This window comes from Amblyomma americanum, chromosome 10 (assembly GCF_052857255.1).
Source record: "Amblyomma americanum isolate KBUSLIRL-KWMA chromosome 10, ASM5285725v1, whole genome shotgun sequence".
Taxonomy (NCBI): Eukaryota; Metazoa; Arthropoda; class Arachnida; order Ixodida; family Ixodidae; genus Amblyomma; species Amblyomma americanum.
This window is the reverse complement of record NC_135506.1, coordinates 15,052,908-15,122,588: the sequence shown is the minus strand read 5'-3', so window position 1 is coordinate 15,122,588 and position 69,681 is coordinate 15,052,908. Positions and strand designations below refer to the sequence as shown.

The 69,681-nt window shown below is 47.5% G+C and overlaps 6 protein-coding genes and 1 pseudogene across 6 annotated transcripts in view; 4 read left to right on the top strand and 3 right to left on the bottom strand.

The window, feature by feature from the left end:
- LOC144106604 (salivary peroxidase/catechol oxidase-like) overlaps positions 1-4,288 on the top strand; it is a 24,506-nt gene extending 20,218 nt beyond the window's left edge. Inside the window, exons 13-15 of the mRNA XM_077639451.1 lie at positions 289-458; positions 3,231-3,327; positions 4,157-4,288. Of these exons, the coding sequence (XP_077495577.1) occupies positions 289-458; positions 3,231-3,327; positions 4,157-4,217 (328 nt within the window). The 3' untranslated portion in view covers positions 4,218-4,288. The remainder of the gene's footprint in view (positions 1-288; positions 459-3,230; positions 3,328-4,156) is intronic.
- Positions 4,289-9,663: 5,375 nt separating this feature from the next.
- Positions 9,664-26,818, bottom strand: LOC144108047 (chorion peroxidase-like). The gene is made up of 13 exons (XM_077641327.1): positions 26,773-26,818; positions 23,997-24,125; positions 23,688-23,817; positions 20,287-20,510; positions 19,781-19,984; positions 17,719-17,874; positions 16,340-16,441; positions 15,197-15,307; positions 14,664-14,799; positions 13,807-14,016; positions 12,374-12,511; positions 11,238-11,465; positions 9,664-9,871 (listed from the first exon to the last, which is right to left on the bottom strand). Exons 1-13 carry the CDS (start codon positions 26,816-26,818, stop codon positions 9,664-9,666), a joined length of 2,022 nt encoding a protein of 673 aa, XP_077497453.1.
- A 9,434-nt stretch (positions 26,819-36,252) lies between these two features.
- Positions 36,253-43,090, top strand: LOC144108045 (solute carrier family 22 member 7-like). The gene is made up of 5 exons (XM_077641326.1): positions 36,253-36,411; positions 37,055-37,210; positions 37,971-38,272; positions 39,492-39,873; positions 41,200-43,090. Exons 1-5 carry the CDS (start codon positions 36,253-36,255, stop codon positions 42,598-42,600), a joined length of 2,400 nt encoding a protein of 799 aa, XP_077497452.1. The 3' UTR covers positions 42,601-43,090.
- A 1,733-nt stretch (positions 43,091-44,823) lies between these two features.
- Positions 44,824-57,831, bottom strand: LOC144108044 (chorion peroxidase-like). Its single transcript, XM_077641325.1, has 10 exons — positions 57,387-57,831; positions 56,665-56,766; positions 54,558-54,668; positions 53,493-53,628; positions 52,173-52,382; positions 47,953-48,087; positions 46,960-47,184; positions 46,646-46,815; positions 45,565-45,670; positions 44,824-44,884 (listed from the first exon to the last, which is right to left on the bottom strand). The coding sequence occupies exons 1-10, from the start codon at positions 57,499-57,501 to the stop codon at positions 44,824-44,826; spliced, it is 1,371 nt and encodes a 456-aa protein (XP_077497451.1). The 5' UTR covers positions 57,502-57,831.
- LOC144108971 (U2 spliceosomal RNA) lies at positions 53,113-53,284 on the top strand (annotated as a pseudogene).
- Positions 57,832-57,992: 161 nt separating the features above from the next.
- LOC144106807 (uncharacterized) lies at positions 57,993-64,321 on the bottom strand. Its single transcript, XM_077639751.1, has 5 exons — positions 64,207-64,321; positions 60,746-60,909; positions 60,299-60,434; positions 59,464-59,693; positions 57,993-58,601 (listed from the first exon to the last, which is right to left on the bottom strand). The coding sequence occupies exons 2-5, from the start codon at positions 60,813-60,815 to the stop codon at positions 58,021-58,023; spliced, it is 1,017 nt and encodes a 338-aa protein (XP_077495877.1). The 5' UTR covers positions 60,816-60,909; positions 64,207-64,321; the 3' UTR covers positions 57,993-58,020.
- LOC144108043 (ipis-1-like) lies at positions 61,413-67,438 on the top strand. Its single transcript, XM_077641324.1, has 4 exons — positions 61,413-61,486; positions 62,896-62,941; positions 64,320-64,402; positions 66,199-67,438. Exons 1-4 carry the CDS (start codon positions 61,413-61,415, stop codon positions 67,436-67,438), a joined length of 1,443 nt encoding a protein of 480 aa, XP_077497450.1.
- The last annotated feature ends 2,243 nt before the right edge of the window (positions 67,439-69,681 follow it).

Sequence of the window (69,681 nt, the reverse complement as noted above, 5' to 3'; positions counted from 1 at the left end):
TGTAACCGCAGTCTTAACTCTACCGCTGTAGCTCAGTCTGAACTGCGGACCCCGCCTGACTAGCCTCAGTAAGACGTTTTTCGCGATTACAAGTTTTTATCATTGGATTATACTATGGCTTCCCTAGCCCTCTGCACTTAGCAGGAGTGGTAACAATGACTAAGTATGTTTTAATGGGAAATATTCTAAGAAGACTCATCGTTGAGCTAAAACTGAATTTTTAGCGGCGAGACTACATCGCTGGCGCGTCTATATATGAAAATCTTAACCAACTGAAAATCATTTCAGGGACGTGAGGGACATCGATTTGTTCTCGGCGGGCCTCAGCGAGTTCCCCGCACCTGGCGCCGCCATGGGACACACGTTCCTGTGCATGGTGGCCGACATGTTCCACAGGCTCAAGTGGGGTGACCGGTTCTACTATGAGCACGGGGCACAGGCCGGGTCATTCAAACCAGGCAAGCTGCGCTGTTTTATGTCGCCTTTCGCCACTGTAAGATATTCAAAGTGCCTCAAGAATACCATTTTTTTTTTACGTCACCGAGCATGTAATACGACCAATGGCCGATTGGCTCATGCGAAAAGAGGCAGCGCTTACGAGCGTCTTTTCACTGTTCAGTATATACGAAGACAGAAAAGACGCCGCGCAGTGGCGCATGACTTGTTGGTGAATTCTGACACAGACCTTGCAGCGTACAGTTCGGTGTTAAAAGGAAAAACGGCGGAGTATCCGCCACACAGAAGTGTACTGCCGATTTAGCATTTTTGGCAAAATGTCTGCCAATCTATTGTGCTTTCACAGGTCAGAATAGGTCAGAACAGGTCAATGAGGGAAGCTCTCTTTCGCACGAAGGCTTAAACTAATGGTCTTCTCCTTTACAGCGTTAGTTGTGTGTGGGATGGAGTGTTCGTTGACAGAAATGACGTCACACATTGGATATTCGAAGTTGGTGAAGCCTAAAAAGGCAGCGCCCCACGAGAGCCTGCTACTTACAGTAAGTGGCAGGCTCCAATATGACGAAGAGCTTTGCCGATAACAAACAGAAGGGTCGACGGATTCTTTCATGTCTTTCCTGCCCCATGTTTTACAGCGTTATTTAATTATTTTCTCTCTGCTAGGTGGCGGCCTAAGGCACATTCATACCGGCACCACTCACAGCGTGACATGAGCGCCCGGAGAGTTGGGAAGACCGAGGCTCACGCGTTTACAAGAAACAGCATGAAAACGTAGTCATGAATGATCGTGATACGCAAGCGATTGCAAAGTCATGACTGAGAGTTGGCTCTCGCGAAGCCGATGCAGCAAAACTTAAGATGACTTGACAAGCATGGAGGTCGTGTGAGCGCATTACCAAACTACGTCAAGACCTCAAGATGGCACCGCCTCCTTTATGGGGTCGATATCGCTTTTCAGAATTGGCATCCTGAACCTTGTGTGTTGTATGCCTAAATGTTGAAATGTGATTTCTTCTACAGGATTCTGTTCAGTGTTACAAAAGGCTGAAAGGAGGGAACACCGCTAAAAAGACACAGGAACATAACAGATAAAGAGGTGCCGTAGTGGAGGGCTCCGGAATAATTTAAACCACTTGGGGATCTTTAACGTGCGATGTCAGTGCACGTTAAAGATCCCCAGGTGGTCGAAATTATTCCAGAGCCCTCCACTACGGCACCTCCTTCTTCCTTTCCTATTTCACTCCCTCCTCTATCCCTTCCCTTACGGCGCGGTTCAGGTGTCCGCCGATATATGAGACAGATATAGCGCCAGTTCCTTTCCCCCAAAACCAATTATTATTATTAACATAAGAGAGGCAAATACCACTACGCTGACTTGCAGACCATTTTATTCCGAGCAACGGCAATGTGCCTGGTTCAGCAAAGCTCAGCGATCCTTTGGTCTTTTTTTGTGCTATTCACGCCCCTTTACCGCTATTTATTGCCGTTCCGTGGAATAAAATAATCGGTAGAGGTCACTGTCGTACAGCTCGTCTTTTTTTTTTATGTACATCTGTCTTCTCAGCGGTGCTTTTTTTTTCATTCGTGTGTACAAAATACCGACTAGCCCTGCCAGTCAATCTTGCATCCTGCGTTATGCCGCGTGAGCTCAGAAATTCCACGGATATGTCAGTCAAGCTAGCTACTAAGCAAGCTGCACTTAGTTAGCAAAGCTATTGAACATACTGAACAAGCATTGGTCTTAACAGCACCTACGAGGCGGTACTTGAGATCCAGGCTTTCCCGAAAGAAAGTAGGCCTCGTTGGACTTGGCACTATCACACTTGGGGTTTTGAGGTGCTGTTTCTGGGTCGGTTCTGGTGCTAAGAGGCAGTGTAACTCTAAGAAGCTTCTTAGTGGTATATCTACCACGTAGGCTCTAACGCAGAGTCACGAGATGACAAAAGACATGCGTGAAGCAGCCAGGGAACTTCTCACATCCACCATCCAGCGAGAAGCCCTTTTTCCCCTGCGTACGTATCCTAACTTGCCCCGCATTGGCCAAAATTCGGCTGTCCAGAGCACCGACCAGAACGGGATCTAAATCTTAGAAATTAAAAACAAAAAATTCATTAAGGCTGTTAATAACGGCTGGCCGCAAAACTTTATCTTCAGCCGCACATAACTGGAGCAGTCAAATAGTTTATGCTATGAATTTATTTAACCAGCGGAGCAATTACGTGATTAACAACTCTTTTGACATACGCGCCACTATTGGTATCCCGATAGCTCAAGCCGTCCTTGTAATTCAAATAAAACATTTTTGAATATTATTTGCGCCCTCGCTTGCCAGGAAAAGTACCCTCCTAAATGAAGTTCCTCGTATCACCTAATGTCGCGTTATGGAAACAAAACCGTAAATAATGTCGATAAACAAATCTTTGTAATCGAAACAGACCAAACCTGCACTCTTGGGGCAAAAAAGAGAGATTGTATCGCCCCATTCTCTTCGTTTTCACGGGTCAGTATCGACTGTTCATCGCAACTTTAGCGCCCACCAAGCGTTCCCTGCTGTGATGTAGCTTTGCTGTGCAGCTCTGCTGTATGACTGCAGCGTATGCTAGTTCGTATTGAGGGGCGACTACTGTGAATGTGAACCTATAATGCAGCGAGTTTTCGTACTCCAAAATAAGAACTGTGGTGGAATTTAGATTATAGCTTCCGAGTACAAACTGCTCGTCAAATTGAGGTACCTCTTCCACTGCCATGATCACAACTTCCTTTTGCCTGCGCAGGACAACTGCACACAATAAGGAAGACAACACTAGCCAAGATCATCTGTGAAAATACGAGGATTAGCTCAAGGGTCCAACGAAACGTATTTCGTTCTAGGTAAGTAGCATGCAATTACACCAACGCAAAGGTCAACCCTGCAAGTAAAAGGATGAACGCATGCTCTGATTCACCTTCTGTAAGAAAACAGATACTCAATAAATAATACAACACAGGCATAGATGTAAATGATATGCAGTATCTAGTATACTGCATTAAGCACAGGTAAGCACAGCAGTAAGCACAGGTAATTTTTTGTAAGATATACTACACAGGCAAATCATTAAGTGGCAGCGGATTCCGGACAAAACCTTTTAGGCAGTCTGCTTTAAAAGATAATTGCTGTCCGGTGTGGCTAAGTCATTGTTCACTGCGTTGTAGAGTGTGCGCCGTGTAATGTGCCCTCGAAGCAATTCTGGGTAGGCCAAAAGCACCTTTTTTTTTAGAACGGTAAAAACAGACACACAAACTATTCAAGTGCCAGCTAATTTCACTACGAGAACTTATAAAAATGAGAGTGCTGATTCAAGCATGATAGGATCAGCTGTTACTGTCGTACAAGCGTGAACCCAATTGACTTCTCTTATTTGACAACGAGGCTACGTGTTCGTTTATGACAACGAACTTGATGACTTAATTCTGAACAAAACTGGTTAAGGGAACCTCTAAAATATTTTCGTTCGCGTTGCGTGATTACTATAGCAAGGTTTCATGAAAATTTTGCTTAGTGGAAGTGAAGTACGTATGCCTGCTTTGGCAATCTTCGGAGTGATGCTTCACTTTCCAATACGTGAGCGAGTCAACGTGAAGTCAAATTATCTATTACAAATGGTTCTCGACGAGGGCACTTGTCTTAATGCGGTGTTAATCTTTCTTGTGAACGGTGCAGGCAGCCAAAGGTAGACTGCGAAGATCTGCCGGACATACAGCTCAAGTTTTGGGCCGACTAGTTTCATTGGCAGCGACGGTGGAGAATATGACATGAAGAAGCGACACAAGCGTAGTTGAAATAAACATCTTGTTGGAATGCATGATCAACTAGCGCGTGAAATTAACGAGACAAACTTCTCGATAAAATTAAGCAAGAATTAGTGTGAATGTTTACTACAGAGAGCCATTTATGCTTTTTTCAGAGGTTTACAAGGTGCCAATAGCCATGTCGCATAGCCCTCGCTCTTAATAGAAAGTACGCGCCCACACTACACGGCTTAATTGCTTGCAAGAGCGGCTTGTGCTGGATTGGAGGTACAAGAAATTTCAGAAGCTATTTGGCTTAGCAGGGCACCCATACACTGTTTAGTCCGGGAATTGCTGCGGTTGTTTTGTTCGTGAGTGAGTTTGGGCGCGCCGCCACTACTCTGTCTTATAGGGTGCAATGGTTGAGTCTAGGCTCTCTGCGAGTGGTTTTCCTTGAGACAATCCTCGGTGCTACAACTTCTCCTGACCTGCTTCGGTGTTGTGATGACAGAGAGGGGCATTTTGGAATTCTTAATGCCGTGTAAATACGCGGAAATGGCTTAGGTCGGAAGTGGTTAATTTTCTTGCATTTTTACGTGATTTCTTTAACAAGAGAGCTTCGACTTTCTGTATTTATTCCCCGCGCATCTATAAGTAACATACTCAGTAGTTGAGTGTCCAGAAGGATATCCCGTGTTCCTTCTTTCGTCAACTCTGTTCACACATTCAAGCTGTCAGTACCAGTTTTGTTTCGAACGTTTCGAAGGTCATTTTCTTCAGATCACGAGAACGATGGATCTGGTATGATTTACTGAGCCACGCAATGCACCAGTTATTTTCCTCAGACCGTAGTGTCGGTCGGCGTATCCTGGGACGGTTTTACGCGGTCACTGTTTCTGCCATTTCCCGATTAGTGTAACGGGTATTTGATAATGTGCGCAGGTTTTCAGTTTAGAACAGAATCACAGACTCATGGGCGAGTTTTGTTTTGTATTGCAAACCACGTACGCAGAGCTCTGTGGAGCGCTTGTGTTGTCTGCGTCTTTCTCCGTCTCTGTTCGTGTGTTCGCGTACGTGGTCTGCAATAGAACAGACGCCCGGTTTTAAAAAACGAGCAGCAATAAATTCCGTAATACAGATGCCACAAGAACAGGTATAGTAAAGTTCTCAATTCCTGGGAATCAACACGCAACAAAGTTCCTTTCTGGCATATTAAACTGACGTAAGCATTCAATTTCTTTGAGGAGACACATACCTAGTGCGTTCCTGTAGTTGACGTTTTGTGGACGGCTGAGGTAACAAAAGTTAAGCTATACCGCGCGTCTTTACTATCCTGTCTTTCCATCCCATCTTTCAACTCTCCTACTATCTGCACGTGGTAGCGATTGTGGCTCGGCTTGAGCCAGTGGGCAGGCCTGTGCACTTTCCTTTTCTTTCTTCCTGGCAACAACAGACGACGACAGCTCTACCAATACTTGCCACACACTAATGCCTCAATAAATTATATTCTTAATGCCTCCGCTACTATATTAACTTTACATGCCATTTTCTTTGTTCAATGTGGCGTCTAAAAATGCGAAGGGCAAGCATGAGCATGAAAGCGTGACATCTCAAGGCACGGTCACTATCAATGTCTCCCAGTGACAGCTCTAACGATAAACAGTATGAGCTCTACTCTTAAACAATGGTTGAGTGGCAGTTCGTTAACTCGCTGCTTCTTTTGTTCATATTTTATTTTCATGAATCTTATAATATTGACGAACCACTGTTCAGCAGACAGAAACTGTTCAAGCCCTGACAGAGCGGCGGGTTCTTGTACACTGTCTTATATTAGGGAACACTTATATTGCAGAATCCGTTCCCGTTTATGGGAGGTTCACGGCGATACTTATTCACAGCCTGGAAGTTTGTAACTCTTTTAGAAGGTCTGGTTTTTTAGCAGGGCCTCGGAATTTCTTAGCTGGAATAGAAGGTCTCATTTTTGCCGTCTATAATGTCGTCGTAACTGGTTTTTGTTTTCCGGTACGGTTAACAACTGCGCATTTTCTGCAAAACAAAATGAAGAAAACGGTAAAATTTGCGCTGGCTGTGAAGATGTGCAGGGTATACTACTTGTGAATGAGAGGAAAAAGGGGGCGCAACAATTTGTATGTTGCTCACGGAGTACATTCATTTCTATTGTGCGAGCTCGCAAAATCCGAGGCCATGCAATTTATTTTTGCAGCCAGCCTCGCAAAACTGAATGCACTACATGAGCAAAACGCCCTAGGCATGGTGATAATGTGGATATTATACACAATAAAAAAACCAAAAGACGCTGACCAGAAAGACGCTGGTTCGATCCCGGCCGCGGCGGTCGAATTTCGATGGAGGCGAAACACTAGAGGTCCCTGTACTGTGCGATGTCAGCGCACGTTAAAAAACCCCAGGTGGGCGAAATTTCCGGAGCCCCTTCACTACATCGTCCCTCATAGCCTGAATCGCTTTGGGATGTTATACCCCCATAGAAATAGAAAAGCAGCGTTTGGGGTTCGTAGTTTTGCTTTCCATCACTGGGACACGAAGCAACTTTTACCACTTTCAAAGCAAGTGCAGAAAGTGTCTGCCTGCTTTACTCTGCAAAAATATTGAGATAAGGTAAAATGTGTTGACTGAAATGGAATGCCAACTCACCAAGAGAAACACGTGTGGCGCGCTGCCAGAACGTTTATTTACCTTTCTTTTTTTCGAAGTTAAAACTCCTGGAAGGAATTTAAGACCAGCTAACACCCCCAGGCCCTTCAGACTACAATATCATGCCAAATATGGCGTAGTTCGCGCGCACACAACAAAATGCAAGTTCGCTTAGGATTTGGGTAAAAATCAAAGGCTTTCTGCGTCTGCGCCTACCGTATTCGCTGTCAAAAACGTCTAGATATCATCGTGCGGTAGTAAGGTGTCAGTTGGACATTGACGGAAACAGGTCATACGCCACCGTTTTCTTCAGTAATACAAGCGTCGCACAGGCTTTCGACACCTGCTTAACAGCACGCGCACTCTTCTCGGAAACTTTTTTCCGCACTAGTACGTCCGCAGGAAACGATCAGTCATCAGCGCCCGAGTTCTCCAAAGCCATACGCAAGATAAAATAGCACACGCAGAAGAAAATATCCGCATTTGAGAAAAAAAAAACACCAAGGTCTGAAAGCAATGAAGCAACCACACAGCATGTTCGCCATCATCTCAGCTATACGGGAGGCAGTCAGTGAAAGAGCAGCGGGTTTTGCTTACTGAGCACACACCATTGCCGCCGATTCTCGCCGACAGTCGGCGGCACCGCTTCGCAAAGCGCTGACGTCACACGCTCTCGTGTTCGGCTTCACACGGAGTGACCCTGTACTTGCAGAAATCTTTCCTTGTCTCCTACAAGCGCGGAATAAGTACGTTCACTACCTAGCCACCAGTGCCTGATTCTGCATAGAGGTACTTAAAACATGGTAGTAAATATAGAGAGACGAAAGGGATGCCATTGGAGACAAAATAAGGCCGCCGTATACAGTTTGATACCATTTACGCAGCAACACTGCACGTTCATTTTATTTCTTCCCACTGCAGCAGGTCGATGTCAGCAAGCTCCGAGCAAGGGACCAGCCTATTCCTGCACCAGACGCCAGAGCAAAAGTTGCACTGAGAAGGCGTTCTCGAACAACAATAGTCGCTTCTGTATTGTCGAGTATGCAGGCTTGTCTAAACACTGCTAATGCGCCTCATAAAACAGCGCTTCTTTAAGCTTCCGAAAAGTCATTGGCCTCTTTTCAAACCACATTATTTGAAGGGTGAAGCCTACATTTGCTCTGGGATACGCGTGCATTGATATTTTCAACGCAGACAATGTTTCTAAAGCGTATGCAGTGTCACGGTACAATTCAGGGTTTGTTGAAAGACAGCTTCAATTACAGCATTGAGTTATCTGTCATTTTGCCGGATTTTTTTTTGCGTTGTGCCGTTTATTATGTGGAGTTTTGTTCCAAACTTGACAGTTTATATTTTGCGCACTCAGTCTACACCAGGAACGAATAGTTGCCCTCGACGTTCCCACAGGCGCTGAAAACTGACGGCTACATTTTTAATATAAAAAGAATTAGCTGCTGAATAGGTTTTCTAATTTAATTGCACAGCAATTACGGTATAAACGCTAACATCGACGAACAGAACGACACTAACGAAACCTTATTCTGGTTCTTGAGTACTGTGGCTACTAAGCACTGAATCCATTGAAATCGTGAGGTATCAACTCGCCTCTAGTGTTTGTCCGTAAGCTTTTCTGTACGCTCCCTCGGTCAAGCCTACCACATCAGGCGCAATTTGCTAACAATTACGACGGTAATGACATGCAAATGCAGATTTTTATTGTAAATTTCTTACGAAGTGGCTACATCGTAGATTTCCTGTGAATTGACTTACCCGCGTCCTTCCAGAAGAAGAGCTCTTGGTTGAATGCTGCGAATGCTTTCGCTGTTGCCGCATATTATCTGAGCTAGCGACGTCTTTCGTATTGTCTTAAGTTGCCCTGCAAGAGAACAAATAAGAATTTGGAGAATGACTCGTGGCCTTTAATAAGGTGCCGATGATGATCATATCTGACAAGTTGTTTTACTTACACCACGCAAAAAAACTTACGAGGACGCATGATCCAGACATGGAAATCCTGATAGAATTTTTTTTGCGTTTATGAAATGCAGGGTACTTGGTAAACTGATAACAATGTTTAAACCTTATTGTGCAGCCCTGTGCTAGCAAGAGACCAGCACTCATAGCGTCGGCGTGTGCAGACGTCACGTGACCAGTGTCTGAACATCTTTATCTTTCCAAAAGTCAAATGGATTTGGGGTCTGAAGCTAATCCTGGTATGAATATTTTTTGCGCGCAAACAGTTCTGCGGAGACAGCTCTGAAGAGGCAATCCTCAAGACAAGAAGGCGCCGGCGTTAGTGCACAATGCTGTGGCCGACATCTCCCGGATTCGCCTGCTGGCCAGTGAAAGTTTTGGTTTGGTTTGGTTTATATGGGTTTAACGTCCCAAAGCGACTCAGGCTATGAGGGACGCCGTAGTGAAGGGCTCCGGAAATTTTGACCGCCTAGGGTTCTTTAACGTGCGCTGACATCGCACAGTACACGGGCCTCTAGAATTTTGCCTTCATCGCAATTCGACCGCCGCGGCCGGGATCGAACCCGCGTCTTTCGGGCCAGCAGCCGAGCGCCATAACCACTCAGCCACCGTGGCAGCTAGTGAAAGTTTTATCCACGTGATCCAACGAGCAGATTCCGCTAAGAATCTTCCCAGTGTAGTAATGTGATTCGGCTTTTCTTTTTTAAACCAGTGTGTTCCCAGTAGTGGGTTTTATACCGGCCAACTCCCATAGCTTTCATATCATAGATGTAACTATCCGAGACTCACCATTCAATGCAGCGTCTTAGTTAAAGGCAGAGGGTACTTGCCCGGCGTAAAGGAACCCGCCTGGCCGCCATGCTCGTAGAAGAACCTGTCGCCGAACTTCAGTCTCCTGAACATGGGACCAATCATGCAGGAGAAAGTGGGTCCCACCATGGACAAAGGCAGCTTGCGTTCCGCGAGGCCGGCAGAAAACAAGTCTACGTCCCTCACGTCCCTGCGTGAAAGACAACCATATGCGCTCAGGGCTCACGCAAGATTCGGAAAACGTACGCATGTATAGGGAAAGAAAAGATTGCTAAGTGGCCCAGGTCACACACTGGGAATTACGGCGGCGTGAATGGCCCCCAGAACATACCTGATGTGGACCCCTAAGTATAGTCGTGGGATTGGCCAGAGGGCAGCAGCTACACACTAAACAATTTCTCACCCTTTAGGGTGTAAATAAGCTGTCCCCAGACGAACACCCTTTTCCAATTGTTCGGTGCTAAAAAATGGTGCAGAGATCAGCACCCTTAATGAAGGGTGCACTTAGTGATACTTTAGACGATGTAATGGTTGCACCCTCATTAAAGGGTACTATTTTTCCATAACACCTCTACGAATGCATGGTGGAAGGGTGCTCCACGTTGATTCACCCATGAAGCAAAAGCCTTGGATTGATGCGCGCCATCGAAACTTTCATGCTTTGCAGCCTTCCTGAAGGGTGCTTATCTTTGCACCCTTTTTAGCACCCAAAAGGGTGTTCGTCTGGGGATAGCTGATTTGCACCCTTAAGGGTGAGAATTTGTTTAGTGTGTGGAGCGGCCTAGCTCTTCCAGGGGATAGGAGATGCGGTTGGTGACTAGGTTCGGAGAAAGGTAGCTCGCAAGTACCAACAAATCTATGGTGTGCTTCAATACACAGTCAATACTTCCGGCTGGCCGGGCACCGTTTATATGTTTTATTACGAACGCTAGCTATCATCTTCTAAGAGGCCGCCAATAAGCCAGCTGCTCAGCAGTTACACTGGTAGTGATCAATTGACTCGTCGACAAGCCATTTTTGCAATGGCTCATTTACAAGGACATGCTTACTTTTTTTGCGGCATTGCTAAAAACACTGTAGCCACACAGGCACGACTTCTTGACAGTGTCTGGCTTCATCAGTATGTATCACCCATGAGAAAACAGTACCCAAGACAGGATGAGTACAGGAAAGAAAACAGGCAAGTTCTGGTTGCTCGACAAGTACAGATTTTTCAAAACTCACCGAATTTGCCATTCTACTAAGTTTAAACTCATTAGACTCAATTGGACAGCTGAATACCGTAAATGGTTTGACAGCTACATAGATGGGAAGACTGATATCATTTGTTACCCTTAATTCTAATCGCCCGACTAAACAGCCAACTGGTCTGGCTCCAGCAAGAGCCTCTCTTGATGCATCAGTCTGTTTTCACGCTCGGTGGTTTGTTGGCTTTTATGTCGCATTTTCACGCAATACGTGTAATGACAAAAGAACAGAAAGTTGGACGAGTTGCACATTTCGCACAGAACTAAATTAAAATGACAGAACGCAGTGACGTAAACAACTTCACTCACTCATAGAGGCTTGCAAAGATCTGCACTGCGTCCCTGGGGATGAGTTGTTCGAGGTCTTGGAATGCTTCCAGTCGGATGCCCGGAATGCAGTGTGAGACATAGTCCGCGTAAGAGCGCATTCCATTGTCCCTGCCCCGCTGAATGTCGAAGGCGAACAGGTCCAAGCCGAAGGGCCGAGGGCCGCCCGCCAGCCGAAAAGCGTGTCTGGTCAGGTCGTGAGTGAAGTACCTGCGTCGCAAGGTTAAGAAACCTATCCCTGTATACACCGAAATACAGATACATACAGCTGCATTGGCATGTGTAGTATGTACTGCGCCAAAGCTCGTGCGTTGTCTTGCTATCCTGAGATAGTGTTTCAAGCTGCCTAGGCGCAGTATTTAGCAACGATTCTACTCGAAATGCATTTTTTATTTATCATTTATTTCTGCAGCCTGTGGCATCAGGCCTGATAGCCGGAAACCAATGACCGTCGTCTGCTCTGTTATCGAATGCTGTAGGAGCTGGGGAGTAAGGGGGGTGCACAGCCGTTGTTATAACTTATTCATAACAAACAGGGCGGCAAAGTCTCTGAGTTGTTCCAGAATAATTCAAGAGCAAACGTGCCATTTCAACATGCAATCCTCGAAACCTCTCTAAAATTTTGGCTGTGATACCAATTGTTTTTGGGAGACAGAGTTTTGGCGACTTACCGAAGGCTCCGGAGGCTAGCAATGCAAGTGATACAGCTTAAGACAATTTAACGAACGTGAAGCCCAAAGAATAATAAACAAGCCATACAGTTCATAGACATTTGCTTAGGAACCTATAAATGATATCTTATTTACACCACTTGTTCTCAGTCATTAGCGAATTGTGTTACCACAGAATAGCTGCTGTTGCGCCACTAGATAAGAAGTGGTATCACACGCTGAGTTCAGCGTGCTATACAGAATGCGTATCGACTAGAGTACATGTAAAAAAAAACGGGTCTCCAACATGTATTTTTCATCATGCAGAGTGACTGCCACTGAGCATAAATGCCAGGTATAGAAGTATGAGGCCAGAAAAAATGTTCCCGTCATCTCCTTTTTATTTGTTTAACTAACGCAATTTACATAAAGGCCGCAAGACCACCAAAGTTTGCAACAAAAACCTACCTGTCAACCTTCTGTGACGGTTTGCCCAGCCTGTGAGTGGTGATGGCGTCGATGACGTCAGTTTTGTGGAATGGAAACGGCTGGAACCAGTGGTAGCGCAGTGGAAAGCTTAATTTCTCTCCGCTAGATAAGACGAGGCTGAAACAAGATAGCATGGTTGAGAGTCGATCAGCAACAATTGCAATTGGCTCTCGCGTGAACGAAATCTTTGAGACTACTTCGCAGGCTATGACCTGGTTGTGACAATGTGTAGAGATCAGTCACCGGAGCAAATATCACTTTTACTGCCAGCAACGTGGCCAGACAGCACAGTCACCCTTAGCGCATTGCTGTCTAATGTACGGAGTCGGAAGTTCGGATATGAGCGTAACATATTTGGTCACCTTCACAACATGTCTGTCTGCGCATATTGTGGACTTGTTTGTTATTTTCTTTTCTAACATTTAGAAGATTGCGTTGCAACTAATGAAGCTACTCCAAGCTATTTAGGGGAAACTAAGGTGCAGCACATTTAATTATTGAGAAATTACCAGCTTACATTCACCTGAGCGTAGCAAACGGCCGCAGTAGAAAGCTGGAACTGGTGATATTGTACGCGTCTGGCTATTTTATTGCGTTTATATGCCTTTTTTGTGGTTCTTTCTTGTTCGGTACTGTCTCACACAGCACCGAACGACCTCTGAGTACCGGAAGTTTTTCTGTGGTTCTTGCAGAAAGAAGTGTGTCTATGCGTTTACACGAGTTATGTAAGTTTGTTGAGTGGCGTAGCAATCAAGAGCGTTTTTGCAACGCCAAACTGTAGCGATCTCGATGTGCGGCCTTTGGAGTGATGTCGTGCAAAGATTTACTTTCTCATTTCTCTATATCAAAACACAGGAAAGGAGGCGTTCAATTTTAAAGAAGAGGAGCTGTGTTAAACACCGCAGCGCTAGGCGCCACCGCTTACAAATGCAAGTAGATAGATGAATGGACAATTGTTAGGAACATTCTTTTCTAAACGGGATGGTGGTGAGCGCCACCGTGCTCGGTATTTTTTCTCTATATTTCTGTACGCAATATGTCAAACTTAAATGTACTATCTTCCATCTTAAAACATACATTCTAGTTTCTTCTGCGTTACAGCAACTTCAAATCCTGAATTTTATTCTTTATTCTTTATTCAATCATTACCCCGCATTGCCTGAAGGCATTAAAGCAGAGGGGTTACAAATTTGCAAAAAAAAAACCAAACAACTTGAATCTTTTGCGTCACTTCTCTGGTTTGAAGCCTTCAGGACACCCGATAGAAAAGTTGCAGAGCGTCATCAGCGGCTAACTTTTCATCTCAAAGCAAGCCCCCTCATTTTCTGGCATTCAGAAAGTGTCAGCAGCTCATGCCCAGGTTTGAATGGCAATTTCGTACCTAGTAGGATTAAGCATCTCTGCCCGCTTACGTCTCATTGTCCGCATCGATGAGCGAGTGTCCGAGCCGAAAGGCGGCCGAGGTGAACTCGTTGACGACAGTGGCGTCGATGGTGGCGTCATACTTCGTGTAGCCCACGCGCAGTGGCTGCAGACCGTTGAGCACCATTGCTTCTGCGCCCACGACTTGCGGAAGTTGCTCGTTGTAAACGACATGTTGTAGGCGTGCTTCCACGATACGTCTGCGACATGCATGGCACATTGATCACAGTGGTTAGGCATAAGCAACGGCGAAATTATTTTGCTAGCTAAACCCACTTGACTTGCAATACTATTGTCCTTAACAAGTGGCAGTTTAAAAGTTATGGAAAAGTTAATCGAAGTTATTCTGCCCGGGAGATACCTATGTTGCTTTTGGAAATTAGAATTATGATGATGATGATGGTGGTGAGTACCACCATCACCATTAGCATTTCCAGGGTGAAGTCTGGTGCAGGACGCCTGTCTTGCGCCAACCACCACCTCCCTATCTTAGCGAACTTTCCCAGCGAACACTATCCCAGCCATCTATCTATAGCAGTGCCTCTGTCACCGTGATGATCGCAGTACAACGCAATACTGCTTAACCGCATACGGTCTACGTTAATTTTGGGACATTGTGGATGTATGCGTTCAGTAACGGATATGCAAGCAAGTGATGGTTGACAATATATGTCGATCGTAGCGCTATAGTTGCAGCTGGACTCTTTAACCGCCATGCAGATAAATTAATTTTCAATTATGGTTCAAACTAACATTGTTCAGCCGACGAAACCTTCAGACTTTGTAGGGCATGTTGATAGTGTGCCGGGTTCTATTAAAGCTGTCTTTTAGCTGATCGCGCTCTTACCTGGATACCTGGAAGAGGCGCTCGTCGCTCCAGTGAGGGTTGACCTGTGCCAACTTCCTGGCAATTCGGTTGTGCTCTCGAAACCATAATGTGTGCATCAGCAAAAGCCCCAAGTTCTGGTTGAGCCTGCGGTCACCTGTTTACAAGTAGTATGCACAAGATAGATGCTCTTGAAGAAACAATAATAGCACAGCAACATATGTTGCCCACAAAGCACATTCACCATATCATTGCGAGTTTCTTTGTTGTTTTCTTCTTGTTAATAGCGTACAGGGTGTAATACATATAAAGCGTTTATCTCAGCTGGCTTTTCTGTCTTAGCTTGCTCTTTTTTTTTCAAGTTGTCATCATCAATTTTTTTAGGTCATCACTTCGTATCGCTATAACGTAGCTTTTGTAGTATGCGGCTTCATGTCTGGATTCAACAGTTGGTTTTTCTCGGTAACAATTACTCTGTCAATCTTTCTTATGTTAACCGTCCTCATATCATTAATTCTCTCCGCAAAACCTCCAGACGCCACGACTTCGCTTACCAGCTTCGAAGCAAAGACGACCTTTCGCCTTTTTGCTGCACTGGTCAATGTCAGGCCTTGAGCTCGCGGGTAGCAGCCTTGAGCCGTTGACGAGCTGTTCCTTCAGGAGCCCTAAAAGACATCAAACGAGAAATGTCGCATAAAAAACAGTCGGGAAAAAGGCAGAAAGCACATTTTGTCCGCTATATATTTGCATTATTCACATAAACGGTAAAATGAAAAGAGAACGCGTACACCATTTTTAAGAGCGTTAGCTCTTCTCATCCCGTTTCTCGATTTCTTGGGGTCTGCTACTACCTCCCTTCGGCGTGAAATTTTCTAGTCCGAGGAATTCAAGATGGCGGCCACCGGAGTGAATCGATATAGCAACCAAATTGGTGATTGATTAGTGAAGTCATTAGTATGACGAATTGGTGATTGATTGGTGAGGCCACTGATTTTGTGACGTCATAATTAACTAGCCGCGTTACGATGTTTAATCGCATATAACTCAGTAATTAATAAGGTCATGGGAACATCTAGATGAGTAGAACAGGTTAGACACCAATATTAACTAATGAAGGTAATATTTAGTTATGAATAGGCTTAAATTTAATTGCTTATAATTAGCGGACGACGTCATTATCTGACTAACAGCATATTCGTAACGGGCTCGATGAGTAGAACTTGTTATACATGAATATCGCCTAATTAGGTTAATATTTAGTTATGGTTAGGCTTAACATCGATGCCATGACGTCAGCACTGACGTCCGCACTCGGCAGTTCACAAGGCGGCAGGCGCCCGCTTGCCGCGAGGTATGGAAAAGTAGTCTAATCACGTGGTAATACATCGCACGGATGATAGACTGCGCTGCCAAACGCCTAATGATCGTTAATCCAACGTCTTCGAGACGTTGGGGGCATAATATTTTTTTTAATATTAAGACCAGTGGCTTTGCTTCTAGGCCCCACAGTGCAGCCCGTAAGTTATGAGAGCGGTCAGGATGACAGTTCTTCTCAACCTGTGAAAACACTCGAGCGACAGTGGTCAGGAGTAAATCACACAGCACTGTCTGCAAACCCACTTTATGCCCCTGTGTATTTTCGACATGAAGTGCACAATTCGTTTATGCTGTGTAACCATTAATAAAAACCCTCGTACCTTTCTCAAGGAGTCGAATACTTCTCGTCTGCTCTTCGCTCACTCCGTAGACAAGTGAGGCGTCAATGTACGACGTCACAAAATTGGTCTGGTTCCGGTAGCCTGCAGCAGAAAGATGGCGGTCAGCCGCAAGTGAATTCAATTTTAACTCTAGCTGGGTTAAGATGCTTATCCGTTTTCGAAACTTACACTCACGAAACTCCTCACATGCGTTCCAACGTAAGATACGTTGGCGATTAGTCAGTCCTTTGGACGTCGTCTCGTTCAAGTCAATCGCTATGCCACCTTGCATACGAAAACTAACTGCCGTCCGCGTAATATAAGGTAACAACAATTTTGCACAAAATTGAGAATTTTCTTGTTACCCTTCTACTAAAGTTGAGAATGAGTTTCATGTTATATGCTCCAACAAAAAGAAAACTAGTTGGGAAACTAACTGTGCTTGTCACGCATAATTATAGAGTAATCAATAACTAAATGCTCATACTTTGGTGTATAAGTACGAATACTAGGAAAGGCGAGATCCAATTTGCACACAAGAAGCAAAAAAATTTTTACGAGTAATACAATCTTCGAAAGGCATTAAAGGGCAATATATAATTCCAATAGAACGATTCCTTTCCTATTGCTTCAACCTCTACGAAAGGCTTTGAGAATGAGGCTTTAGTTGGAGCATATCGGAGTACCTCAGTAACACCTGTGCAGGTGTGCATAGCCACCTGTGCATAGCCATCGCAGCTGACAGGACTATGCTTCATCTGGTGGCGCAGCCAGGCTATCTGGCGGCATCGTATGCGCTTATTTTGAACATGAGACTACCTACGAATAGCTGAGGAATTGATGACAACGTACCTGTGATTCACGTGGATCGATACATATGCATTCAAAGCTTAAACAGCCATTATTATATCAATACCCTGTATATGGTATACCCTGTATCAATACCCTGTATATCAATACCCTGTATATGTATCGTTCAAAATTGAATTTTGATTAAAGCGTCCACCCGGGTTCGAACCCGACCGCGGCGGCTGCGTTTTTATGGAGGCAAAACGCTAAGGCGCCCGTGTGCTGTGCGATGTCAGTGCACGCTAAAGATCCCCAGGTGGTCGAAATTATTCCGGAGCGCTCCACTATACGTCACTTCTCTGTTCCTTTCTCCTTTCACTCCCTCCTTTATCCCTTCCCTTACGGCGCGGTTCAGGTGTCCGCCGATATGTGAGACAGATACCGCGCCATTTCCTTTCCCCAAAAACCAATTATTATTATTATTATTATTAAAGCGTCCGCTTTGATTATTTTCACTCGCAAAATGCTCTTTAAGTACATTTTATTATCATAAAGCCATTCACTGGGCTAACACTAGGTCAGAAACTCACCTAGCTTACAAGTCAGGCACGGAGCCGAACGTCTAAAGTTCATGCAGCGGAACTTGTACTGGGAGTAGAAAGGATCGTCGGCCGGAACGTCGATTGGAAAGCACTGAGAGTCGGAGAGCAATTCCTCCCGGCTGCAGCAGTTGTAGGTGTCGCGGCCTGCAGGAAAATGGACACTTTACGATTGTGAAGCCGCGGCCTGTAGAGTTCTTCAGCAGTATCGTAAACAAATTGGTTTTGTCTGCTGCAAAAGGGTATCATCATTTTCAGTCCTGTCCTGCACCTGGTCTGTCCACTCCAACTTATCCCCAAATAAACTCTAATTTCACCATCCGAAATTGCTCGAGTGTTCTCTGTTATGTTTTTTCTCGGAATCCACTCCGTAACTCTAGGCGACCATCGCTTACCTGTCCTCCGCGTTATATTTCGTACTCGTGTCCAGCTCCCTTGTTTGATTTCAGCTAGGGTATCATTAACAGACATTCATTCGAAAAAAAAACAGCTTCTCTCTGTTCATGCTATTTAAGCTATTTCTACCATTTTCGTTTTCATAGCTTTTTCGTTAGCCTTCTAGTTGATGGCCCATAGGTGAACACAGGTTAGACACATTAAGGGCACTTGGTTAATAAGGTTTGCCTTCTGAGCAGTAATTTTTCATGAAAGTGATGAAATAGAAATATGTTGCATTCAAATTAAAGTTTACCACTTTCCAGGAGCACATCACTTTTAAGAGCGCTAGCTCTTACTCATCACGTTTCTCGATTTCTTGGGGTCTGCTACCACCTCCCTTCGGGAAGAAATTTTCTATGTCCGAGGAATTCAAGATGGCGGCCCCCTTACTTAATCGATATAGCAACCCAACTGGTGATTTATTGGTGACGGCATTAGTATATCGAATTGGTAATTGATTAGAGACGTCACTGATACATCCAATTGGTCATTGATTGGCGACGTCACTTATTAATCGAAGATGCCGGCCAATAATGGTAATTGATGACGTCATTGACTAATCCAAGATGGAGGCCGACTAAGGCCGCCACGTGACTTTGACGTCATAATCCAAGATGGCGGCCATATGCAGGTGCCAATGATGACGTCAAATTCCAGTGTGGCAGACATAAGTGAAACCATTTGATTATGACGTCATATCAATTCTAGTAAACTAAACATCTAACGCTCGTTACTTTAAAATCTTCCAGACGGTGGCGGCAAGTCTTTATGTAGTCCCCAATAACGGTCACGCTCTTCTGCCACAAGAAGACTAGTGTCTGCTTGCTGTCCCACAATGACATGGGTGGATCTTGATGACACCAACGGTTCGATGAAAGGGTTGCCTTTGAGATGCTTTGAGATGTAAGGTGGGTGAGGCAGAACCCTCTACAGTTGCCATCTCCTCAATTTTCCTAACTCGCACTATTCCAACTCCAGGAATACTGTAGCAGTTAACAAGAAGTCTGCCTGAGGCCAGTCCTCTGCATTTCTTGTCATAAAAGTCTATCTGTCTATCTGTCTGTCTACGCTTACACCCAACAATTCTGGAGGAAAGCGTTTTTGAATGGGAAATAGTTTATGAACGTAATTTTTTCATATATTGCAATATATCACTGCAACAGACATTACACCCGCAGATCTCGCGTCGACAGACTTGCATTTTTTTTTTTGCTATTAACGTTTTTGCTCTCGTCAAAAGCCTTCCTCATTATTATATTTTTTTGCTGTGCTCAACTGTTTTATTGCGATTGATGGAAGCATTTTAAACGAGAAATTTTGGTACTCATCATAAGAATGGACCACCATTACGTTTAATATTTCCGTAGCAGTGTCTTACAGTTTTCAATTTTCAAATTTTTGGTCCAAGAATGTTGGACATGTACCTATTTATATCCATCCGTCCACACTTCTATATAGTATATATCCATCTATATATCCAGGCACCCATCCATGCATTTATCTATATATGCCCCTATCTATCCATACATCTATCTCTGCGCCTATCTGTACATCTATATGCTATCTGTCTGCCTGTGTCTGTGTCGGTCTGTCATCTATTATTCGCACTACGTACCGAGGTTGTGGGCGAACTCTGGTCCGGCCGGGTCGAGGACGAACAGCCCGCTGATGTCGTGCGCCACGAACTGCCCAAAGTGCGCCAGCATCTCGGACCAGCGGGTGTCGTAGGCGGCCTTGTCTGGGTGCGCAGCGTAGGAGAGCCGGCGGGCGCTGGGCAGTGGGCGAGCGCTCCTCTTCGACAGCCTCGGAGCGCTCACACCTGCGCCGAAATGGGCGTATCGTCACGTACACTGGGAACCTTCAAGCTCTTGGCCATTAGTGCAGTGAACAGTGCGGAGCAACATGACCAAGACAAAAAGAAACATTACAGCATTGCACTTAAGTCTGCCTGAGAGCGCAAATGCAAAAGCCTTTCCCTGTCCTCTTTCTCTATTCATTTTTCATTTTCTTTTCTTTTCTGTATGTTTTATCTAGCGTAGTTGAAGCTTTTCGCTTCAAAACATCCTGTGCGTTAAAGGCGAGCCTCTGACCTCTGAATTAGCGGCTCCAGAGGCGACCTACCGTCCTCGTATGCCGGCGGCAGTAGACGCCTCATGCAGGCACCAGCAGCGCCCCACTCTGGATGTTCGAGGTTGTTGCATGTGCCGTCGGCATTCCGGTAGGGTCCGACGCCGTCGCATCGCTTGAGACCGGGTCGCCGGCACAACTCTGAAGAGCGGGCGAGCCGGGACGCAGCCTTCTCCGCGCTCGCGACGAGCTCCTGGGATGCGTTTGGCAGCCGGGAGCTAGCAGATCGGAAAGTTCAAGCGAAACATCAATAGCTCTATAAGTCAATAAATCCATCCCCAACTCAACTCCAGTCAGTCAACTAGCAGCTTGGTCAAATAATTGTTAAAAATTGGAGAGCACACTTAAGCTCCGCCTTAAGGGCACGATGCGATAGCGTAATGGGTTAGGCTTTCCATTCTGGGCAGTTTGACAACTTTGAACACATCTTTCATTCTTTCAATTGTTTAAATTAATCAATTGATCCATTACACACTGTAAATTTTCTTAGCATCATCAAGCATTGGTTTTTCATCCTGAGCATTTTGACACACTGAACCCACTTTTTAATTTTTACATTTTTCATTTCTTTATTTTAATTAATCAATTAACTACAATTATTTTATTAACTCGTCATCGCCTATCACACGCCAATCAATCATCAATCACTAGAACCACAAATTACTGTGATACGATTTTTTTAACGCAGCCCCCGATTATTTCCGACACGCGGTGCAGACTACTGCGACGGCTTTTTGACCGAACGAGCTGTATACACTATCGTGTAATACTTAAAGAGGCGCGTAAAAGCTTTAAATAAGGATTTTTCATGAGCATAGAGTGCATCGTGATCTGTTAAACTGTAGTCCGAATCAATACGAGAGTTGTTAGTTGAGGCTTAACCTAGTACAATTAAGTACTCTTTCAGAGTCCAATTAGCAGGATTTAACAAACTACATCTCTGTAGCTGGCCCTTTCATTCCTACATCCTTCGCAGCCATTTTGTTACGGAGAGTACGTGACTGTCGCACTAGGAGAAACGTAATAGTCTAAGCCATTTAACACGAACACGGTCATATTTATATTAACCCTGACAGGTGGGTGATGTATTTACAGATGTTCCAACCAGCACAGCACTAATAAAACATGAAAAAAGAACTAAGTAAGATGTTTACGTTCACAATACATAATATGAATACAAGCACTTATGAAATAAAAGCACTTAAGAAATAAAACGGCGCACAGTTACTTACACCCATAACTTTCCGCTCTCAGATTGAACAGGCCCATCTAAGTGATCTGTCTACACACGAGCTACATACAGCCTTGGTATACACACCCCTCGATTATAGGTCACCGGTTCGAATCCGTGCCGCAAGCTAGGCTATAACTTAACTAGTAAGTTTATGCTGCACGAAACGCTGAATCGCAGGACACTATCCAGAATATTCTGCGGCAAAACGAGTAGCATGTTAGCATGATACGATTTTTTGACGCTGCCCCCGATTATTTCCGACACGTGGTGCCGACTACGCTGACGGCGTTTAGACCGAACGATCTGTATACGCTATCGCGTAAAATTAGTTTTTTTTGGCAATACTGCTCTCCACAAACTTTATATTATAAGTGTACATACAATTAAAAATGCCCGTCCTGTTCAGCGTTACCTTTCACGTGTCTGGAATATTTTGCGCTCGTATATCTCGAATAGAGCACCAATTTTATTTTATTTATTCGACGCAAGTTCTTTCAAATAAACGCATATGCTCACTCTCCTTTCCTCTCCTTCCAGCCCTTTCTCTCTCTCCACATTGTCTCTTCTCCCCCAAGGCTTCACACGCCGCCAGCACCAGTCGCATTTTGCGCGAATGGAGGTTCTAATGCTAACGCATTGAAAGCGACTGTTTTTCCCATTGTTCGTAAGGAAACAAAGAGCGCTTTTAGAGGTGAAAAAAAAGAGGGTTTAGAATTTGAACTTTTTTCCCCGCCAATCGATTCGAATTACGTGACAAGACCGAAAGGGACTCCGCGGTCGCAGTTCGGCAGTAAAATGATAGCCTAGCATCGGAGACCCGCACACAAAAGCTGTCTAGGCGGCACCATAGCATGCTTGGGAATACAACATGTGGCGCGACACCTGTATTTCGCTCCTTGGGCTTTTAAAGCTAACAAAACCTCCATGTCCAGTGAAAGTTGGCCTCTTTGTCGCTGCAACGCACGAATCTGTCGATGCGGACCGACTTTAATCTATCGTCGATGTTTTTTACAATCATAACCATCAGCTCGACTACACTTAAGACCGTACAAAGGCTTCTCTCAGAGCGGTCACAAAACCCATTTCATTGCAGCTCTTTCTTCCCTCTTTTCCCTATGTCCCCCTCCCCACGTGTGGGGTAGCCTACTGGGCATCGCCTGGTTAACCTCCCTCCTTTCCTTTCTTCTGTTTCTCTCTCTCTCTCTCAGCTGTGATTACCTTAATCCAGCAAAGTTCTTAATCTCATCCAACCACCTGACTCTCTTCCGCCCCATGCTACGTTTGCCTTCTCTTGGATTCCAATCTGCTGCCCTCAACGAACACGGGTTATCTTACCTTCGCATTACATGTCCTGCCCAAGCCAATTTCTTCCTCTTGATTTCGACTAGGATGCAATTAACTCGTGTTCGTTCTCTTATCCTCTCCGCGCTCTTCCCGTTTCTTAAGCCAAATCTAAATGATTTTTGCTTGAATTAAATATACGGGACTATAAGACACCTACTGCGACAATTTTTGCGAAAGCCGTTGAATTTACCCTCGATGATTACTTTCATGCTTGTATTCTAGCGAACGCTTTTACCCTAAGCAGACGCTTCGCATACACGCGAGCGAATTTTTCTGCAGCTCAAAAGATGGCGGACGTGGTTCGAGAGTGGCGAGTTATGTGGACAGTCTCCTATCTAGAGGAGCGGTGTGGGGAAGTGGCTGATGGAGGATGCTTCTAGAGGGGAACTGGCTTTCCTAAAGCGTACTGGAATTGGATTTTCCTATCGCTTCTTTGTTGCACTGCTGCGTGGGCTTCTACTGTGTGGAGGTTTTTCGAAGGGTGGAGGAAGGTTGGTTGGTGGAGGGTGACGATCTGCAGGGTAGTGTTTGATGGATGGCGCTTCTGGAGGTGGAAGGTGTGTGGGTGTGAGGTACGTGGGCAGGTGCACCATGGAAGGCGGTGAGTCGGTGGGCAGGCTCCTTGTGAAGAAGGTGTGGAAGGGACACGGTTTGTGGGTGGCCCTTCTAGAGGGTGGCGGCTTCACTCTGACAGGCTACAGACTGACAGACGCCGTGATTTTCGCTTAGCGACACTGGTACTGCTTTCGCATGAAAGAATCTATGCCTGACGTGCGACCATAATGAGGCGTGAGATTATTACTCCACACTTCCTTACCTCGATACAACCACCCGGCTGAACTCTTCGAAGCGCAGAGCCAGCTCGGCTTTTTCTTTGTCTTTCCTGGACAGGTGTACCCCCTGTGTCGCTGCAAATGGGCAACCGCCGCTAGTGGCAGCAGGTGTACCTGGGACGGCGTGAAACAATGGTGGAGCGCCCAGGAAGATGTTAAAAGAAACTACCAGGCCTTTCGCCTTTCTCCGCAGGCAAGGAAGGGAAGGCGATAGATGTAATGAAGCATGTCGCCACCAAAAGCTCTCGTGCTTGCCCATTATTTGAAACAGGAGGAGAATTCGTTTTGCTTACCGTGTACCAGAGGTGGCATGTCGCTGGGAGGGACCACTCCGGAGTGGGGCAAGCGAATGGGCTGCTTGTGCACGGACGGAGACGTCGAGTCCAGAGTTCCGATGCCCCGCACAGATGCCCCGCACAATGCTACGAGGTAGCAGAGCACGGGCAGCAGAGATCTGCACGCGAATTTCCTTCGTGACCGCCGTGTGCAAACAAAATCGAAGGCAACTGCAACACGACTGAGTGGTTTTAGTGAACCTCATAGATGAAACATTCGTGGTAACATGTATCCCGTGAGTAGTCAGGCTGTCCGATCACTCTGAATTGATTTACATTAACAGTGTATTCATCAAACTCATAATCTATAGCTGAAAGGCACAGCGACAACCGTTTCGTTGGTGTTATAGTGAAGTTCTTGTCAGGATTCAGTACTTATCACTATCAGTTTACCACGTTCTCAACTTTCATGAGGACATATGTCTGCACCTGGTGGGTGATCTGAAGTCATTGGTACTAAGCCATAGCAATTAAATAGAAAAATATTGAGGTGACTGTGGTGTCTCACTAAGCTTCGGGGCGATTCCTTGAAGCAAAGTAAACTGACCTACACCCACTGTACATTTTACGAATGCCACTACGTGGAATAACAATGGGTTGCTTATTTTGGGGGCAAAAGATTCCACGGCTCGCGAGCGATGACAAAAGTTCCTATTACTGTCGGTGTCCTATTACTGTTCTTATTACTGTCGCTGTGAAAATAGGGCTCACTTATTCTTTGTAGGATCATGAAGGCAGCTAAGCGCGGACAGAAGCCGCTTTTAGTTAATCGTCTCACGAGTACCGCCGACTGCGCTGTATAGTTGCCTTGTATTTAGATGGGTTGCACTGACGTCCCACTCAAGTTCACGTTGTATAACCACAAGCAAGGCTAAAAGCGGGCCGTTTATCAAATCCGCTCATCGCTCCCTGCTGCAACGTGCACTGGGAAAACCATGTATAGACCACCTTTGTGGAACAAGTTGCGTCACGAGCAAGGCGTCTACAGAACAGCATGCTGCGAGGCTAGTCTAGGATCTGAAGGGTCAAACTATCAGCTCAGTAAGAACATATGCAAGATAATACATTTTATGAGATCTCTTTTCCGACACGGTCAAATGCTTTAATGGAACGTGTATTTTATATCCGCTAACTAGCACAACATTCGCCGTCAAGCCGTGCTACATATATGCACAATACGCTTATACGCGCATAGCCTCATGTAGCGGGGATGACAAGTGTTGGTAGGAAGGCAGACAAGGAGTTCACAAAATATTTCTCGTGCACTTGAACTTGAACTCGGTAAAGAACGCGACTAGGCGTTGTTGTCCACGTTTTTGTGGCAGCCGTTCTGGTTAATTACTGCCAATTCGTTTTTTTTGTGTTGTGTAGGGCTTAATGGCGCACAAGCATCTAAGTCTATCATGCGCCAAGATCGAGGTGTAGGAAAAGTAGTTTTCTGCTGAATTTTAGAAACATGTGAAGAACCATCGGTGTTGTAGCTGACATAAAACTTAGTTCGTGCTAGTTAGTAATGATAAAGGAAAGGAACGTTACGAATCGCTCTTAGTGAATGATTTAAGGAGGGTCAGGTAACCTCAGCGACCATCCTTGCCCCGGCAAGGGTCTCGAGGCTCCGAACCCATCAAACAAAAATACATCAGCCTTCTTCTCAGGAACGAGAAGACGGCTGAAGAGTATCACCACATGCAGCAAGGCGCAGGGTCCGAATTCAGAGATTTTCTAGGAGACCCGCTTGCATCTTGACCTAAAATCAATGATGGGTGAAGAGGAATTTGTTCTTTGTAGCAATTACTGCAATGCTTTTTGGCTGGGGTCTATTCAAGCATGACGCAGAAATTTGTCGACAACACGCGCAAATATCATTTGTCTTGCGCCTCACGCAGAAACACACGTGCATGCTCGGCGTTATTCGTGGAAAAGGTAGGGTCCCGTTGCCCGATGTTACGTAACTCTATATAGGTCACCTTTTTAACCTAAGATTATCAGAATAACACCATGGTGATAAAGAAATAAAGTTGAGTTTCATTTCAGACATAGTAGAAAACTTGCAACGCTAATAATAACTTAGTTCTCATGTCTAAAACCTCCATGATTCCGCGCAAGCCATAATCTGCTCACTTGTCCCTGAATCGTCACGCACGATTTTCACAACTTGCTCAATAATGAGCTAATACACGGAATGTAAGTTTTGTCTTTACAGCGACTGCCAGATAACATGAAGATACAGTTTTGATCAAAAGTATTCCGCCTACATGGTCTGCTTTCGAGCCGCCTAGTAGAGGTGAGCACCGGTATGATGCAGCTGTCATGTGTTTTATTGTAAGACAAAATGGCCTTGTATAGCTAAGACAAGATTTTTTATCGTCTTACAGAAGTTTAAAACTTCAAAGGTGCCCTGAATGCTCTACTACACGACTGAAAAGCAAGCACTGAGGCCTGACGGCTTTTGACGGCGCTCACATAATCCAATACGACAAACGACTGAAGGGCATCGACAACTGCACAATTTCTAACATGCATGTTCGCTAAATATTGCTCCCAAACGAACGTAATATCCCCTTTTAATGGCCCGTGCAGGAGCTCACCTTTCTCGATGCATGGCGGTGCACCGTTCAGTGCCAATGTTCGGGTTCAAAAGACCTGGCCATGGGCAGCACAGCGGCAATGAATTCAACAAAAGATAGGTGCTGTGAAAAATATAAACTGGACAGATGGTTGCATATGGTACCACCTGTGGCCGCACGTGTCTGCAGCGTCCCGCCAGTGGCCCCACTCATGTTTTATACCTTTTAACACCAGTTGAGTGCAGCCTCTGTTGAAGCTATCAGAGTACAGCCTTTAAATGGCGCCTTTCTTTAGCCATCGAAATATTATTTCGAGAAGGTTTCATGGAGGCAAATCTGCAACGCTTATGCTAGAGCAGTGCATCGTAAAGCTGAAACAAGCCACCACGTTGGTCGTGTACTCTGGAGTGTATGCGTTGCACGTGTTGGAGTAGGCTACACCCCGACTGTCGCTGCGCTGTCTGCAACTGGTTGCACGCATCCGTGCGAAACATGCAAGAGTTCGATGACCTTCGACTTCGGGTGCCCGGACATGTGGTGCACAAACAACATAAACGATAAAATAATGAGAAGACAGAAACGGCCCCGAGAAAATGAAAGCGCAGCTGAGAATGACAGCGGCTCAAATGGAGTGTTGAAGTTCGAAAGTTTTGAATAAGTGTAAAGATTATGCTCTGTGCGTTACATATTTTCTCTTGTTTTTTATTCTTGGGATGCATGCAATTCGCATTAATTCTGCTGCAGGACAAAACTTTGCGACCCTAAATTCATTCGCTGGAATTTCAGAGTGTTTATTGTTTCTTAGTCTCGTTCCAGTTTGTCCGTTCTAGGAAATCGATTTCTGAAATTTGTATGGACCATAAACTGTAAACAAAACTTGAGGGGACGCTTAAGTTCCGCTTTAAGGATATGGCGTGAAAGCGTTAAAGGGTCTCTTGAGCGGCCTGAGGTCCTCTCTGCCTATAACGTCGCAGACACGGACGCTGTTCTTTCTTTCACGCTCACGTAACACTTAACCTACATGTAAGGCCACGCCTGGTTTACTGCCTCGTTGGCTTTATTTTAATTACATTGTCTTAAGGTCGTTGTAACCCTGCGTACTCCGCAGAACTTTCTCGAAAGCTTCTCGCCCGCATGGCCCGCGCAGGCGTACTCAATATAGCGGCGCATTCCGAAATCATTATCGACGCCGCCATCACGGCGTGCCCTTCTTACACTATAAAAGCGGATCCGTCAATACCAAGGAAGGAGCCCACACGATGCATAACGAAAGGCAGCTGCTGACAATCGTCTGAGCTACGCAAACAGCGAGGTATGCAAGAATTCCTTCTTTCTTTAACGGTATTATCGCTTCGTGTTTCCTATCAGACTCGCAGCGACACCACCGCCTCGCGGCGGCTTCCTGCATCGCGCCTCGGCCATCGGCGAACTGATTAGCCAAGGTGTCTGGTTACCGTAAGACTCACGGGTGCAAACACGCTGGCAACCGTGAGTGACTCAGTGGAAGGAAATGTACGCCGTCAATATCCAGCGCATAAGGCCGGTGGGGGAGCCGCGAATGTTTGTCAGGGGGAAAGGGCGGCCGGTAGCGAAATAGAAATGAAGAAAACCACGCATGGAGAGGGGTTTCGAATGTTTTCTTGCTTTTTTTTTTCAGCGTAGGCCTCGGTTCGAGGTTGTGCCCAACCCTTAGAGGCTGTATAAGAATGTCATTGCCTTATTGAAGGAATGACCACCTGAACTTCTTTATTTTTGAAGGATTTGAAAACGCAAGGCAAGCAATGATCAGCAGTCTAGGCAGAGGCTTCGTGCTTACCATGTATTTCAAGAATACCTAGGATTTAAACGAAACCTTCGACCGTAAAGTGAAGTCTTCGAGTGTTGCTTCTCGGTGAGATCGTTTGTCTTTAAGATAGTTTTTTTTCTTTGTGTGATTTCACTTCTGTAACCTAGATTTTGCCTGTGTATATTTTTGTAAATATATTTAATCATTTCCATCATTTCCATCATTCCCTCCCGCTTCATAACAGCCGAGTCATCACGACTGAAGACGCCTGAGCCCCTCCGAAGAAATAGAACGAAAGTTCTAGAATTTACTCTACCCTTACGACATCAGCGGCGCCAGCTTTTTTACATAATGCGATCCTTAATGACATCGCGTTAATTCGGGACTATCACACTACACTACACACTAAATGGACAAATTTGTCCGCTAGCGGACAGAACGCTCAATAAGAAAGAGGAGCTTTTATGGCGAAAATTACAGACGGTTTTTTTTTTCCCAACCCAGTACTCTACACCAAGTGGCACCCTGAAGTATTTCAGGTAAAAGGGCAAATTTTGCGACGAGGCAGCCACTTTGACCCACATGGCGTGGACATGCACGACATGCGGTAGCTCGCGCACTCCAGAATCCTGGGAGGCTTCGCTCTGCAGCCCAGACCTTAACGTCCAGCAGCACATCAGCCAAGTCCTTGCTCTGCTGTGTCCCAAGGGATTCCCACCGACGGCTTGGGGCGACGGGGGAGACGGACTTCTCTCCTGGCGTTCACTCACTGGTGTTTCATTAAAGTTGTTTCTCTCTCTCTCAGACTACGAGTTGAAGAGAGGAAGACGAAGAAATCGCTCTCTCCCCACGCGGTGGCAGTCGCCGCGCGACCTGCCAGCTCGGCCAGCCGCCATCGGGATTCTCGATCTTCCTTCAGGAAAATCCCCGGACTTCGACGATGGACAAAGAGGCACCCTCTTCTTCCAAGGCCCATGGAGGGCCGCCCAGGGACGAGGAGCGTCCGCTGTCCTCTCACTCCCGTGTGCTGTCAACGGTGCGGAGTCAGGGTGTTGAGGACCCTCAGCACTGTGTCCACGGAGGCAAGCGCCGCTGTCGCCGCCACTGCCGCCGGCACGGAAGGCCCGCTCCGCCGCCGTCTCCGGCGCCGTTCGACGACTCCGACATCCTCAGCTCACCGGGACTGGACACGTACGGGCCTCAAAGGCAAGGCTTGCGGGGCGGCAACATGCTCTTGGTGTTTAGAAATTTTGGTTGCTTCTGGGCTCCATCGTTCTGTAGACGCTTCTGGGAGTTTATGGTACCTTATGGGTGGTTCATATGTTATTAAGTCGCTATTTCTGTGTACAAGTACGCCTCTGGTAGTGAGTTATGCACTTGGAACATCTTCCGAGCCGCAAAATTCCATACCGCCAGCAATAATACCGCAGCCCTTGTCAGCTGCCGAGAGAGCAGGGCGCGGAGCAAGATCGCCGGGGAGGCAAGCGTCTGCAGCAGCACAAACGCCATGGCGTCTGTATAGTGGAGCCATCTCGCTACGATCACAGAACGCATCGAGCGGTAACAAGCGATTAGGCAGGCCACACGCAAGAGAGGCCGCGCATGCGCAAGTTAACCTCTCAACACCAGGTTGCCGCGAACTAGCGCTGATCCGCGTTTTCAATCCGGAGCCGTGGTCCATTTTATTCTGTCCGCGCCTACGCGCAGCGACTCACTGGGAGCTCCATGGTTCGTTATCAAGCCAGGGGTGAGCGTACATGCGCGTATGCGTGCGTGCGCTTGCTTATTTATTTACAGAATACTGCAGACCGAGTCAGTCCAAGCAGGAGAGGGTACATACATTTCTTAGTAAGCACTATGCCCTGGAATCAGCAACAATGGTGGAGTTACAATTTGCAACAAGAAAAATATTAACATATTTGTGTGTGGACGCACACATAAGTGTGTGTGCGTGTTTTCGCCACCATGCAGCTGCGAGGGCAGCCCCCGCCGACAGAGTGGCGCCACTTGGCTAAGCGGAAACACATTCGGTCACAAAGACACTCCCTGAATAAAGCGCTTAGTTAGTGGTGTCGTGCGGAGACCCAGGGTGCCTGCGGGCCTCGAATTCTCTTGTTAAAGTTTTACCACCACCACCACCACCAGCGAGCATTAATATGGAAATGGTACAAAATATCGATCCGAATCTCTATAGTTTCCGCAGCTGACGTATTTTCCTTCTTTTTAGATATTTCTTCTGATGAACCGCTAACACGACCACCAGCAACAGGGGGAAGGGGTAAAATATCAACTATCAGGAACGGTGTGAGGTGTTTACTCGCATACACGACCACTTTGTTATTCATCACGTATCAGTAGGAAGAATTAAAATCATTAAAAGTTGACAAAGTTTTTAACAGAGAAGTGTTTTTTAAGCACTCGACGCTCATCGTCACGCTTCAGCTGATAATAGCAAAGTGTCCTCTATGCTAAATACAAAGTTTCACATGCTGCACTGGATGGAATGCAACAAGTCTATTATAATAATTGGTTTTTGGTGGAAAGGAAAAGGCGCAGTATCTGTCTCATATATCGTTGGACACCTGAACCACGCCGTAAGGGAAGGGATAAAGGATGGAGTGAAAGAAGAGAGGAACAAATAGGTCGGTAGTGGAGGGCTCCGGAATAATTTAGACCACCTGGGGATCTTTAACGTGCACTGACATCGCACAGCACACGGGCGCCTTAGCGTTTTTCCTCCATAAAAACGCAGCCGCCGCGGTCGGGTTCGAACCCGGGAACTCCGGATCAGTAGTCGAGCGCCCTAACCACTGAGCCACCGCGGCGGGGCACAAGCCTATTGCAGGTTTCGATACCGCGATGCCAATATCTGAAGAACTTTCTGAATTGTACGTGATGCGAATCATTTTTGTTATTTTTCAGAGTTCTTTTCTTCCCAGATTTTCCTATTAAAAACTACGAAAATACGTCGGCGACGTCTGCATGTTGACTGCAACGAGCCGAAAGTTGTGACACAGAACTGAAACATTAAGTAAAATTACTAATGCGTTTTAATTTTAGGGCAAAAGAATGAGAAATCGAAATAGTAATAATTGGTTTTTGGGGAAAGGAAATGGCGCAGTATCCGTCTCATATATCGGCGGACACCTGAACCGCGCCGTAAAGGAAGGGATACAGGAGGGAGTGAAAGAAGAAAGGAAGAAAGACGCGCCGTAGTGGAGGGCTCCAGAATAATTTTGATCACCTGGGGATCTTTAACGTGCACTGACATCGCACAGCACACGGGCGCCTTAGCGTTTTGCCTCCATAAAAACGCTGCTGCCGCGGTAGGGTTCGAACCCGGGAACTCCGGATAAGTAGCGGAAATCGAAAGCCGCTGAATCAACTTTTGCAAGAAGATATTTTTGGACATACATCCCATGGACATCTGTTTGTGCAGTGGATTTTCTACGAAGATAAAAGGGCATTCTTACTAGTTTTGCTCCAGCTCCAGCAAGCACTGAGAAACGTCACAGCCGCGTCAACCACAACGCGCTCAAATCGGCTGGCGCTGGCGAGCAATCAAGTGGCGACACCAAGCTCGTACGAAGCTGCTGTGCATAGGATTTATTGGCTGTTTTTGTGAAAGATGTCGCGCTAGAAGGCACGTGTGATTTTTTGTTTTGTTTTCAGAGCCAGATACCGCGATGGCATTGAAGACGGTGGAGCACGTTGTTTGACGAACACGCTGAACACCGCAGCGATGGCGATGCATAAATGCCGTTCATGGCAAGAGCGCGCTTAATGCAGTAATGGTGCACATTTTATGATAGAGCGGGAAAGAGATACTTCTGGCACGTCACATTGCTCGTGGGGAACAGGAAGAAGTCCTGCACGACGCGCTGCTGTCACAGCAGGTCCTGATACGAAGTCAGAAGACACCAAGCACGTCCAGTTGGCGTGGGTGGTACACAATAAAGCCAGAGCCAACTTACCTGCGGAAACAAAAGGCGATGTGAACAAAATGGCTCGAACGGGAAAGTCGCGCCCGCATTCTGACAGCATCCAACCAGCATTACTATAGGCTCAGCCCAGAAAAAGCTAGCTCACACACTAAAAAGGAGGAGTAAAAAGGGGGAGTAAATAGGCAGTAAGTCGTCCTTTAGCGCGCGCTATCATTTTTAAAAGGGAGAACGCTGGAGGCCAGCTTATCCCCTTTTTACTCCCATATAAGCGTGTTCGAGTTTAGAGTGCAAATACAACGCAAACAGCCTGAGTCCTATCAGTAGCTAATCGGTTTGGCTTAGCACAGAAAACTGAAGTCCGAAAGGTGTTTACTCACTTGGGGTAGACCCGTCAAGGCCTCGATGAGCGGCTTCGAGTCGTTGATGGCAGAGGACAGGGACAGAGGATCGAGGCATCTCCATACGCCGCGTCGGCAGCATTTCCGAGCTCGCACACTGCTGGAGCCCTCGCAGCTGCGACGACAGTCCGGGAGCAGCAGGCCACCGCGCCGACGTCCTCCAGAGGCGTTGACTCGGGGCCCTCGTTGCGTTGACAGGAAACAGCAGCGTGGCGTCCATGCCCAGTAGGTAGGCCTCGGGAAGAAGACTAAGCCCACTTGCCGCGCAGTTCATGTTCAAGTGCGGTGCAGCACATATTCAGTGCAGTTCATCTTGCAGGGAAGTTCACGTTCCGGACAGTACACCGTTTGTATGGGAGGCAGCAGCACGCGAGCCAGGAAGGGAACATTTGTGCGGTGCATGGATGCCGGACCGGGACCACAGATCCGAGCTCGGACATGCTGAGTCGGTTTCCTGCTGTCCGCGTTCAAGCGAGACCCCGAGCCGGTACATCTGCAAAGATAAAGAGTGAACCATCACCAGAGGCAACCGTGGATGTCGTGAGCCTTCCAAAGGCGTCCGAAGGTACTCTGTGCACTGCAGCTGCACTGTCAAGAACAAACGTGGCGAATACCACGCTATCTTCTATTCGACACAGCTGCATCTTCCGCCCCCTTCGGTGGCCCCTGGTGTCGATACAACCTTAGAGGGTACCGCTTTCGTATGCAGCCATGTCAGTCTTCTCGTTTCGATAAGTCACGGCCCTACTTATCGAAAACGCAGAAAACTGTGCGCTGCGATGCAGTGAGGTCGAAGCTTCTGACAGCACAGCGTTTGCGGCGGTAGTCACAGGGTGCACGAAAGGAACGTTGCGCGACCTGCAACTGTCATATCGGGCTAGATGTCATCGCGGGCCCAATGCACCAGTGCCGTTGGATCAAGTATCAGAATGCCGGAGTTAAACCATCTGCAAAGAGAACAAAGAGGGTGAGAGACGCGCAAGCATATCGGAGTCGATCATACTCATGGTGGCAGCCAAGTGGGCGCGATTGAAACCACAAGCCGCGTGGCTGAAAAAAGTAAGAAAAGCGAACAGACCTTGGCTGCAGCGGAACCACAATGTGCCACAGGCCGTAGACAGCGTCCGTTCTTCGGGGTTGCTGGTCGAGGCTGGCGAGAATTTCCAAGCGCCGTGTACGGCCACAAACCACATGTCACTCAAGAGCATATCAGCCCCCGGGAGTTAGGGTCCGGGACGACATGGTGGTTTGGTCGCAACACCATTCGGAATGGGTTTTTGTTCAGTGGCGCAAACGGCAGTGGGCTCGCATATCTAAACCCCCTAGAGGCAGCGAGCAAAGCGGTGCATGTATGCAGTTTCCTCGCTGGCTCAATACCTAAAGCTGACTTGCCTATTGTGAGCTAAGCCTAAAGCTGTATACGTCGCGAATCCTAGCTCACCGCGCTTCCGTCACAGACCAGAAACCTGATGGGGATGGTTCATGAAACCTGTTCCATGCGCTCCGAGTGGCTTGCTGATTATTATTCAATGCTCGCGGAAACAGCGCGAGTGGACCTTAAATTTAGTCTAACAGCTCAGAGCAGGTTTCACGGACGCGTCGCCCTCGCCGCGAGGTTTTGTCCCGCACTCACCTCCGATGCCGACGGCCTGGCTCGGAGGTGTATATTTCCTCGGCAGACGTCTGTCGGTCGTGAGTGCAACGGTTTCTACGAGTCTCCGCTGGAAGATGAAGGCGGCACCAAACCAACGGCAATGGGCACAAAGTCTTTTTCAAGGAACACTGCCGCTTGTACTGCGGCGAAAATAATTTTCGCGGCTAGCACCAACGAAAGAAGAACGGCCGTCGGACAGTTGCATTTTTCACCCGCGAGTCAGCTGCTTGCGCATGCGCGTTACTGTTGGCTACGGGACTTTCAAAAGGCGATCGGGCGATTTGCGCTGTCGCACTTATCAGCGATAGAGAATTTCCCCTGGGTGCAGAGGCAGGGAACAGTGACATGTGCACTTCGCTTTGGTCGCGCAAATTTCGCCATGCATGCGCATGCTTGACTGCTTGGGCGACATTTTCAGTGTTCCTCTGATTACCTGCACTTTAAATAAGCGGACTAAAAGGAGAGGAACAATTTTCGCATTCCTTCGTGTTAATTCAAAAAACCTAATGGGTTATAATATCCGCAGTGGGACGGAAGCGCCTTCAGTGCCCATAGGAGACAATTGTGCATAATGCATCGAAATGACGAGACACTAGAGATATTTTCACATTTGCCTTTTTGAACACAGTCATATTTCCTCTGTGCTATGCCAGCAGGGTTCTGATTTGCGGATTTCACAGAGGAATCTACTGCGCATCACAGTCCAAGCTGCAGGCGCGCTCAGTCAAGGTGCAACCGCGAAAAGTTCTATACGCTCGATTTTTCTGATTTCGTCTTTAGCGGCTCTAGACTGGCCGCGTTGTTAGCTCTTCGTGCGTTCTTCTCGTTTCCTTGCCGGACTGCTTTTTCCTGGATTTCCTTGCTCATCGGCCGATACGACGGCGGGTGGCTGCTTTTGCCTCGGCTGTCTGGAACGCGTATCAGTCCCCGAGTTACCAGTCACCGAGCGTTCCAGCATATACCAGTTGCAGGGGGCAAGGACTTTCATACATCTTTAGGGGGCGCCGCAGCAGCGCCAGATGTTATTCTCTCTGACAGGCTAACTTATATAATCTCATGAATAGATGGTTCCTGGGCAAGTTAAGGTTGTCCACATCTACGCCATGGACTGATAACTAAATATTTTTGACAGATTTGCCTGCATAGTTGGGGGGCTTATAATAAACTATGACACATCTTCAACCAAAAACTTTATAATCCAATATTACGGAGCCGAGCAGAAGGTCGAAAGGACGAAAGCTCCTCTCCACCCACAAAGGCTCGGGTGGAGCGGAGAAAGGGAGGGGGGAGTCGTTAAGGCTGTCATTCACGTTGTCAGACTTTGCGGAGGCGGTCAATGGTGAGTTTTCTTCTTTAAGCTGCAGAGCGAATTCGAAGCACCTCTGTTTCTTCCACCGTGGTCGAGGCCAATCAGTGCATGCGCTCTGGCGGTGCGCAGTACGCGGTAGCTGTACGCGCTACGTTAAAGGTCGCTCGTAATGCCAATGGTCAGCGTTAGCCGACGCGGAGGAAGGGAGGAACATAAGTAAATAAAGAGATTTTAGTTTTTGGGGAGTTATTTAACGCAACTAAAATGACCTTATGTTCGTTGAAGAGTGTGTTTGTGTTCGACGTTCATGGTCGATACAAGTGCTTCGAGACAACGTAAAGGTTCCTGCGACGGTTCCTCTGCGGGGTACCCTCCCCTAAGAACCATCGCAGGAACCGTCTCGGGTAGGTTGCTTCGTTAAACGTGTTTGTATTAAGATCTATAGTACAGAAAAATACTTTCACAATCATTATTGCGCATCGAATCGAACAGGACGGGTGTCGGCGGCGAGACCCAGTCTCGACCGGAGGGGAACCGACCGCCATTGTCTCCAACGATGTCTGCCCTGAGCCAGCGAACAGCTACAGCTCTCCGTAGCCTACCCGATACCAGTGGGTTCTCCTATGGACAGCCCGCGTCTGGGGCTCCGGCCGCGGTTCACGTGTGCCGCAAGTGTCGCCAGTGCCGCCAAGTGGCCACTGTAGTGTCGAAAAAGGTAAGCCGACATTTTCGCCTTTCCTATGACTGGCTCGTCAGGACACAGGCTGCAATGCTGTACGAATCTAATATATAATTCAAAGGACAATTCAATGGGTTCTTCTTAGTGGTTTTAGCTGATAATTGGAGCAAGACGATAGGAATAAAACTCATCATCATCATTATTATTATTATTATTATTATTATTATTATTATTATTATCATTATTATTATTATTATTATTATTATTATTATTATTATTATTATTGGGTTCTATCGCCTTACGAGAGACCGCCCGCGTAGCTCCCTCCCCAACATCAGGATAAAACCGACCGTCATCAGCAGACAGCGTTTAGAACTGTTTGTGAAAATAATAACCCGAGTATGCTAATATGAGGCCGAATATGGAAAGCTTTGCGCACTTCAAAAGGGTTATGGTACATCTTGTCTTGAGACTGTCCCCTCTGGCGACGGTATTTCGCTGTTGTTGCCTTAGGCTAACGCAGTCCACATAGTTTCGCGTTAGCTGACTCCAGGTCCTACTTGGCAAAGAGGACGTAGTTCTAATCAAAAATCTAATTGGCCCGAAAACTCGCAACTGCACTCTTGCAAATCTCTCACCGTTCGTGCCAGTGATTGCAGTGGTTCATTGTACGCCGCAGGGTCACCGCCGCGGAAAGCAACGCCATCGTGGCCGCCGGGGACATGACGAGCCTCGAGAGGCCGCCACGGCTCTCGCCTCCCCCACGGTCCAGGCGGATGCCGTAGGTGGTGTCCAAGACGGCATGGTCGCCCCAGCGAACTCCGCATCGCCCGAGGTGAGTGCGGTACATAGAGGTACAACGGCTATTTGAACAAGTTGATAAAGAGCCAGAGCGTCACTACGGCTCACAAAGAAAGGCACACGCACAACAAAGCGCTCTTTCAACTACAATTTTCTAAAGACGCAGGTTTTATCCCGGACGCGTCGGTCGCATTCCGATGGAGGCGAAATGCTAGAGGAACCTGCACTGAGCGATGTTACAAGCACAGTTTTCAAAGGAAAGTTCCTTATGAACACGATTTTTTCGCATATAAACTGACTATGAGATAACAATCAATATAACCGCAGAGCCCTTCTCGTGGCTCAAGTTTTCTGCTAGCTGTTGTGAAAAACATACTCCATTAGACACACGTTATAGTCAGCCTCGTGCTCGTGCGTTTTTCGCTATGGTGGCGTCTATGTACATTTCGGCTGAAGTTCTCTTGGATAATCCACCAACTATCACAGAACCATTCTTCTACGCTCCATTGGTTTTCTACTGCAGTTATAACTATTCGGGGCAAGCGTATAGGGCAAACTTTTAAAGCAAGATTTTGCCACGCTTTGGAACGGTAGACCATTCCAATTAGTAGTCTCGTAGCCGTATCTTACGATTTTCTACAGCTGCTTCTAAATTGAAAGTTACGTCCAAGGAAGCTGGATTTTCCCTCTGAGTCATGTGACTGTGTTTGATTCCTGCTGATTTTCTGCCTGTCCCTCAAATTGCCCGTGACCCTCACACATCCCTCTCCTTTCTCCAACCCACCACGCCGCAGGTATCGCCTTACGTGAGAATGCCCTCCGAAGTGGACGACCTTGCCGAACTGCTTTTAACTACCGCGACGAAGATGGCGGTGCCACCTGAAGCGCCTACGACTCTCCAGCCGGTGCAGACAGCACCCGACGTAAAGGTGCACGCAAAGCCGCAGACTTCAGTCGGCTACGACGTTCATCAACCAGCGACGTCTGTCGGCACGAAGGTACGGAAGAGGGCGAGCTTCGCTAGCAGCATCGGCGAGTCACGTGGCTTCGCCGACCACCAAGGGCATCGCAAGCGTAGAAGGTCTTCCACGAAAAAGTAAGCGCCCCCTCTTGGGCCACGTGGTTAACTCGATTTCTGTCATTCTGTTCTCATGTAGATATGAGATCCCATATCATTTGTATGACTGGAAATGTGACATGAACCGTAGCGGCGGCCAAATAGGTGACCATCCACTTCGCATGCGGGAGGTGCGGGGTTCGATCCCCAGTGTGTAACAAAAGTGGAAACAGCGCTAATTTTTACACAAACCGCACAGAAAGGCCAGTCAGGACATCGCCCGTGCTGTCTGGTCTTTCTGTGTGGTTTGTGTGGTACTGTTAATCGATCCCCAGTACTCCGGGTGCCCACAGGTGATACAATGGGTACAAGCACTCCCCTGGTCTGATGCTCGGCTTATGTAGGGTGAAATGCTTGGGAAATGGGTCTTGGACCCCACCTTCAGCAGAAGCGAACCTTGTGCCATGGCGCTCTTTGGCCATAGGTGCCCTTGCGCCATAAAAATCTATAATAATCATCATCAAAGAAATGTAAGATGCGATAAATCTCTGAAAATGCTGGAAGATATTTATAACGACTGCACAGCTACCACAGTCTTTTATAAAGGCAGCAATAAAATTCCAATAAGGAAGAGTGTCAGGTCAGGCATGGAGACACGATCTCGCCAATGCTGTTCACCGCCTGTTTACAGGAGGTATTCCGAGGCCTGGATTGGGAACAGTTGGAGATAAAAGTTAATGGAGAATACCTAAGTAACCTGAAATTCGCTTAGGACATTGCCTTACAATGCACAGTGCTGAAGAAAGCCCCTAGGTCAGAGGGTTCGTTTTCGCCCAGCTGTGAGCCATGTAGTACGGTGGGTGTGTAATTGCTCAGGTTCTAGAATGAGGACTAGAGGTCGTCTAAGCCTTTAGCTAGGAGGTAATGCAAATTCGAGGGCACCTTACGTTGCTACACAAAATTTATGTGGCGATGAAAGCCTGAGGTGCAGCATGCCTCTGATGCTCCCCACAAGATCTAGGGTCACTGCCAATACATACCGACAAAACACTTGAGTACACTGAATGTAGCCATCGTAGCGCACCTTGTGTCTTTGCACTTGGCCATGACAATTCACCACAGAACCGCATACCAGTTAGTTCTGCTCCGAAATGTGCAAACCAAATACATACTGTGAGCAGCCTGTTCAGTCTCCTGCAAGTGCAGATGTATCTGGCTCTTGCAAGTACACATGTCGCTGCATTCAAAACCACCGCAGAAAGCCGCGGCTGAGCAAAGACCAACCCTTAAGCTGTCCGCCGAGTAGCGAGGACTACGGCACCTCGTTGCCCATGCTGTCTCCGGGTGCGGCAACGCTGCTCAACATCGACAAGGCGCTGGCCCCCAAGGGGCCCTCGCCTCTGCCCGCGGAGCTGTACCTGGGCCACGGCCGCTTCCAGCTCATGATCCTGGCCTGCGCCCAGCTCTCGGTGGCCGTGGACGCCTACCAGAGGCTGAGCGCCCGCCTCCTGGCGCCGCCTGTCGATCACTGGTGTCGGCCGCCCGAGGAGTACGCGCACATGTCGACCGAACTGTGGAGGAACGTCGGCGTGCCGCTGGGCAGCGACGGCCGCTACAACCAGTGTGCCATCTACGAACAGGTACAGAACCCCCCAAGTGGTTGAGCATCCGCCTCGCATGCGGAAGGTTCGGAGTTCGATCCCTAGTGCCGCCGGGTACCCACCGGTGATACAATGCATGGGTATCTACTCTACTACTACGCCTGATACTACTGCCACTAGTACTACTACTACTAATACTACTAATACTAGTACTAGACCGCAGCGGTGGCCATATGGTTGAGCATCCGCCTCGCATGTGGGAGGTGCGGGGCTCGATCCCCTGTGCCGCCAGGTACCACCGGGAATACAATGTTTACAAGCTTTCCTCTAGTTTGGTGCTCGGCCTATTTAGGGTGAAATGCTTGGGAAATGGGTCTTCGACCCCACCTTGAGAAGTCGAAAATACCTAGTGCCATGGCGCTCTTTGGCCATAGATGCCCTTGCGCCATAAAATTCCACTATCATCCCCATCATTCCGGCGTCGGTGCCCTGGGCGCTGTTTGGATTTGTTGTCACAGATTCGGGGCACGACAAGACACAGGCCATAGGACATCGGCTCTTTGTGTTGCATACATCCTTTCGCGCTCTGTGTCAAAGCGCAGTTTTATGTCAATATTCTCTTTGTATCACTAGTACTGTAAGCAATGTGCGCGAACCACATCTTCAGATGTGAACTTTCGTCATCAGTCGTCGGCGTCTTGGAGGAAGGCTGCATTCTTGCGTGTGAGAATAAAGCGAGCCTGCTCCGGTCATTCTCCATCTCACAATACTATCAGAAACCGTACCGCTGGCAGTACATAAATATGATTGTGCGGGTGTTTGTTGTGAAAGAAAAGTAAATATTGTGACGGCCGCGGAACTAACCACTTTGTCACCAATGGAATAGGGATGTTGTCTTCACATGCTGGCAAACGATAGTCATTTTTGGTGACGCAGTTCAAATCGTTTGGAGGTGAAAGGAGTTGATTGCCCCGCCGCCGTCCCTATCACATCCCCCAGGAAAATGAACAGTGCGGAACGCACTACATTCTCTTATCTACCGAGTGCTTTCAGGACGCTAGCGCCTGTTTCTCTTGACCGACCGAAATGTGATACGTACCCTTTCATGCACACCACAGCTCTACCGATTCCTCCACGTCGACCACCCCATCCGCTTCTTCCGTCGCCATTTTTGAGAGCGCTAATAACACTCACAAACGGCCTTACGCCAATGTATTCACTTTAATGAATTTACCAGCAGTATTCCCATTATTCGCGTCTAATAAGCATTCTACCTCGAATTCCTTACGGTATCTTTCGCAGCATATTTACGACGCGGAATGCATTTGCCGCAATCTTGATTGTTCAACCACTGTCTTCTCCCAGCCCTTCGTAGACAGGCAACACTCGCACAAGCGGTCCGTTGTGCCCTGCAACGAGTGGGACTACGACCTGACGCCCGGCGTCCAGACCGTGGTCAGCCGCTGGAACCTCGTCTGCGAAAAGGCCTGGCAGGTGACGCTCGTGGCAGTCTACAACATCCTCAGCGGCTCCGTCATGCTGCCGCTTGCGGGCCAGCTGAGCGACAAGGTGGGCCGGCGGAACGTCATCAACGTGTGCGTCATCCTCGCCATGTGCGCAGGGCTGGCGACCAGCTACGCCTCCTCATTCGTCGCCTTCGTCGTGTCACGCCTGTTCGTCGGAGCCTCCCTGAGCGCGCTGCATGCCAACACGATGGTGCTCCTCTTCGAACTGGTCACGCCCTCAAACCGCGACCTCTACTGCAGCATCGCGCACTTCGGGTTTGTCGTGGGCAGCGTCGTGGCCTCGGCGCTCGAAGGCCTCGTCCTGGACGTGCAAATAGTCGAAGCGGTTGCCATCATGCCGGCGTCGCTGCTCGTCGTCTGCTTCTACGCGGTCGAAGACTCGCCCATGTGGCTCCTGGCCACGTGGAATTTTGATCGAGCCAAGAAGAGCCTGCTGTGGATCTCTCGAATCAATGGTGTCGCTGTCGTCTCCTTAGACACGCCCGGCCTCGAGCAGCAGTACAAGCTGAGGCAAACCGAAGAGCAGCGGCTGTTGCACCGCGTCAGCGTCCTGGACATGCTCATCAACGAGTACTTGCGGAAGCGAGTATGTCTGATGATGTGCGTCTGGTTCTGCCTTCTCTTCGCGATGCAGGGTGTGTGGCAGCACACGCCCAGGCACACCGACTTCTGGCTCTTGCTCACCGCCGTCGTTCCCCGCACAGCGGCGCTGCCGGCGGCTTACACCCTGCTGCGCAGCTCCAGCCGCAAGGCGGCGCTCGGGATGTGTGTCGCGCTGTCCTGCTGCCTTTCCTTCGGCCTGGCGTTCCTGACCCTGCTCGCACCACCCAAGAACAAGAACGTAGTGACGCTGTTCTGCGAGCTGACCTTGTCCTCGCTGGTGATGGCCTACACGGTGGTGATCCTGCACAGCCTGGAGATGTTCCCCACGGTGCTGCGAACCATGGCGGTTTGTACGGTGCTCTCCGTGGGCCGCATCGGAGCGGCACTGTCCGCCGGCATCGAGGCTGCTGCTGAGCGCTTGCACCGCAGCGTGCCATTGTTCCTGGGCGCCCTATCGCTGGTCGTCGTGCAGGTGGTTCTGGTCAGTCTTCCGGAGACCAAGTATAGCCAACTGCCCAACACCCTGTACGACCTCGAAGCCGACGTGGTCAAGCACGTGGTGCTGGACATACTGCAGAACTCCACTCAGAACGCCACGGTGGAAGCGACCAAGACCAACTCAACCGAGGGAAATTAGGAAAAGCGCAGTGCCATTTCTGTTTTTATTTCAGAGTCGATCAATGGAAATTCTTCGCGTCACTGTACATTAACATTTAATATTAGTCAGTTCTTAATAATTAACACACGTGACTGAATATTATGATGTGCGGAACTTGCTTCTATTTCCTAGAAAGCCTCGAATACGAACTGATCACGGAAAACGAAGCTATTATCCTGGCTAATTAACTTTAGAATACCGATGTCGTCACGTGCCTGATAGCGGAGCCCAGCAACTTCCACGGTAAAGCAGGGTACTGTTGAAATCGGCTTATAACTTTAGCTGCTGTGAAACTCCAGGTTAATGAAAATAACACTCATGATCAGTGACTTCGTGTGCGGCTCCTCACAGTCCGTGAAGAGATGTTATTAAAGTGCAGCGGACTGTTATGTATACCATTTATGTGGAGCACAAGTGGTCAGCATTGTCGGCGCTCCTTTGTATAGTGACTGAAGCTCTCAATGGCTGTGTTTTGTGCTGTGGCATCCGACGTCGGTACAGATTTGAGTTTTAGTTGGGCTGCACCATTGTGAGCGAAGAAGATTGTGTCACGTCGATAGACGTTTACCATGAACAGTGATACCTTCGCGTGCATCGACGCCAGGCTTTGGAGACTGGTTCATATCGTTTTGCTGCGCAGTTAATAAAAGCATGTGGTGCCGGTGACTGCAGCCAGTGCGCCGCAGGTGGCCACCAACTGCACGGCCTCATTTAACTTAATAGCTTCCGTGTCAGTGGATAGGCACGCTCGAATGCTGAATTTCTCGAAGCGGTCATTTGCATCGCTGCCTGGCGTTGAACAAGCTGGCAGTTCATGTTTACGCTCGTGCCCAAGTCAACGTCATGATGTTTTACTTCACCGTAGTGCTATATTACAATGGAGTTTATAAATGTAGCTCATCGCCAAGTTCATCGGCACTTGAAATAAAGAGCGTAGATGGAGTGAACTGCGCTGTACGGATTTTCCTCTGTCCACTTGTCTACGCCATCCTTTCCTAGCATGCTGGCGCACTAAACTTTAGTGATCGGTGCAGTTCTCAGCCTGTGACCGTGGGTGATCCACTCCTTCTAACTCTTATATTTTGGTTATTTTGGACGTCATATCAACCTTTTACTTCAAACTTATTCATAAATAATTGTTACGGTAACTAATGCCCAGGAATTGGGTCGTAACTATTTTTCAAGGATTGTCTTAAAAAAAACTAAAGGTCTGCACCGAAATACTGAGGACCTACATACGCAAAATACAGCCCCCTGGTAACGAAGCGGCACACATAACAGCTCGAGGATTCGTCAGCCGAGCGGGGGACGCTGTCGTTGCTGAGAGTTTTTCGAAGGACGGCCTATCATCTTTTCACGATATTACTAATCATTTTAAACTTGAAAGGAGGATATTCCCTCCTCCAGACAAAGCCTTTAATAAGGAGCAGGAGACCACTTGGAGGCGACTCCAGACGCGATCCTTCATGACGCCTTACCTGTTGTCAAAATTCTACCCCGGTGAATACGACCCTGCATGTACAATATGTGGTGATTTAGCCACTTATGATCACCTCTTGTGGAATTGTAAAGAGGAGCCGCCCCCGAAATCTCTAATACAGGTTCCTACTCTCGAGCAGTGGGAGGCCGTGTTGGTCAGCTCAGACTTGGGAGTTCAAACCCGGGTCATTGAATGGGCTACCCAGGTCGCTGTCTGCCGTGGACTGATAGCCACCTAGCACGGATCGTCTGCATTCTGCCTTTTCTGACGAATTAAATGTTTTCCAATCCAATTCAGAATACAATCTTCAACAGGTGATACAGTACACGAAGCAAATAGAAAAATGCATATATATCAAGCAATCGTGCCAAATACAGACGATGAAGGAAATTTTCAGGCGAATAAGGAAGGGGCTGAGCGAGTAGGCTGTCATTAAGCACATCGTGAAGAGAAACTTACCCAACCCCTGAGAGCAACGTACATAATCGATGTCGTATGATAGCATTGGAAAAATTCAATTTACCTTTTCCGGCCTTTGCACCGTGTTGAGGTAGAAGAGCATACGCATGTGAAAGCCTTAAGTACTTTCGCGCTTCGGCACTAACTGTTCTCAAGAATGGTTAAAGAAAACACGCACACACAAAAGAACCGATACATTTGCTCGCGCTTTCCGCACTGTTTATACTTTTCACAACGGTGGGTCACCATACATGCTCAGCTGACTATTCCACCCAGGCATTCACGTCGATGTCTGGTATGTCGGAACAGTGCACCATAGGGTTCCTGTAAGATGAAATACAAGAAAGATATTACCCATACGCGGTCAAACTGCTTCCAGCTATGGCTAAGATTCGCCACAGTTGTGATATTGCATCTGAGGAAACCTAAGTCTACTCAGCGATGTCCATTGTCATTTACCGAAACCTTGAAAGTAACAACGTGTTCTTGGCTTGCATTGAGCGCTGCACCGCAGTCGCAGGTGGGCTTTTTGCAGGGATTTTAGTGGCGTGACACGAAGTAGGGTAGCTATTTTACATCCGTGTATCGTTGGTTTTTAAATGAACTTAATTTATAGAAATGCTCAGGCCTCTGGGAGGACGCAGGAGGCCTAAAGGAGGGGAGTCAGGCATTCTACTTTATCACGTATCAAAACAAGTATTGCGCTTGGCCTTTTCCTTACTAAGCTTAAAAGCTTAGACAAACTCTCTTTACCAATTACCCCATTCACTAAATGAGACATCTCAATTAACTGAGCTCATATAAATCGATCCACTTGTTCATTTTCATTAGACCTGTTTGTCTCTGCTAACTTCTGTGTGTCTTAGTTGCCTAATCATAATATAACTCTGTTCCTCCGTGGAATCCGATCGTCGATCATCACCAGTCTAGACAAGGTCCAATTAATTGTGCGGGTGTTTTTAGAGACAGGAAAAGAGTGAGGCGTTTTAAGTATGAAATCTTACTTTTCACTTGGAAGAAGAAAGACGTTTCGCTGAATCCGGTGTGTCCCTTCGGTAACCTCGCAGATCACATTGGCGAGTGTGGTTTGCCGAATGGTGCGCAGTTGAGCTGTCAGGGCGAAGGGAAAAGAGACAGTAATTATTTAGTCGGAACCTGTACTGCCGATGTTTTTAGAGGCCTTGATCTTGTGATGGTTAACTACTGTGATGGTTAACTATATTATGATACGAGATTTTTTTTAGGTTAGATATAGCTTTGTTTTGCCGTGGTTGCACAATGTTATCGTTTCTAGCTTTGCTTCATGCTGCGTGGTATCTCGTCTTATGTTCTGGCGATCTCACTACATTGTTCGCGAATTATCGCTACCAAACATGTTGCATTGCTATCATGTGCCTGGTTTCTCCTCAGTACACGTACTAATGTTTCCATTAGCTATCGCAGTGGGCCCAGCTATGATTTTCAGCAGGTTCATCGAGTAATCAGTTTTCCTTAGAAGCCGTATCTGTGTAGTTTCATCATAAAATGAATTATTCACTGACGTCCCTTGGTTTTAGGACGGAACTCTTATTGTTGAAGCTTTCTCTTTTCTACAACCATACAGCCATCCCTAAACTAAACACTAAACACTGAAGACCGTTTGCCGTCGAGGTGACTTATCGATGTTGCGCATTTTGTTACTTTCTTGCTTTTACCGACTGTGCTTAGCTGTTTTAAGTTTTTGTCACATGTTAATTTTCCTCCAATTGTCCGCCCCTGCAAAAATGCTCTTTTGGTACTGCAGGTACTTGTATAAATAAAATAAAATAAAATAAAAACACTGGTCGCGACGAAATACAGGCTGCAGAAAAGATGGCGGCAGCGAAGTTCGTATGCGCGACAGCAGCAGGGTCACGTGATGTAGAACATAATTGCCCTCTGTATTCGCTGGCAAGAGATATGAGAGTGTAGCAAGCCCCATTACCTGAATAAGCGCGATGGGGCGTACGAGCATATCACACTTAGTCAGTACGCCACCGAAAGATCACTGAGATGGCGCTAGCATACGCTGGAGAGAGAACAAGAATTATGGGGATGCGTGTGTACCAGGCGTGAAGGATCCGGCCTGCCCTGCGTGCTCGTAGTAGAAGCGGTCGCCCCATTTGAGTCTGCCCAGCGAGTCGACGGCGATGCAGGCTATGGTCGGTCCCATGCTGGCGCTGCCCAATGGGTACTCGCTAATGGCCGCCGAGAAAAAGTCCACGTCCAGGACGTCCCTGCGTAAGGACCATAGCCGTGTCGGAAGTAATGCAGTGTTGCCCCAAACCATGCTGTCAATTGGGTTACATTCTCCCGTATGCTGACGCATCCTCGAGGCTAATCTTAAGCTAAGTGATCACGAAGAAGGCTCGCTCACTCACTCGTAAACTTTCGCGAACATTGTGGCCACCTTCGCAGGCATGAGTTTGTGAAGGTGCAGGTCCTCAAAGGTGGTAAGGTTGAAACCGTGGCAGAGCCGGACGTAGTCGACGTATGGCCTGATCCCGTTGTCTCTACCTCGCTGAATGTCGGTTGCGAACAGGTCCACGCCGAACTGGTCACCGGGCCGCGATAGCGCCATCGAGGTCAGAGCGCGGTCGCCATGTCTGCGTATTCCCCAACCAAGATGGACTGGCTGAGATTTCTTCATACTAATAAGCAGAAATAAAATGATGCATAGCACAGGCCACGAAAGGTAAAATGTCAAAGAGCCTTACAAAATGAAAATGAGCCTTACAGGAGCTCGGGACAAGCAACCTGGTCTGACAAGCCCGCCCGGTGGCTGTGTTTGAAACAGCCACCTGTCGGAGCAGTGGCGCACCGCTTAACCGCTGCACCACTGCGCCAGGAGGGGTATGAAGACTCCCCGCGATTGACGAATCCAGGAAAGAGGATGTCCTTGCGAGGGAGGGATCTCTAATGTTATCGCATTGTAGTCTTAAGGTGGGTTCAGACTAGCTGATCGGGTCGCGGACTATCCGTGCAAACCGTCTGCACGTGACACAAACGTCACTCCTCTGAGCGACCGTCAGCATCTTGTGTGCAGAGTCAGATTGAGTGCATCATGCTCGAGGTCACTAACAGGAGTGATGTTTCCGTCACGTGGTAGACAGTCCGCACGGATAGTCCGCGACCCGATCCGCTAGTCTGAACCCACCTTCAGAGAAAGGTGAAGCACCGCCAAAGTTTTACTCTGATTTTGTGGCGTCGTATTCCCCCTGCTTTTTGCGATTTCTACCACTTTGTTTAAGGAGCATTGCAGTGCTGCAATAGATGTGTTTAGCCACTAGTCGACATTCGTGTCGCTCGCTTCTTTGGCCGAGGCCTTTCGCGCTGTTCGCATCAGTGGATGTTTTCCTGCATTTTCCACTGACCTGCTGAAGGCGGTCATGGGCTGACGGACCAGTCCTCGAGCCACCTGGTCCCAGAGTGCCTTGCGAGTCGGAAACGGAGCGAAGAAGCGACCTGTCAGCGTCTCGAATCCCGCTTCGCTCCAGTTTGCGTTCAGCCTGGAAATATAAGCGCCCTGGTAGCATCATGCCTGATATATACCCCTTCCCCACCCTTACATCCTCCCACCCTCCGACAGACAAACAGACACACAGATACACCTTAATAACATGACAACAGAAGAGAAAAATTCATTTCCCAGCAAGAGAACACAGCAGCACTCGATGCTCTGCACTCACAAGAGGGATCACGCGATCACGCAGTAGTGACGTCGTTAGTTTTTGTTACGACATACAAAAAGCCGTACTACTACCCTTGCTGCTAGTTTAACTATTGGTATCACTACTGATACTACAACCACTACTACTTTTCTACTACTACGTCTGCTACTACTGCTACTAGTCCTACTACTACTAATACTAAAACTAATACTACTAGTGCAGCGGTGGCCATATGGTTGAGCATCCGCCTCGCATGTGGGAGGTGCGGGGTTCGATCCCCTGTGCCGCCAGGTACCACCGGGAATACAATGGGTACAAGCTTTCCCCTAGTCTGATGCTCGGCTTATTTGGGGTGAAATGTTTAAGAAATGGGCCTTTGACCCCACTTTGAGAAGTCGAGAATACTTTGTGCCTTGGCGCTCTTTGGCCATAGATGCCCTTGCGCCACAAAAATACATAGTCATCGTCATCAATACTACTACTAATGCTGCTGCTGCTGTTTCTGCTATGCTGCAACCGCTACCACTAGCAGTAGTTGCCATTGATAACAACTATTTCTAGTCAAGGACCTAACGAAAATTTCGTCTGGTCCGCCCTTACAAAAATTGTCTATATACACTCTATAGACTTCCTATAGGCTCTATTGCCTTCCTATGGATATTTCTTTTTGTCTATTCATAGTCTATAGGCTGCCTACAGACAAAAGTCTACTAAAAGTGTATGGCCATAAATCTATCGATTGTCTATAGACTCTTGTCTAGGCCTTGTCTATAGAGACTCTATAGACCTCCTGCATGTTTGTAAACAAACGAGGTGGCGCTGCAGTCGCTAGCGAGCTCGTGGTAGGCAAAAGGTCGGGGAGTGGCGTCGCGGATAGGTGTTGAGCGCGGGTTTTCAAGGCTTGTAGGCGCGTTTCCAGTTTCTGCGAATCATAGCAATGGTCGATGCTTCCAACTTGTAATTTGTTGAAGTACACGAGCTCGCGTTGGCCACGTGCGGCCTATAAAGAGAAATAGTTTGCCACTGTATTGTATATATGGTTAGTAGTAAACATGTAGAAAGCGTTCCTGCCGTTTATTTATGCGCTAGGCATTGAATAAAACAAGTTTTGACACTCTGCACTGGCCGGAATGATTTTACTTCGGGACAATAGTGAGGGGAAGTGCTGGCCTTGTTTCGGCGGAGCAGACGTGCGCTCATCGTCTGCTGACATACGTACCTGTCGCGCTGTGCGAAAAGTGGGGACAGCGTCGCGTCCCTGATCTCCTGTCTCGCTTAGCGCTGTTTTTAGCCGTATGACCACGCACCAGCCAGGCCGACTTGTCCTCTTGTTAAGCTGGTCGATTTGGTGAAAATTTTTGATTTCTAGAATTATTTTCTTTCCTAGCCCTGTAGTCTAGTTTCGTGACGAAAAATTATGGCAAAATATTGAGTACAATTTTATAAATTACGCTTTTTAGAAGTGTGGTGGTCAAACATTGTGAGGCAATTTCTTTGATTTCAGTGCCGCATTTCATTGACCAAAGCGAAAGCGAAGATGCCATAAACGAGGGAATAAACTTTAAGGTTCGTTTCGTGACCTCCCACATTTTCTGCGACTGGATCACTCACATTCGTAATTCGCATGAAAATCAAATGATTCCATTTGTCGCAAACTATTCCTGAGACGTTGAGGAGCGTAATAAATCTCCCGATTTTTTTTCCCTACACGTGCAGTACTGTGTTATTTCTTGTAAGAAACGTTTTCATGTAACTATGCATGCATAAGTACTGGTCATATAGAAAAAGAACTAATCGCGTCATCGTACAGAACAGGGCTTTATGTACATGCTGGCATAAAAAAACTGCGCACTATCTACTCAATTATTTGAGACCTTGGGGGACTTGACGACGGTGTTAATTGTAATTACCCAGAACTGCACCAGGTATAGCTATAAGTAAAATGAATTACTGAAACTAGCGTAGGAATTTCATATTTGCACCAAGTTTAGTTACATATCGCATGCATGAATAACGAAAACACTTTTCATTGCCGCGTCCCCTCTCAATCTCGCCACGTGTCTGTTAGTAGCACGCCTGCGGCTGCTTCTTTCCAAACAAGCTTCGCGATCATGTACTGCCTCATGAAACATGACACATGCATGATGTAATGAAAAAGCATATGGCGTTTAGCACACTTAAGGTACGCTATTCTAAGCACACCAACGCGACCGCGCAAGATCGACAACCTTTACCAGACATCTTTCTACTCGAATGAAACAACTACGTCGTCATATCAAGAAACAGTTTCAAGTAAATATTAAATGTCATAAAACGCGCCATTAAAACATGGTGTGCTATTAACAAAAAAACGCATTCCATGGGGGCGAGTGAACCTGTCGGCGCCCCGTGCACTCCGGCTCAAGGTGATAAGTACGTGTGCAGTTGCATATGTCTTTTTTTTCCTTGAGCAATTATCAGCCTACTATCCTGAAGTTCAGGTGAATGAACGCAGTAACTTGCATGCTATTAAGTGCATTGAGTGGCAGTGCCTATCGACTCCCAGACTTCGCGCTTTACTACCGTGGTGGGCCCCAATGCCTGTTAGCCAGTTTCCGAATGCGGCATTTATGCGCGAGAAACGTATCGAGGCTAATTTAATATTTTTTATGCTACTACGCGGATCCAGCAGTGACGCAGCTGGTCAATACATGCTGCTTCTGCAGTGCACAGGCTTGAAGCAGCCGCCGGTAGCTGCGGCAGCTGCGGTAGGCACGGGCAAGCGGAACCCGCTTTGCCTACCATGCGAAAGTCGCTGCTAACATCAGCGCCACCGCATCTTCGTGACGTCGCGGGGTGAAGGAGGTCCATAGATTTATAGACAAAAGTCTATGAACAATCTATAGACTGTCTAAATAAATTTTTGTAAGGGCGGTGTTGGAAGCAAAAGATTAGATCTACAGCCACAGACAAAGTTGAAACGAGGATCGACGCTTCGGAACCTATAAAGATTCCTTGCTACGAGGCAGACAACATAAGCCAAGACTCGTCTTGTCCTCCTTTTTGTGATCAAAGAATCCGCACCGGTTCCGAAACGTCGCTCTTCTCTTCGTTTGGTCAGTGATGTTAAATCAGTTTTCCTCAAATTACCCCTACTACTACAGTATTGTGCGTGTTTATCGTGAAGTCTTTCAAAAGTTTCTCCGCCTCAACCACTGGCTCATTTGCGATGAAACTGCACACAGAGCTTGCGTATTATGGTAATTTTTGTATCGTAGCAAGTTTGACAACGGTACTTACTTAGTTGAGCCGTGCATGATGCGAAAACATAATCGTCTACGTAGAGATCGGCGAACCAAAACCCGCAGACATTTTTTCGCTAAATGGCGGCAGTTGTGCCATCTGTTTTCGGCAGTCGAAAGCGTACCGACAAGGCCGCCGAGGCGAGCGTTGCAAGAAGCGCGGGCCCTTTGAATATGCCGTTCCTGTCGTTTCGTCTGCTTCAACTGAAGCGCTTACAACATTTTCGGATAACTGAGCGGAAAAAAACATCAGAACAATTGATTTAACGAGGCTTTACCTTTCAGAGATTATTGTTTGCAACGCTCGTCTCGGCTGTCATGACGCTTTCCACTGCCGAAAACAGATGGCGCCACTGTCGCCCTTCAGCGAAAAACGTCGTCCGCGGGTTTTGGTTCGCCGAACTCTACGTAGACGATTACGTTTTCGCATCATGCACGGCTCAACTCAGTAAGTACCGTTGTCAAACTTGCTACGATACAAACGTTACCATAATACGCAATCTCTGTGTGCAGTTTCACCGCAAATTAGCCAGCGGTTGAGACGGGGAAATTTTTGAAAGTCTTCACGATAAAAACGCACAGTACTGTATATAGACTGAAGCATTGCAGCTCGCGAACAGAAGAAAGACGTGTGCGCCTTACAGGTAGAAGCGCCTGTTGACGATCGTGTGGCCGAAGCGCAGCGCGGCGCCAGCGAACTCGTTGAGGAGCGTGGCGTCCACGCTCGGGTCGTAGCGGGTATAGCCGTCCCGCTTGGGAAGCAGGCCGTATTGGGCGGCCAGGGCTTCGCCCAGCACGGCCGGCACCCACTCGCCGAACACGATGTGCTGCAGGCGAGCCTGCACCATCCTCCTGCGCACGGCGGACGTACAGTTAGCGCCAATGTTAAAGAGAACGCATTACCACCGTCTAATTAATGAACACTCAGTACGTTTTTAAGCGAAAATCTCACTTTTCCTTCGCTCTAAATAGGTTTCTTCGGCCACGAGAAATTTTCAAGTACAAAGTAGAAGTTGCAAAATTTTTAGTTCCTGTGTGCAAATTGACAGTTTCGTTTCATACCTGTATCTCAGTGTGCCCAGTCAGGAGTCAAAATATTTTATGACGAAGTATAAAGTCTCGCATGTTTCGCTTGTGTTGTCATGCGTTTAAAATCGCGCCACAGTGCGGGGCGAAAATTCATCACGGACTAAGCTTTCTTGCATTTGGAACGCACAATATCCGCCATCCATTTGGTAATTGCAATCACAAATTCGATACAAGTTATTGGGCGCGTTATGCTTTCAATTGCGGATCTGAGAACGTTCAGTCTTCGGCCTCCCATTGTCGAATTCCCTGTGTGTGTACGCGCACGTGAGTGTTTAATCCATCCACGAGTACATTTACAGAAAGGCTGATGTGTTTTATCTATAATTCATGAGCGCAGCAGGCGGTGAACAAGACATAATCACGTAACTCGTAGCCTTAATGAAACTTCGCAGCCAGCTAGAGAAGTAGAAAAAGAAGAAAACAAACAGAAAAGAATGATTTAAAAGTAGACGCGTTCAATCTTGAGTATAAAAAGAGCTGGTTTTGGTCCACAATCTTTTAATTCAATCCAAGAATTGATTCTGATTTAATATCTGATACGGGCCCCATTGGCACCCAAGATATTAAACTTATTTTTGGATATGTGGCGGAGTGCTTGAAGCGTGCTTCTATTCTGCCTCAGGTTGGCCCGGTATTGCACTCCCTCCGGGATCGGCCCGAGGCATTATAGCGCGTCTAATCGTTCACTCTTTGGTCTCATATCTTTCAACTCTCCTACTTTCAGCACGTGGCAGCGCTTGTGGCTCAGCTTGAGCCAGTGGACAGGCCCGTGCACTTTCCTTTACATTCTTCCTACAGTCGCAACAACACATTCCGCACTCCGATATTTAACGGAAACTCAGGAAGCCCATTCGAGCGACCAATTATTCTTGCCTCGTGACCTGGAAAAGGCGTTCATCGTCCCAGCCGGGGTTGACGGCCCGCAGCTTGGCTGCAATCCTGTTGTGCTCGCGCATCCAGATGGTGTGCATTGTGACCTGGCCGACGTTCTGGTTCGTCCTCGCGTCCCCTGCAAAACGGGCGAGCCCAGCTTTGCATCGATCAAATGCTCGCTTATCGTAAACTTCCTGCTGGCAGCCCTCTGTGCATGTACTCTCAGCAGTCGGATGCGATAGAGGTTAAATATGGCATAATCGTTTTTGAGGCCGCACAAACACGGGAAATATGAACAAGCGCTTCTAGTTCGTGCGGCTGCCACCAAGTGCCGCATGGCGTTGAGCATCAAAAATTACCGCGGGAGTTTTGAATGTTTAGTACACCATGCTGACTTCTTATGGCCGTCAAAACTCTTGGGTGCGAATGCAGAAATTATTTTATGAGTCAGATTCTGTAGCGCGGAGGAAGAATAAACCTCCAGCATCAACATCTCTGCGGACCATTTCAGGGAAGGCTTTAGTTTTCTCTCAATTACAAAAGAGAATATGCCATTTAAGTTACGTGGTGTTCACTATTGGCGCCCGCCAGATGGCGCCTGTTGGTGACGCCGAAGGACGTTGGGTATGATCAGAGAACTTAGGCACAGTTTACCAGACGCTCGTGCGGCTACTAGTGACCGTTGCCGTTGTGCTGGCCTGAAATTACTCGGGTAGGAAAGGAGGGATGCGGGGGGGGGGGGGGGGGGAAGGCACCTGACAATACGCATGCGCAGTAGACACCTGGTTGATCAAATGCAAATAAAAATGAAAGCTTGTTTTATGGAAAGAAAAGGGCGCGGTAACTGGACACCCGCACGGCGCCGTGAGGGAATCGAGGAAGGAGGGAGTGAAAGACATAAGGTGACGAAAACTGGCGTAATACGAATAACGGAAATGATGTCCTCGAGCAACGTGGTTGCTTCCCTTACAATGCACAACACTGCACCGGGCAATGGCGCTACCGCCAGCCCTTCAACCACAAGGGTTTTGTTGAAATACGAGGAAATGTTTCCGTTTACATTACCAGCGTGGAAGCACATTCCCGTGTCTGCATGCTGGCTGCAGTTGTCCATCGCTGGATCCATGCTGCGCGGTAGAAGAGCTTCGCCGTTCAGAGACAGGGACCTCAAAAGACCTGCGATGCGAATATAACACAAGAATAGCTCTCGTTACCGTGATCATCATCACCATCACCGCCACAACGAGTCGGGTGGTTGCCAGCAGGACTCTCTTTTCCATTAGACTTGTTTTCTCGACACCCCGCTGGTCTTGAGCCTGTGTTCCTTACACTTCTTGAGCTAGCTTTTTATCGTATAACCAGGCGGCCTACCGGTCGGTCTATAAGTTGTCCTGTCGGCTAGTCAGTCGTAAGACTTGGAGAATAGTTCCGGAGTCATACATCCCAATGAAGGCGGAACCCCCGTAACTGTGTCATTCCGCCAAATAGTTTGCCTGCACGACGTTGCGCCTGGCCGCACCTCTCAATGTTACATCCGCTGTACCTTCACTCCGTGTATATGCCATGTCAGTGCACGTTGAAGGACCCCAGGTGGTCGAAGTTTTTGGAGCCTCTCACTACGGCGACCCTCATAGCCTGAGCCCCTTGGGACGTTAATCCCCATAAACCAAGCCTTCACTACATCGCTGTAGCGTTCCTGTATGTGCTCCCACAGGAAGTAGAGGTGTACATGACAGTTTTCCCCTCGCCGCTCGCAACCCTATTCGCGCAGCATCGATCACGTGATTCTGCTGACGTTTAATGTTCGAATTACCCATTGTATGAGCCGGAGGGGGCCAGCCGCTCTCATCTCGAGCGCAGTCCGCTGTTTTATCCGACTGAATGGGTATTGTACAGCCACCACTGGGAGGAGGAGGGGTGCTTCCAAACCACCTTGTCGTGTTGCCCCTGCCACCACAGAAGGCAGTTTGGCGAAAGCAGTTTGGCTCCTGCCAGATGAGATGCGGCTTTCCCTCAGAGCTTGGAACAAATGGCAACCATCGCGTAAATCTGCTCCCTGCGGGACCATATACAGGAACAGCTGATTCAGCTGGTGCCATCTGTGGAAGGTATTTGTAACTATACGTTCCTTCAAATTTGCTGTGATCGACAACGGTGTTTTTACTTGAGTTTCAACTTTGAAGTTTGCAGTAGTGTTAGAAATACTCCTCAAACAACGAACAATAACAATATACCATACTTTAAGAGAAAACTGACAACTGCAAGCGGGGACTAGATTCCGCTGCATAGGAGGAGAGGGCGTGTTCCGCTTCCGTAGCTTCCGCTCTATTTCCAGAAAAAAACTGTAGCTGAGTATGTAGTTCTCGTTGTGCTCTATAAACACACATGATCAGTAATCGAAACACATGTATTCTTAAAACTTGAGCTAGCTATTTGCATTTCTGTTACCGTAGTTGTTGCGTACAGAACATCTTTCCAGGAGGTTTTCTTTCCGTTATAGGGAGCGAGAACACCTCTTTACAAATAGACGGATGAACTATGGCAACAGGTCTGCTTGGTACGCCAGTATTTATTGCAGACCTTCCCAGCATTTCATCATGTGACCAGCCCTGTGACCAAGTATCTGCAACTACATCACTCAAGCTGCCATCTTGGGATATAGGTATCAACTTCATAACTGAAAAAAGACTGCCTTTCATAATGAAAAACAATAATTCTAGACGTTTTTCACTGTCTAAGCACTTCTCCAGCAAGCTCCTCCTCATTGTTGTCACGATACATACTGATATGTTGATACACATGTATGTTGTATTCATACATGTGGGCTGTTGAGTGCGGACGTGTTTTTTTCTCCTGATATTACCATATTTATTACTCAAAGTGTTCATCATATTCTTTCTGTTTCCATTTTTTTTTTTACGCACGCTGGTTGCTGGCTGCGGTGAAGTGCGTCTTTAAAGACTGTGTTAACATATGAGGATTCCGTTCTCACCCCCCCCCCCGAATTTAGTGCCCGCGAGGGCCCTTAGGGTATGTAAATAATATATATATATATATATATATATATATATATATATATATATATATATATATATATATATATATATATATATATATATATATATATATATTCTGGTCGTTAGGACCCCAACGGGGTAGGTAAATTACGCACCGCCTCTGAATTCGCGAAGCACACGGGCGGTGTCTTCATTCACTCCGTAGACTTGCGAGGCATCGATGTATGACGTCCTCGAATTGTGCTGTTCCCGGGAACCTGCGAGAGCAAAAAAGCTCGGCAAAAATTCTGAGCAGGCTGGTTTCCGGATGTGGCCTGCGTTACAATAACGGTTCATAACCATAAATACTTAAAAAAAAGAAAGGTTTGAATTCTGGCTCTGTTGTGAAAAAAATTAATGTGGAAAAACTCCAACAGAAAAAAAAATAGCAGTATGCATCTCACTTCTGTGGCACAGCCCTTCACAGTAAGAATGACGAGTCATTTTTTTATTATTTAATCCTAGGAGCCAGACCAAACGCTCAAAGCTTAACTTCTTCTGTTTTACTGTTACTGCTGTCACATTCATATGCTCAATTAGTAGCTGTATTTTATACTTATTTTTGATGGCACGCTGTTCGGAAGACATTACTAAAACCGAGTCTAATTTGTATGCGCACAGTTAAAGTTCGAACGATAAACGCACAACAATCATTTACTTAAAGTGAAAAATGGCAAATTAAAATTTTTGTAATCCTGAAATGTTCCGTCGTGCTGAATTGCTTTGCAAGTTCTACGTTGTAGCCAACTGAGAAGGAATAGTTAAATCATAAGAATAAGAACCAAAAAGAAACAATCTTCTGTTTTGCTTTAAACAATACTGAAGGACATGCGCTTACCTGATCGGCACCTGGAGCAAGGCACGGAGCGCTGGAAGTCGATCTTAGTGTGGTTGAACGGGCCATAGAATGGATCATTGTCGGGGACGTCAATCGGAAGTGCACCTGTCGTCATATCGATCCCTTGAAAAGCAACAGTACGAAAGTGTTCAGTAACTTTTAGCCTCAAGAAATTGGTTGACTGGTAATGGAACCGAAAGATGCGACATTCAAATGAACCTCAGGCACGTTGTCTTCCAGAAGCCCATCGTTTTCTTTTCTGATGAAGTGCCTGTCAGCAGCGAAGTACGCTACGAAATTGGCGGACTGTAGGCAACTACTCTAGTTGGCTATGAACGGAAGGCTACAGGGGCGGAGCGTGCGTAACTGTGTCATTCCGCTAAATAGTTTGGCCGCACCGGTACGTTTCGCACCTGGAGCACTGCTCTCTCTGCAGTACCTTCGCATTGTCACTGCGGCAACTGGCGGCATCTATGGAAGGTTCTTGTAACTAGACGTGCATACAATTTTTTTTTTCTAATCGAGAAAGCCGGTTTTTTTATTGACTTTCAAAGCTGTAAGTTGTTAGTTTGGCTAGAAATATTCCATAAACAACAAGTACTGACAATAAACTGTTTCAGGAAAAAACTAATAACTACCAAGTAGGGATTATATTCCACTGCCTAAAAAGAGAGGGTGCGTTTCTGCTTCGTAGCCCCTGTTCCAGTGCCAGGTACAGTTGCCGCAGAGAATGAGGCCAGTTGTTAATGACATTAACGGTGCACTCTAACTTGACTTCGTCGGATGCGAAGCCCGTATTCTTCAGACGTATACTGCCAGCGTGAAATGAAACTCGTGAAAAGACTGGGGTACCGGCGGCGAAATTCTCAATTTTTTTTCTGGAAATCCAATGGCCACCAAACCCTAGCACGCCAGGTGACCATTGCTTAGTGACACCCGTGCTACTGATGGCTTCTTTCCGAAGAAAAAATATAAATATGGCGAAGCAAAATGAGTAAGAGGAGTTTCTGTGCATGCCTTGGTTGATCTCGATGCGGCTGAGGGGCCTGTTGGGTGTTAGGCTGACGTCGTGGGCGAAGAACTGTCCGAAGGCCATCAGCATGTGCGTCCGCCGCTGGTCGGGTGTGGACCCGTCGTGGGTGTGGATCCTGGCAGAGATGAGCCTCGGAGACGGAAGGGCTCTGCCACTTTTGGCCAACCGAACTTTACCGGTTCCTGCGCCGCGGAAAGAAAACCAGAGAGCTCCCTATTTCCTCCTTGAGGGATAAACGAAGTCCATGTTTGCTGTACGAACATATAAACGTTCAAACTAACATCTATGCGGGGCGGAAGTCGCGTGGGTTGGTTTTCGCTTGCTGTTCGCGAATGCTCGTTAGGATCTCAAGCGCCCTATAAAGCACCCTCGAACTCACTAAACAATAAAAAAAAACACGAAAGAAGGGAAATCCTGTTGATTCTTTTATAAAAAATATAGGCCATTGGAACCAGTTCATGTACTAATTTCTATTCAGTAGAAATCAAAATCACCTCCGCAGACTGTGAGACGGGAAAAAAACCGGCGCTACCAACAGAAAGTTTGTTGTGTCATGTGTCTGCATTTCGCTTGTTTTCGCCTCCGACCACATGTGGGATTCAGTGCGCTTCCCTGAAGACCGCACGACGGTTTCCGGCACTTTTTTTAAATAAAAATATTCAGTGTTTAAATGTAAACTGCGGTATTTCTATTCACCAGCATGGTATTTAAGAAATTATTAACCTTAGGTGTGGTGCCTTTATGCTTTTAGTTGCACTGATGCCACGAACCCTCAAATTCATTCATTCATTCATTCATTCATTCATTCATTCATTCATTCATTCATTTGTTTTTTCATTCGTTAATTCGTTCGTTCACAGCGGCAGCATCACGTGTGAAACTAAGCCTCGCAGGATACGGTTTCCTGTATTACATCAGCCTTTTCTCCACCTTTTTACTGGCACTGAGCATGCGCAGAATGTTTGTCCAGCAAACTAGCGTCGTCAGGAGCCCGGTGCATTCAGACAGACATGCAAACAGAACCTGAGCCGTCGCTCTGCCCACCTTCCCCGTAGGCCGGTTCGAGCAGTCTCCGTAGGCAGGCGTAGCTCTCGCCCCAGTCCGGATGGTCCAGGTTGTTGCAGCTGCCGTCCCACTCAGAGTACGGCTTCGCCGGGTCGCACGCTCTCTTCGCCGCCGGGGCCGCGCACCTCGTCGCCACGTTGGTCGTCTCGCGGAAGCTCACGTTGGCGCCAGACGGCGCCTCTGTCGGGGCTTCGACGTGGGAGTCCAGGCTTCAACGCGGCGTCAAGAGAGACGAGTAAGGACGAGCGATGAGGGGTCGATCACTATTGTATGCAATATGTTCAATAAGTCCTTATCATCATCAGCTTAGCTGTGTCCACTGAAGGACAAAAGGCCTCTCCCACATTCTGCCATTAACACTTGTGCCATTAAAAGAACAGATCATGGTCGGCTACTGTGCACTGAAGGAGGAGTCACTAAACTGGCATGGGGTTGCGGACAGTTGAGTAAAGAGGGGTCAGACTGCAGACGAAAAAGATACATTATGGGCTAGGGCAAGAAGGCTGTTGCTGTGGAACATACGAGAACGCGAGCCTGAGCGATGCTGAGCGGAAGGCGACGTTGTCCAATGCAAATAAAAACAATATGTGGTGTCGCTGCAAACATATGACAAGCAAAAACAAATTAAACTGCACTGACAAACTGCGACACGCTAGCCGACTTCCATCAGAACTCAAGGACAACAATCGGAACACGCGCAGGGAACACAACAAAGGGAGTCTAAGGATCGACAACCTGGTTATAGAGTTTTCGCTTAAAACGCTGGTGAGGGAAAAAAGTTACATGACGCGCTCAATGCGACCCGCGCACCTACCTGTCACGAGTTTTCCGGTTGGCGTTTTCCGAGTAATCGTACGGACCGTCGTGCTCAACTGCCCCCTGTGAGAACGGGCGGCGATGAAGACCGCCGAAGTAGGGACAGCCCATTCGTAGCGTCTTGGAGTCGAAGTCTGCGCAGACACGTGGCAACCAGCTAAGAAGCGAGAAGAGGCTGAGTATTATGGCAAGTGAGTAGCCTGTTATGGCCAAGAGAGAGAGAGAGAAAAAAAAACATACAGGATTGCTAACGATGCATAATGCCAGACTGGTTACCCCGCACGTAGAGAGCGGAATAAATAGAAGGAAAGGGAAGAGTGCTGTCTGGCGTGTCCATAGCACATCGCCCCGGTCATTCGTGAGTCCATGGCGGCCAATAAAAAACATACTACGAAAACAAATTCGGCAGATGATGAATAAATAAGTATATCGTTCGTTTCCGTACCATGCTTGTGGTGACGCGTCGTGCTCCAGGTCTTGCCTGTTGCATACCGCAGTTGCGTCGGTTCTGGCATGGCAAAGACAGACGCCGTGTCCGAGAACTCTTCGGAGCTAGCGTCGTCGTCGGCCGATACCGCAGCTGCGCTGATCGCCAGCACGAGAAGGGTCCTGTTGAGGAAGTTTATTGGCTTCAGGCGCTTCCGGAAGAGCACCACAGATATCAACTTACACAATAAATGCGAAACTTAAACCCAGATAAAGAGTGTACGTGGTTTAAAGCAGTCCTGTTACTTAAGAGACCCCCAATTAGCTTACACATTTGGTGTTATTTTTTACTGGCCGTCGCTGAGGGTACTTGTCATGCAAAATAAATAGCTGAGCGAATCCCGCTCTTAGGAATTACGCAGGTGGCCGTATCCGCTCTTTATGCTAGAACATATACAAAATGTGTTCACATCGGTGTTAGCAGCGTATGGCTTCGTAGTGCGAGATAACAAACAATGGCAACGCATGATGCGTAGCTCCCTGCTGTAGAGTTAGTAAGGAGCGATGTTACTAATGTACTGTGCCGATTCTACACTGTATACGTGTTACGCATTTTGTCACCAGGTGGTGAGTTAACAAACCCGAAGTATATCAGCGGAAAACGCTAGGCGGTAACAATTATAACCATGTGCATCGGTCCTGCAGTGGCCTGGGTTCAGCAGCAGCTATACAACACTAGGATCAAGCTCCCATTCGGACTGTGCGTTGAAATCAAACCGACTCCCTCCTGAAGGCCTGTGATCACCGACACTACTAAGCGGGCCCACGAGATAGGGCTGAAACTCATTACCGGGACAGCCAGGGTACATTCTGGACATTTGTAACCTTTATTACTACTGCGTCGTTCATATGCGCTCGCCTCACATAACGTATATGCTACACTTATCCCGTGGGACAAGTGGCTTGGTGACATCAACTACTCTGAGTATATATGGACTCCACGAGGATGGTTCTTAGACTTTATGACTCCTCCAATTGACATTTGGACTTTATGACTCTCTGAGCTGGGAAAGTCACTACACGACGTGATATTTCCCGTTTTTTCAAACGCACACTAAGAAAGTTGTGAGGTTGTAAGCAACACTTATTCATTGCTCAGACGGTACTTAGTCTCAAGTGACTCTCAGCGACTTCCTGCTTGTAACACTGCTGATGACACCTGTGTAATACTGATCATCATCGACACCCGAATTTCACGCGCATTTCAAAATAAAGGACAATCCATTCCCCTCGAATGACCCCTCTCCATGCCAGCTGCGGCCACCTTATCCTCGCAAACTTTTTAATCTCATCCACCCAATTGATTTTCTGCCGCCCCCTGGTACGCTTGGCTTCCCGGGGTTGCCACTCTGTTACCCTAAGGGCCATCGCCCATGCCTTGCCCACTCCCGTTACATGTCCGGTGAGTACCAGCGAGACTAGCTATGCTAGTCCAAGCGTATTACCGGAGCACCATTAGTATTTGCGAGCCCGTTAAATGTCCACGCCCGACAATATGCATGTGCATACGTACCATCTCGACCCCATCGCAACGGCTCGATGATCGCGTAGTTCGTCACTGCGATATTTCTGACTCCGCTTGGGGTGGTGCCGGCGAACAAAATAAGAAGTGGTAAGTGAAACAGCGAATTAAGCTAAGGAAAGTAGGCGACGGGGCCACAGGATGTGGCAAAGCATGCGGCAATAATCACACGTGATAACCGTATATACCAGTTGCTCCGGATTTCTTTCCCCCTTTTTCCGGTACATCGACCTCTCGATGCGATCTGGCGTAAGCGTTCGGTGGCCTCTCGTTTCCGGGATTGAACACGGATGGCCCAGCACACTGTTCTCGATCGGGTGTGACGAACAGGCGGTATGATATATCAAGGGGGGGGGGGGGGGGGGCACTCTGCGCATGCCCACTGCTCATACTTAACGAGTTGGGTGAAGGTTAACGAGGCTGACGTGACTACAGAAACGCATACATATACGATGTTTGCTCACAGCGACACGTTAGTCAAATTAAAAGGGATAACAGCAGAAAAATGCATAAAACGAGATAAATTGTCCTCCAAAACGTCTTCTCGCAACTGTTTTCAATTTGTTTATCACTGCTCTCATGTGCAGGTACGAGAAATATGAAAATGAAGACAAGTGGCAGTCAAGGACAGATGTGATTATTACCTACGCAACGAAGTTGGAAAGGAATTCGTAGAATCTGGAGTCCAGGGGAATATTATTTAGAAAAGAGAAATATTATAATTCCTATCGGGTTAATCACGACTACAGCATACTTTCTGATCTAATACAGTTTACATTTACACATCCTGCATTATTTTTTAATATACATAAATATGTTTTAAAAATTTATACTCTTGTGCCTCTGTGTCCATCAAGATTTCTCTGTTGTTCAAGACGTCGCACCAACTTGACCAAACCTTTACGCTGTTCAAGATTGATTGCGAGTTACAGCGGGTGATATATATTGGCAGTCTTCTGATAGAGCAAACTGGTTCTCCCAAGAAGCTTACTCAGTTCGATGGGATTACAAATATGGCGGTTCGACGGGCAAAGCTCCTTCGTTATGGACGACGCTACCATTTGAGAACTGTGCGGTGACCCTTGTACACGGCACCTCATCACTGATCGCTCAGTGGAGTCGGATAACAACAAAAAAAGAGTTAATGGAATCATGGATAGAAACACACAGCGTGTTTCTGAACCGTAGCTTCCGCTCCATTGCCAGAAGTAGTTGCCGCGGAGTATACAGCAACGAATCTGATATAGACGTTGACCGGGAGGCAACCACCTATTTCTTTTTTTTCTGAATGAAAACCTCTTGTCAATATTAAAAAGAAAAAAGAAAAATGAACCACCAGTTTCATAATCGGGTCTGCTGGTCGGCCACCTGGACTCCTACTTCTACCCCTACTCCGAGAGACAGCCAGCGCCGACACATTAAGGTCTCGACGGTGGCATATCATCATTGATTGATTGATTGATTGATTGCACGCCGAAGAAGCACCGTGTGCTACGGGGCGCGCCGTAGCAGAAAGCTACGGACTGATTTCAATCGCTACGCGTTTTTTACTGCGCGCTGAAGTCTTAAGTATACGCGAGCCTTTTGCATTCCACTCCACTGCAATGTGAAATCTTTTTCAGTCATCGGCGAAAACGCCGATGGGGTATGAAATATCAGTTCAGCGGTCGAGGCCGAACACTGTTGCGCAAGTGTGAAAGGATGTGACCTCAAAGTGCGGCAAGAAAACGGCCTTTCAGAGTTCCACTGCGAGAGTATTTGAGAACTCTTGCTAAAGGAAGACGATAAGCTACCGTGACACGGGACGACAATGAAGATCTCTACAGTCGGCAGGCGCATGACCCACGTTCTTAGGCTCGCGGAAAGAAGACGAAGAGCTGCCGAGGAGCCCGTCTCACCTTTGAGTGGAAGTTCGTTTTCGTGCCTTGGAGCGACCACAAGGCGGACAGCATGAGCCCAGAGTCCTCGCTGCACCTGCCCACTTCGACAACGGCACGCGTCGCTGACGCAGCCCACCGCCACGCTCAGTCCGTCCCTTCCCCTGTACGAAGGCGTGGAACAAGACGTCAGGTCCAGCAGCACCGAGGGAAGCAGGTGAGGGCCTCGACTTGGAGAACCCGCCTGCATTGCGCGACCACAGATGACTATTACGGCTGTAGAACCGCGTATCCTTGACGGCACTTAACAGTAACCAGCAGGAATCCTCGGAGCTTGCCGCTGCAGCATACGCTACCACGCCCCCGCCAGCGGTGACGTCCAGACCTTTCGCTCTCCCCACAGAAGCAGAAACGATGAGCAGAGAAAACTGCTTTTGCGCGAGAGATGTTTAAAATCTCAAAATTCAACAATTCCCGTCCCCTTTGTAATAGTAGTTGTAATAGTTATATATTTGTTTCACTATGTTTGGTGACCTTTTTCTTTTTTGCAAAGATCATTGCAACGTCTCTATTTTCCTTTGTTTTGCCAACGTTCGCTGTCTGCCAGGCGCTGCCACTCAAGCCCTTTGAGGCTTTGGTAGGCCTGATTTATGTTGTCTGGCAATTGACATGAATAAAAGTTCTATCTATCTATCTATCTATCTATCTATCTATCTATCTATCTATCTATCTATCTATCTATCTATCTATCTATCTATCTATCTATCTATCTATCTATCTATCTATCTATCTATCTATCTATCTATCTATCTATCTATCTATCTATCTATCTATCTATCTATCTATCTATCTATCTATCTATCTATCTATCTATCTATCTATCTATCTATCTATCTATCTATCTATCTATCTATCTATCTATCTATCTATCTATCTATCTATCTATCTATCTATCTATCTATCTATCTATCTATCTATCTATCTATCTATCTATCTATCTATCTATCTATCTATCTATCTATCTATCTATCTATCTATCTATCTATCTATCTATCTATCTATCTATCTATCTATCTATCTATCTATCTATCTATCTATCTATCTATCTATCTATCTATCTATCTATCTATCTATCTATCTATCTATCTATCTATCTATCTATCTATCTATCTATCTATCTATCTATCTATCTATCTATCTATCTATCTATCTATCTATCTATCTATCTATCTATCTATCTATCTATCTATCTATCTATCTATCTATCTATCTATCTATCTATCTATCTATCTATCTATCTATCTATCTATCTATCTATCTATCTATCTATCTATCTATCTATCTATCTATCTATCTATCTATCTATCTATCTATCTATCTATCTATCTATCTATCTATCTATCTATCTATCTATCTATCTATCTATCTATCTATCTATCTATCTATCTATCTATCTATCTATCTATCTATCTATCTATCTATCTATCTATCTATCTATCTATCTATCTATCTATCTATCTATCTATCTATCTATCTATCTATCTATCTATCTATCTATCTATCTATCTATCTATCTATCTATCTATCTATCTATCTATCTATCTATCTATCTATCTATCTATCTATCTATCTATCTATCTATCTATCTATCTATCTATCTATCTATCTATCTATCTATCTATCTATCTATCTATCTATCTACCTGTCTATCTGTCTGTCTGTCTGTCTGTCTGTCTGTCTGTCTGTCTGTCTATCTATCTATCTATCTATCTATCTATCTATCTATCTATCTATCTATCTATCTATCTATCTATCTATCTATCTATCTATCTATCTATCTATCTTTGGATGAAAAGTTGCGGAGCAAAATCAAAATTTATATCAGTCGCCTTTTGGATCTTGAACGCAAGAAGATACATAAAATGTTTTGGCCACTGCCGAAACTTCTTCCGTTCCCATGTATGCAGGTTCAGATGTTGGTCCTTTTCAATAATCTTTACTTCTCTCTGACAGGCTACCAAGTGACAGCGCCGCCCGCCGGAAGGTCGTCGCCGACTTGAACAAAGCCGTCCTCAAGTTCGGCGTGGACCTGTACCACACGGTGCTGAGCGGACCTGCGGTGCGCTCGGGGATGACGAGGCATAACGTGCTCTTCTCCCCGTACCTGATCGCGAGCACGCTGCAAATGATGCAGAGCGGGGCGCGGGGAGAGACGGGGGCCCAACTGGCACGCCTCTTTAGCTTGCCAACGCAGCAGGAGCAGCAGCCAGGCAACCCCAGTCCATCCGAGGACCTGGTGGCCCGATACTTCGCGCGCCGAGACCGGCGGCTCTTCCCAGACGACACCGACCACCTGAGAACCGGTTTCACCGTCCAGTACGACTGCTGCCTGCACAGGGACCGCCGCGTGCTGCTGAAGCAAGAGTTCGAGGCGCGCCTGTCGCACACGCGAGGCTCTCACTCGCGACAGTCGGAGAGCGCGGGAAACAGCAGCCGCGGGCGCCCCAGGCATCGGCGCCTGCGTAGCTGCACCCACGACTTCGTCAACGACTCGGTGCACCAGCGCTGGAAGATGGAGACGCAACTGGTCGACGCCGTCCCGCTGCTGGGCAACGGTGCCTCCAACGAGACGCTGCCCCGGGGAATCGTGGACCAGAACACGTCGCTCCTGCTCCTGAGCGCCCTCGGGGTCAAAGGTCGTTGGCGCCGCCGCTTCGACCCCACACGCGTCTGCGAGGGCGTCTTCTACGAGGCCTCCGTGGCAGCAGCGGACGAGGAGCAACGGTTCGCCCCTCACGCGGTCATCATGATGCACCGGACGGGCAACTTCCGCATGGCCGACTGCGGAGAGCTGGAGGCGACCGCGCTTGAGCTGCCTTACAAGCACGGCTCGCGGTACCTGATCGTCTTCCTGCCGCTGAGACGCGACGGCCTAGCCGACCTCGAAGCCCGGATGACTGCGGCCAACCTGATGCAGTGCCTGCGCGCCTTGAAGAGGCGAGATAACGTGGACCTCAGCCTGCCCAAGTTCCACGCTCGTGGCATCGTAGACCTGGGGTCGGCGTTGTCCGCGATGGGGGTGGACGCCCTCTTCCGCCAAGACGTCGCCGACCTGTCCGGCATGTGCAACAGCGAAGGGGCGTTCGTGTCGGCCGCGAGGCACGCGGCCGCGTTCCCACGCGGCCGCGTTCCGTGCCACTTGGAAGGGCCGCGTCAGCCGCAGCGGGCCGCGCACTTCGGCGCCCGAGCATGAGAAGTTCACGGTGGACAGGCCCTTTCTGTTCCTGGTGCTCAGCCGACGGCCCAGCGCTCTGCTGCTGCTGGGTTCTGTGAGGAGTGTCAGGCCCCGTTTCAAGGCAGAACTTCTCCCGGCGCCCTCACGATGACCGCTGCAGTGGCCGACTGGCACATCCGCTTCTCCCCCCCCCCACCCCCCCCCCCCCCCCACCCCCGCCCTCCCCTATGCTCCGGCGTCCTGTGCGTTGCCTGAAGCGAGGACATTATTTAACGCGTTTTCTTCATTCTTTTTTGCGATGATTAATTAATATCCAGAAGATAAAATTGGAGAACGATTTAGGCTGTGCCGTAGACCGGTTCATTGTATAGGAGCCTGTGGACTTTACAGTTTATGTGATTCAGTACACCTCACTTGTAATCCTAACACCAGTGTCAGTGGCATGCATTGCTGTGCGTTACACATTAAAGGGATCATGAAACGATATTTGCCGAGGTTAAGAAAAGCGAGCGAGCGATATGTATAGACCTTATTAATGTGACGTCAGCTGCGCAGCATGCATTTTCAGGCAACCATGACTTGCAACATATGGCGGTGGCATCGTGTCGTGTCAACATGGGCGGGGTAAATCGGATGTCTGGAAAATCCGCTAACGACTCCCGCCTCAAGGCATAGCAGAGCAGGGGCAAACGTTGTCAGCGCTCTCCATTTGAGCAGTTGCCTGCAGCACTGCCAAAGCAGCGATAAGTGCAGAGTCGACGTTCTGACTACAGAATGTAGTGACACAAGGACGACACAAGACGTATTCATGTCGGGCGAGAGCTAAATACTGGGAGAATGACTCCGGACGACTTTCGCGGCTACCGAAAGTGCACCCCTGACGTTGTGGCTGTCGCGTGGCTGCGGAGAATGGTAGCGTCTGGTGACCTGTCACTCACCTTGACATCGCCGGTTATCGTGACATACAAAGTCGTCATATATGTACGTAATGATCAATCGTCACGCGACTTTCAATTTTTTTTTGTAAAAATAAAACCTAGGCTCCGTTACAAGGACTCGTACTGGATGTGAGTGCTCAAAAGCATTCGTTCTACTCATTAAACACAGCTACAAGAAATCTTAAGAAACTGATGATGGCCTAGCCCTCTTAGCCCAGGATATACCGTAGTGTAAGCGTGGTGACATCTGGTTCGGAAGAGTTAATATATGAAAGGAGCGCATTCACTACATGCGCCTTTATTCACGGTTAAACCTTGAGCCATCGTAGCAGAGCCAAAGGCCCTGGTTCGATTCCCAGCCTTGATACGGGTTTTTTTTATTCAGTGAGTGTGCGGGGTTGACCACGTGGTTAGCCACGTGGTGGGTCACGTGGTATGGAGCAGCTGCCCGCGGCGCGGCGCCGTGGCTGGTCACCTGGTTTGTCACGCGGTTGGTCACGTGGCACGGTTTCCAGAGGATGCGCAGACCAGCGAGGCGCGCCAGCTTTACGCCGTGTGACGTCATTGCTCCTCGCGCATGCGCAGCACGACTCTCCAGGAGCCATGCGAAACTGCTCGACTTCGGCAAATGTAGCTTACGCAACAAAACCGTTTCATAGTCCGGCCCTTTAAACTGATATATCATGTAGTCCGCAGTTTTGCTCTCAAGATGCAATTAAAGTGAACTGGACCGAGATTTCAACAACAGAGAACTAAAGTAACATTCCAAGGCCGTGGTATGAAAAAGGCTTCTACAATTCCACGCTGAGGGAAAGCACTCACGCGAGATGTGTATACACAGTGGGTTTGTTGGCACAGTTGTTTCACAGCAATATCTGCAGGTGGGAATTTTCCCAGCATGTCGTCACCTAAGACATGTACTAGCTAGTTCCGTGTTTGTTTTGCATGCGCCGCTTGCGATCACGTGGCTACAAAGCATCCGTGCATTGCAGAGAAGCCGACATCTCTGCACCAGCTGGCACCCGATGACTCCAAATTTGTTTAACTACTGTTTCTCGCGCTTTGTGGGCTTTCCTTGTGCCCGAGAGTCCATTTACAATAAAAGTATCAAGTATTAAACTCTCTTTTGTGACAAGTTTCCTCAGAAAGACGGCGCTTGCGACTTCAGTCGCTTACTGGAGATGTGGCCGCTGACCCCCACTGCAACTTTCAAGTATTAAACTCTCTTTTGTGACAAATTTCCTCAGAAAGACGGCGCTTGCGACTTCTGTCGCTTACTGGAGATGTGGCCGCCGACCCCCACTGCGACTGTTTCGGTAATAG

Bases quoted from the DNA above. Each gene is read 5' to 3' on its own strand.
- LOC144108045 (XM_077641326.1), top strand. From the start codon at position 36,253: ATGTCTGCCCTGAGCCAGCGAACAGCTACAGCTCTCCGTAGCCTACCC. The intron at 36,412-37,054 runs GTAAGCCGACAT...TGTACGCCGCAG, and splicing joins CCACTGTAGTGTCGAAAAAG to GGTCACCGCCGCGGAAAGCA. The intron at 39,874-41,199 runs GTACAGAACCCC...GTCTTCTCCCAG, and splicing joins AGTGTGCCATCTACGAACAG to CCCTTCGTAGACAGGCAACA.
- LOC144108047 (XM_077641327.1), bottom strand. From the start codon at position 26,818: ATGAGTGGGGCCACTGGCGGGACGCTGCAGACACGTGCGGCCACAG. The intron at 20,511-23,687 runs GTAAGGAAGTGT...CCGATCTGCTAG, and splicing joins AGCCGGGTGGTTGTATCGAG to CTCCCGGCTGCCAAACGCAT. The intron at 11,466-12,373 runs GTAGGTTTTTGT...CTTGCGACGCAG, and splicing joins CCGTCACAGAAGGTTGACAG to GTACTTCACTCACGACCTGA.
- LOC144108043 (XM_077641324.1), top strand. From the start codon at position 61,413: ATGTGCATCGGTCCTGCAGTGGCCTGGGTTCAGCAGCAGCTATACAAC. The intron at 62,942-64,319 runs GTGATTATTACC...TCGCTGACGCAG, and splicing joins AGTGGCAGTCAAGGACAGAT to CCCACCGCCACGCTCAGTCC. The intron at 64,403-66,198 runs GTGAGGGCCTCG...TCTCTCTGACAG, and splicing joins AGCAGCACCGAGGGAAGCAG to GCTACCAAGTGACAGCGCCG.
- LOC144106807 (XM_077639751.1), bottom strand. From the start codon at position 60,815: ATGCCAGAACCGACGCAACTGCGGTATGCAACAGGCAAGACCTGGAGC. The intron at 60,435-60,745 runs GTACGGAAACGA...GTGTCTGCGCAG, and splicing joins GACGCGTCACCACAAGCATG to ACTTCGACTCCAAGACGCTA. The intron at 58,602-59,463 runs GTGGGCAGAGCG...TCCGCGGCGCAG, and splicing joins CGAACCGGCCTACGGGGAAG to GAACCGGTAAAGTTCGGTTG.
- LOC144108044 (XM_077641325.1), bottom strand. From the start codon at position 57,501: ATGACGACAGGTGCACTTCCGATTGACGTCCCCGACAATGATCCATTC. The intron at 52,383-53,492 runs GCAAGAATAATT...CGCCGTGCGCAG, and splicing joins CGCCTTTTCCAGGTCACGAG to GAGGATGGTGCAGGCTCGCC. The intron at 45,671-46,645 runs GTACACACGCAT...TCGCCCTGACAG, and splicing joins GGCCGGATCCTTCACGCCTG to CTCAACTGCGCACCATTCGG.